At 35.2% G+C, this 60,948-nt stretch overlaps 4 protein-coding genes across 7 annotated transcripts; all 4 read left to right on the plus strand.

The window, feature by feature from the left end:
• Positions 1 to 17,547: 17,547 nt before the first annotated feature.
• Positions 17,548 to 24,986, plus strand: LOC18590160 (general transcription and DNA repair factor IIH subunit TFB1-1-like). 3 transcript variants are annotated; one of them, XM_018127428.2, is made up of 20 exons: positions 17,548 to 17,892; positions 18,260 to 18,338; positions 18,429 to 18,490; positions 18,638 to 18,701; positions 19,206 to 19,320; positions 20,484 to 20,559; positions 20,649 to 20,744; positions 20,933 to 20,977; positions 21,158 to 21,214; positions 21,372 to 21,527; positions 21,662 to 21,727; positions 21,997 to 22,120; positions 22,294 to 22,350; positions 22,434 to 22,561; positions 22,637 to 22,828; positions 22,926 to 23,039; positions 23,273 to 23,350; positions 23,811 to 23,858; positions 24,216 to 24,284; positions 24,719 to 24,986. In XM_018127428.2, the coding sequence occupies exons 1-20, from the start codon at positions 17,812 to 17,814 to the stop codon at positions 24,803 to 24,805; spliced, it is 1,794 nt and encodes a 597-aa protein (XP_017982917.1). In that variant the 5' UTR covers positions 17,548 to 17,811; the 3' UTR covers positions 24,806 to 24,986. The 3 variants fall into 3 exon arrangements, with proteins under 3 accessions (XP_017982917.1, XP_088665493.1, XP_088665492.1); XM_088809367.1 differs by having other exon boundaries at positions 24,216 to 24,249; positions 24,690 to 24,986; XM_088809366.1 differs by lacking the exons at positions 23,811 to 23,858; positions 24,216 to 24,284; positions 24,719 to 24,986 and adding an exon at positions 23,486 to 23,798.
• A 1,018-nt stretch (positions 24,987 to 26,004) lies between these two features.
• LOC18590161 (ubiquitin C-terminal hydrolase 13-like) lies at positions 26,005 to 42,459 on the plus strand. The gene is made up of 32 exons (XM_018127408.2): positions 26,005 to 26,265; positions 26,430 to 26,496; positions 26,641 to 26,791; positions 26,908 to 27,065; positions 27,704 to 27,969; positions 28,047 to 28,265; positions 28,347 to 28,455; positions 28,546 to 28,661; positions 29,127 to 29,225; positions 29,992 to 30,101; positions 31,615 to 31,689; positions 32,221 to 32,299; positions 32,412 to 32,558; positions 32,994 to 33,074; positions 33,155 to 33,274; positions 33,582 to 33,704; positions 34,031 to 34,108; positions 34,539 to 34,627; positions 34,713 to 34,821; positions 35,211 to 35,279; positions 35,360 to 35,470; positions 37,521 to 37,576; positions 37,740 to 37,917; positions 38,012 to 38,113; positions 38,203 to 38,274; positions 38,390 to 38,455; positions 39,582 to 39,647; positions 39,861 to 39,947; positions 40,069 to 40,185; positions 40,365 to 40,439; positions 40,533 to 40,619; positions 41,887 to 42,459. The coding sequence occupies exons 1-32, from the start codon at positions 26,236 to 26,238 to the stop codon at positions 41,926 to 41,928; spliced, it is 3,354 nt and encodes a 1,117-aa protein (XP_017982897.2). The 5' UTR covers positions 26,005 to 26,235; the 3' UTR covers positions 41,929 to 42,459.
• Positions 42,460 to 44,095: 1,636 nt separating this feature from the next.
• Positions 44,096 to 48,158, plus strand: LOC18590162 (ubiquitin carboxyl-terminal hydrolase). 2 transcript variants are annotated; one of them, XM_088810417.1, is made up of 4 exons: positions 44,096 to 44,232; positions 45,154 to 45,428; positions 46,774 to 47,018; positions 47,633 to 48,158. In XM_088810417.1, the coding sequence occupies exons 2-4, from the start codon at positions 45,188 to 45,190 to the stop codon at positions 47,981 to 47,983; spliced, it is 837 nt and encodes a 278-aa protein (XP_088666543.1). In that variant the 5' UTR covers positions 44,096 to 44,232; positions 45,154 to 45,187; the 3' UTR covers positions 47,984 to 48,158. The 2 variants fall into 2 exon arrangements, with proteins under 2 accessions (XP_088666543.1, XP_007015600.3); XM_007015538.3 differs by having other exon boundaries at positions 44,106 to 44,232; positions 47,609 to 48,158.
• Positions 48,159 to 50,332: 2,174 nt separating this feature from the next.
• On the plus strand, positions 50,333 to 60,545 carry UBP8 (ubiquitin-specific protease 8). The gene is made up of 13 exons (XM_007015542.3): positions 50,333 to 50,644; positions 51,085 to 51,336; positions 52,509 to 52,650; positions 53,314 to 53,373; positions 53,451 to 53,546; positions 54,655 to 55,005; positions 55,132 to 55,272; positions 55,390 to 55,560; positions 56,123 to 56,380; positions 56,482 to 56,630; positions 57,659 to 58,216; positions 58,842 to 59,115; positions 59,983 to 60,545. The coding sequence occupies exons 1-13, from the start codon at positions 50,532 to 50,534 to the stop codon at positions 60,094 to 60,096; spliced, it is 2,679 nt and encodes an 892-aa protein (XP_007015604.3). The 5' UTR covers positions 50,333 to 50,531; the 3' UTR covers positions 60,097 to 60,545.
• The last annotated feature ends 403 nt before the right edge of the window (positions 60,546 to 60,948 follow it).

Here is a 60,948-nt window from a genome sequence, read left to right on the forward strand (position 1 = left end):
TGGCATAAACTATAAAAAATGTGAAGATAAAGATAAAAAAAATAAAATAATAATAGTATACATATGAAGTAAGATCTTAGGCATTAGGTTTGAATAAAAGATTGCTTATGAAAATATGTAAATAATAAAAATATAAAAAAATATATATAAAAATAAAAAAATAGTATAATAAAAATATATAATTTTTGCTTACTAAAATAATATAGAATTATAAGCAATTTGTCTAAGTATAAATGAAAAACATAAGAACTTAGAACAAAAAATGTAAAAATAAAGATAAAAAAAAAATAGTAATAATAAGAAATAAGAATAGGAAATATGATAATAAAATATATAATAAAATAAAAAATAATTAATAATAACAAAAAGTATAGATAATTGCATTAGCATAGCATATATGTATTGCATCATACATATCATTGCATATAAATATTTCTGTTTTCGAGTTTAAGCCCCGATGATGGGATCTTTCGGGGATCCTGCGAAGGCGGGTATTTCTCGAAAAGTTCCTTAGGTGAATAGATGTTCTTGGGTCCCACCAGTATGATGGGAGGGTTCGAGAACCATCTTTAATAAAAGGCTTTTGCCCGAATTAGGTTCATTATGCACAAAATATTATTTTAAAAAGAAAATGTACGATGACCCCGAGGATGGGAATTATTCGTCGAATTTGCGAAGGCGAGTTTCTCGGATAATTCTCTAGGTGAGAGAATATCCCGAGTCCCACCAGTATGATGGGCGGATTCGGAAAATATCCTCGATAAAAGGTTATTTGTCCGGCATTTTTATCTCACGCCATGCATTTCATCTCGCCACCCATTTGCATTCCATTTTAGGTTAAATAGGAGATAAAGTAAAAAATAATAATTAAGGAAATCTAGTGAAATTAAAATTAAAGCCCAATAGGATAATCTAAAAATGGTACCGTTCATGGAACGGGCGTCCGAGGGGTGCTAATCCTTCCCCGGGCGTAACCGTACTCCCGAACCTAGATCCAGAAAATTGTAGACCGGTTTAAAGTTCTTTTCGGTGGGCTTAAAATTAATTTAAGTTTTCATCGATTAGAATCGAGTCAATAGGTGGCCAATCGCACCTAGTAAAAAAAAAAAAAGATTGGTGGCGACTCCTAGTTTAATTTTTTAGTGAGTTTTCACAGTTCATCGTATAGCGGTCGGGTTCCCGGACCCGCACGTTACGACAGCTGGCGACTCCACTGGGGACCAAATAGAGAGTCGAGCCATAAAAAATAATAATAGGTTATCCAAGGCTTTAAATAATTCACTGTTTTCTTAATATTAATGATTTGTACTGCATACTTTGTTTGGTACATTAGTTTATTTCGCATTTATTACTTTATTGCTTCTAATACTTGTGGGGATTTATGGTAGAGGGATGTGAGATTGTTACTTTGAACTCATGGTTTCCTTCACACACACAGCACATTTTACATTCATGCATAAACCCTCCACCCGGGTTATGTCCTTTTTAGGAGGGAGTTTAGTAGCTACGCTCTCGTGAGGTGATAACCTCCGCACGGGCTAGTGAAAACTCCCACTCAAATCGAACCTAGTCCGTTTGAAGCCTGTAATGGGTGAGGACCGGGGTGCCTTACTAGTCCATGTGGACAACAGTGAGGAACGATTTGGGAACCTTAGCTCTGTTTATAAACCCCGCTCAGCATATAGAGTACCAAGAGCAGCTTAACCTTAGAAAGAGCCATACCCGTGAGAACATACCTTATAAATAGGTACACATGAAGGAATTTATTCCACTCCCTCTATTTTAAATTATGCCCCGAGATAATAAAGTATCGTGGAGTAGACAATAATACCCATGATATTGCTTGTTATTCTCTTATTATTTTTAACACCACATTATTTCTTTTTACCATACTAACTCAAGTTTATTTTGCTTGTCATGCGCATGTTACATGTTCATTTGCATACATCGTAATTGCATATAGGAGGAATATTGGCTACACAACATTCAACCTAAGAGATCCGAGTTGTATCCATGGCATCGTCATCAGCCGGCCCGCTCAACATATACAGAAATGACTATGAGATAGAGTTACAGATGAGGCAGATTCAACAGGAAAAAAGAGACTGTTTGACCCAAGGACATATCTCAAATTTACCCGAGAGAGTTCACTTGGATCTTCAGCAGAATGACCTTACAGAGATGGTAGGGATTTGGGAACAATGGAGACGTGATCACCGAGATAATTTTCAGAACAAGTATGGACACATTGCATGGCTCCTATATGTACCAGTCGATGACCAGATGCTCCGAGCCATTGTCCAGTTTTGGGATCCCTCATATCGTTGCTTTGTCTTTAACAAGGTGGACATGACCCCTACTATAGAAGAGTACTCCTCTCTGCTCCGGATAGACCATATGCAGCCTGACAAGATCTATTGGAGGGCCCAGAAGACGGGACACCGACGAAAGTTGGCCAAGTTATTAGGAATGACTACGGTGGAAGTGGATCAGCATTTGAAGAAGAAAGGAGACACAGAATGCCTTCCGTGGAGTTTCTTGAACGGATATATTAAAAAACACATGGAGGATGAACAAGGTCTCTTGGCTTTTGCGATGGCAATTTACGGCTTAGTGGTCTTCCCGAAGGTTCTAGGTCATGTGGAGGTATCAGTCATAGACTTCTTTGATCAGGTGACAAGGAGCATCAACCCGGCCCCATCCATCTTAGCTGAAACCTTCAGATCCTTGAATTTCTGTCGACGCAAAGGTGAGGGACGATTCATCGGATGTGCTCAACTCCTAACCATATGGATCAAAAGCCATTTCGAATGCAAAGAGAGCAAATTTCGAAAGCTTTATCTGTCTGCGAGTTGTCCTATCCTTGAGTTCTGCGAAAGTGAATGGCCCGACTACAAAAGGAAAGAATAGTGGGTCGCAAGGCTCCAGAGGTTAATGAGCATTGAAGTGACTTGGAGAGCTCCATGGATGCCACGAATGCAAGTAATGTATAAATGTGGGGACAAGCCGTGGGTACCACTGATGGGACCTTGGGGAGCCGTCAGCTATGCCCCAATAATGGTGCGGAGACAGTTCGGATCTGAACAATTCGTGCCCATGACTCACCAGCTCGACCAGTTAGAGTTTACATATGGAGAGCCAGAGACGCTAAAGAGAATTGAGGAAATTGCTCAGGACTGGAAGAAAACTTGCCGAGTAGATCAGGGAAGGGTTACTGACGAAGTCACCACGGGATATCATACTTGGCATGACCAAAGGGTGAAAAATGTCATACATCCCCCGAAGAACCCATCCAAACATCCTGTAAACCCAGAACCTCAAGACGTCCTGTTGGAGAGTGAGTTAACGAGGAAAAGACTTGAAAAGGAGATGATGAATATGAAGCGAAGACATGAGGATGAGCTAGAAGAAGTGAAGAAAGAGACTGCAAGAAAGGTACGGGTGGCTTTGAAAGAGCGGGATGAGTGGCAAAGCAAGTTTGAGGAAGTGAGCGGGGCAAATTCTTCTCTGTTAGCCAGAATACAAGAACTCCAAAGTGCCAACAATGCTTTGCAGCACGAGGTACGAAGACAATGACAAACCATCCAAGAGTTGAAAAATGACTGCGACATGTTGGAAACTGCCATGGAGGGCTATAAGGCACAGTATGAAGCAATAAGGCAAGAATATTTCCAAATGAGGGAAAGAAACAATTCATGCACACAAAGCCTTCAAAGGAAAGAAGCTGAAATGCAATGGATACTGAGACAGATGAGAGAAGTGGCATTTAGAGCTCGAGTAATGGCAGACAAGACTGAAGAACTCAGGCGGGAGATCCTTCCCAAGGATGAATTGAGTGAGCGGTTGATCAGTCACCTCAAGATGGTTAGGGACCAATATGACAAAGTCGGTTTTTCTTTTTGATAGTTATGTATGGTTTTAGACAATGATGTAATTGGATATTTAAGTTTTATGGATGCGGATTTTCTTATGGTAAATGTTGGATGGCCAATATTTTTCCTATTCAAATACATTTCATTTGCATCATAATGCATGATTCAGATAAAAATAATAAATAATAATGCACTCAATATAAAATTCTAACTTATTCCTTGAACTAATAGAACAAAATTCCAAAAAAATAAATTCTCCACAGATACAATACAAGAGCCCGTTCTAAGATCATGGGGGACGAGCATTCAGAGAGGATGGATAAGATTGAGAAGAAGCAAGAAGAAATCATGAGTCAGTTATCAAAAATTTTGGAGTTAATATCTACAGATAAAGGAAAGAAAGTGGCAGGGAGTTCTGGTACACCAGAAGCCGTTCAACAGACAGAAACCAATACAGACCCCGTGTATCCACCAGGATTTACACCTCCACCTGCAAGGAATGCTTCTATTCCCATGCCATCCATGGGTCAATATCCATTTTTTGGGATGCCAATAGGACCACCACCGACTTATGCTCAACAAAGGCCAATTGGAGGGGCAAGTCCTTCAGATCCCATCTCTGTGCCTGATTTGGATGATCCAAAGGAACAAGAGAAGCTCAAATGTGGATCCGTTGAATCGAAAGATAATCCCGATACTCATCAAAAATTTGACCTTTTTGAGGAAAGACTGCGCATGGTAGAAGGAATGGGAATGTATTGTTCTATGAATGCAATTGAGCTTTGTCTGGTTCCAGATGTGGTTATACCCCCAAAGTTCAAAGTTCCAGACTTTGAGAAGTATGATGGAACCAAGTGTCCGGTCACACATATCACCATGTATTGTAGAAGGATGGCCGCATATGCTCATGATGACAAACTCTTGATACATTGCTTCCAAGATAGCCTTACTGGTGCTGCAGCAAAATGGTACGTCCAACTGGACCGCAATCGAATCCACACGTGGAAAGACCTTGCTCGGGCGTTTGTAGCTCAGTATAAGCACGTTACAGATATGGCTCCGGATCGCCTTTCTTTACAAAACATGGAGAAGAAAACCACTGAAAGCTTCAAAGAATACGCTCAAAGATGGAGGAATGTGGCCTCTCAAGTTCAGCCACCATTGACTGAGAAAGAAACCACCGTAATGTTTGTCAACACCTTGCGAGCCCCTTACTATGAACGATTGGTTGGTAGTGCCACAAAGAACTTTGCTGATATGGTGATTTCGGGAGAAATGATAGAAACTGCCATTAAGCAAGGGAAGATAGAAGGAGGTGATATGGCAAACACAAGGAAAGGGGGAACTTTCAAGAGGAAAGAAGGAGAAGCCCAAGCCATCACTTCAGGACAACACCAAGGAGGAACATACAACCCTTACCAGCCATACCTACCATACCCCTACTACCCAGCTGTGCACAACACTTCACAAAACCCATACCCATACCCGCCTATGCCAAATGCCTTCCCTAACCCGTACCCATATAATCCCATCCAACGGACACCTTACCCACCTGCTTCCACACCTGTTACAGCTTCAACCACACAACAAACAACACCTTCAAACAACCATACTACCGGTGAATCAAGAGGATGGCGAAACAAGCAAGAGAAAGTGCAGTTTGACCCTATCCCAATCCCTTATGCTGAACTCTTCACTCAGTTGGTTGCAAACCATCTAGTAGCTCCCTTATACATAGAGCCATTAAAACCTCCGTTCCCGAGATGGTATGACACTTCCGCCCATTGTGATTATCATTATGGAATCGAAGGTCACTCGATTGAGAATTGCACGGCATTCAAGCATAAGGTGCAAGGGTTGATCAAGGCAGAAATCCTGAACTTTGAAAAAAAGACAGAACAGAATGTTAACAACAACCCACTGCCAAATCATGCTGGGGCGGGGGTAAATGCGATCGAAAGGGAGGTGTTTGTCAAAAGGAACATTCGGGAAGTGGAAACCTCTATGGAGAAAGTATTTGAAGCCTTGGTAAAAGTCGATATGCTCGAGGTGTGGCCTGAATGTCCCAATGTGAATGATTCACGAGATATCCAAAGACTATGTTGCTTGTACCACAAAGGATGTGTGGGGCATTCAATCCAGGATTGTAGTTCTTTTCGAAAAGAAGTGCAAAGAATGATGGACGAATCAAAGATCGAGTTTTATACGGAAGCTTCAGAATCAGCAGTAAACATGATATCCAAGGAGTCCACTCACCCAATGAAGATAAAACCTTTGACCATTTTCTACGAACCAAAAGGAGAGTTTGTGGAGGACAAAAACCGTGCCAAGATGATCATCGAAGTCCCTAAACCCTTCTCCTACAAAGACAACAAAGCTGTCCCATGGAACTACAACTGCAATGTACAAGTGTCAGAAGCGAAGAAATGGATAGCTGAATCTCAAGATGATGCTGCCAATATAACTGGCGTTGGAGGGATTACCCGCAGCGGACACTGCTATTCACCGGAAGCATTCGAGAATCTCAAGAATGAGAAGGGAAAGGAAAAAGAGCAAAGTCCTAGAGGAGAAGAGGTACAACCTCCGGAATCGACAGATGGTTCAAAAAGATCGGTGACAGAAAAAGAACCTGCAGAGTTCCTCAAGTTCATCAAACATAGTGAGTACAATGTAGTCGAGCAATTGAACCGGTTACCCGCTCGTATTTCACTACTATCTTTGCTCCTCAGCTCAGAACCACATAGGAACTCCCTGATGAAGATTCTGAACTAAGCATATGTGGATCATGATATCTCAGTTGAAAATTTGGACTACATTGTTGGGAACATTTCAGTGGGTAACATAATATCCTTCAGCGACGAAGAAATCCCCTCTGGAGGTAGAGGAAATTACAAAGCCTTGCACATCACTACCAAGTGTAAAGGTTGTACCGTCGCAAAGGTACTGCTTGACAACGGATCGTCCTTAAATGTGATGCCCATGAGGACCTTGGCCCGTTTACCCATCAACATGTCCTACATGCGAAAGAGTCAGATGATCGTAAGAGCTTTCGATGGAACAAGGAGAGAAGTAGTAGGGGACATTGAGATACCAGTAGAAATTGGCCCATGTACCTTTACCATTGAATTCCAGGTTATGGATATTGCTCCTTCATACAATTATTTGTTAGGAAGACCTTGGATACACATGGCTGGGGCCATACCTTCATCTCTTCATCAGAAGGTCAAGTTCATCATGGAAGGGAAGATTGTCTGTGTTAACGGGGAAGAGGACTTACTCATAAGCAACCCAGCAGATACGCCTTACGTGGAAGCGGCGGAAGAAGTGCCTGAATGTTCCTTTCGATCCTTCGAGTTTGTTAACACCACGTATGTGGGAGAAAGAACCACACCGCCTATTCCGAGGCTTTCCAAAACCACCAAGATGATTGTCAGTCAGATATTAGGAAAAGGATACCGAGCGGGGGCAGGATTGGGAAAAGAACTGCAAGGTATTAGAAGTCCCATACGCACTACCAAAAATGAAGAAAGGTTTGGCCTGGGATACAAGCCAACTAAGAAGGAAAGAGAAGAAATGATAGCCGAAAGAAGAAAAGAAAGGTTGGCTCGCTTTAAGGGGCATGAGTTGGAAATCCGAGGAATGACATATCCTCATCTTTACAAGACATTCCGATCTGGAGGTTGCATCTTTCCTGAATCACTCACCGTTGAGAACCAAGAATCAGTGTCAGCTCTAGGAGGGACTTTTTCTGATTTATCAATATGTGCAACGGAGGAAGGTGAAGAACAGCCAAGAAATACGGATGAGATTCCTACTACATACCTTGGGCCACCGAATCTAAAGCTAAGCAACTGGACAACCATGAGTTTACCAGTCACTTGTGATTCAATTTCAAAGTAATGCAAACTAAACATCCATGCTTATGCCCAAAAGCATTGGAATTTTATGTATCGGGCTTTTTATCATTTATCATTTTAATAAATTGACATGCGTAGTGCATTTCTCATATCTCTTCTCATAATTACTCATTTCCATTAGTATCATTTCATCCCTTTATTTTAACTATTTACCTATACAATAGCTCTACATATTTCAATTCCCTTTACCTTCCAGGATTCCAAATAATGAATGCAAAGATGATAATGACAGTGGTTTTGAAGTTGATTTTGAAAAACGTACAAGTGTCAGTTAACTTGACAGTACAGAAAACGTGGAGGATTATGATTTAACTCCGGACTTGTTAAGACTAGTAGAACAGGAGGGGAGACAAATTGTCCCACATCAAGAGATACTTGAAACAATTAATTTGGGAGATGAAGAAAATAAGAAAGAAGTTAGAATTGGTGTGACGTTGGTGTCAATGGAAAAAGAAAAACTAATAAAGCTACTTCATGAATATGTAGATGTGTTTGCATGGTCTTATCAAGATATGCCAGGACTCAACACAGACATTGTAGCCCATAAACTGCCTTTGAAACCTGAATGCAAACCGATTAAGCAAAAGTTGAGAAGAATGAAACCTGAAATGTTGTTGAAAATTAAAGAAGAAGTGAAAAAGCAGTTCGATGCAGGATTCTTGGAAGTAGCTAAGTACCCTGAATGGGTTGCGAATATTGTCCCAGTTCCTAAGAAAGACGGGAAGGTGAGAATGTGTGTGGATTATCGAGACTTGAATAGAGCTAGCCCAAAAGATAATTTTTCTCTTCCCCACATTGACACCCTTGTTGACAATACTGCTCGTCATTCCACGTTTTCCTTTATGGATGGCTTTTCAGGGTATAACCAAATTAAGATGGCACCAGAGGATAGAGAGAAAACTACCTTCATATTTATGTGGGGAACCTTTTGTTATAAGGTAATGCCATTTGGTTTGAAGAATGCCAAGGCAACTTATCAGCGAGCTATGGTGACTCTCTTCCATGATATGATGCACAAAGAGGTTGAGGTGTATGTGGATGATATGATTGTAAAAGCTCGCAAAACAGAGGACCATGCGACTAATCTTGAAAGATTATTTAAGAGGTTACGAAAATTTCAGCTCAGATTAAATCCGGCAAAGTGCACTTTTGGAGTCACTTCGGGAAAACTACTGGGTTTCATCGTCAGTGAAAGAGGAATAGAAGTTGACCCAGATAAGGTTCAAGCAATCCGTGATTTGCCTCCTCCCAAGACGCAAAAAGAAGTTAGAGGATTTTTGGGGAGATTAAATTATATAGCCCGGTTCATATCACAACTCACACTCAAATGTGACCCGATCTTCAAACTCCTTCGCAAACACAATCCGGGGGCGTGGAATGAGGAGTGCCAAGTTGCTTTTAACAAAGTTAAAGAATATTTGTTGAGTCCGCCAGTATTGGCACCACCTGTGGTCGGGAGACCCCTCCTCTTATACTTAACGGTAAATGAAGGATCCATGGGATGTGTGTTAGGGCAACATGATGAAACTGGTAAGAAAGAAAGGGCAGTTTACTACTTGAGCAAGAAGTTCACTGAATATGAGTCCAAGTATTCCTCGTTGGAAAAGATGTGTTGTGCTTTAGCATGGACGGCGCATCGACTCAGGCAGTACATGCTATATCATACCACTTGGCTCATTGCAAAATTGGACCCGATTAAATACATCTTCGAGAAACCTTCCTTATCAGGTAGAGTGGCAAGATGGCAAGTGTTATTGTCTGAATATGATATTGTATATGTGTCCCAGAAAGCTATCAAAGGAAGTGCAATCGCAGATTTTCTTGCAGAAAGGGTGGAAGAGGATTATGAACCAATGGAGTTTGAGTTTCCAGATGAGGACTTGATGTCAATATGTCAAACAAGTGGGGAGGAATCAGAGAAAGAGAATTGGAAGATGTTTTTCGACGGAGCTTCGAATGCCTTGGGGCATGGCATAGGGGTCGTGTTAGTATCACCAGAAGGAGATCATTATCCCGTTATAGCTAAACTCAGCTTCTATTGCACCAATAATGTAGCTGAATATGAAGCTTGTGTCATGGGCATTCAAGCAGCAATCGAGAGGAAAATTCACATTTTGGAAGTGTATGGGGACTCTGCTTTGGTTATTTATCAATTGCGAGGAGAATGGGAGACACGTGACTCAAAGTTAGTTCGGTATCACAAGTATGTATCAAAGCTAATTGAAAATTTTGATGAAATTTGCTTCAATCATTTACCCCGAGAGGAGAACCAAATGGCCGATGCATTAGCCACGCTGGCGGCAATGTTCAAAGTTGGTACCAATGTCAAGATCCAACCCATCATGATTAATCTTCGAGAGTGTCCCGCGCACTGCTCTAGTGTAGAAGAAGAAATAGACGGGAAACCGTGGTACCACGATATTGTGCATTATCTCAAATTTCAGCAGTACCCGGATCAAAGCTCAGAAAATGATAAGAAAACCATTAGAAGGTTGGCAATGAATTTCTTCTTGGATGGGAACATCTTATACAAAAGAAGTAGGGATCAAACGCTTTTGAGATGCGTGGATTCAACTGAAGCTCGGAGAATAGTCGAAGAAGTTCACGAAGGAGTTTGTGGAGCACATGCAAGTGGACATAAGTTGGCGAGACAGGTCATGAGGGCAGGGTATTACTGGCTCACGTTGGAAAAGGATTGTATAGACTTCGCTCGAAAGTGTCACAAGTGTCAGATATATGCGGACAGAATCCACACCCCTGCTAATTCACTGCATGTATTGGCATCACCATGGCCATTCTCAATGTGGGGCATGGATGTGATTGGGTTGATAACCCCGAAGGCATCAAATGGGCATCGATTTATTCTGGTGGCAATTGACTACTTTACTAAGTGGGTAGAAGCAGCATCTTATGCCAATGTGACCCAGAAAGTGGTATGTAAATTCGTCCAAAAAGAAATAATATGCCGCTATGGTCTCCCAGAAAGGATCATCACGGATAACGCTAGTAACCTCAATGGTTCGATGATGAAAGAGGTTTGTGCCAAGTTCAAGATCAAGCATCACAATTCAACACCTTATCGCCCAAAGATGAATGGAGCAGTGGAAGCAGCCAACAAGAACATCAAAAGGATAATTGAAAAGATGACAGATATATACAAAGATTGGCATGAGAAGTTACCTTTTGCTTTGCATGCTTATCGCAGAACAGTCCGAACTTCCACGGGAGCTACACCGTTCTCTTTGGTATATGGGATGGAAGCAGTTTTGCCAATTGAAGTGGAAATCCCTTCCCTTCGGGTCCTTAAAGAAGTACAGTTGGAAGAAGCCGAATGGGTTAATGCTCGTTATGAGCAATTGAATCTCATAGAAGAAAAAAGGTTAACAGCACTTTGCCATGGGCAGTTATATCAAAAGAGAATGATGAGGGCATATGACAAGAAGGCACACTCTCGACAGTTCCGAGAAGGAGAATTAGTATTGAAAAGAATTCTCCCGAACCAGCATGATCCTCGCGGGAAATGGACACCGAATTGGGAAGGACCATTCGTGGTGAAGAAAGCTTTTTCAGGAAGAGCACTAATTTTGGCGGAGATGGATGGAAGGGAGTTTTCCAACCCTGTGAATGCCGATGCTGTCAAGAAATATTTTGCATAAAAAAAATGAATAAAAAAAAAAAAAAAAGAAAGAAAGAAAATTTTCAAGTTGAAAACCTGAAAAGGCAGCTTGAATTTGGGAGATGTGTTTAGGGCGAAAACCTGAAAGGGCGGTCTAGACACGAAAAGGTCCAAATACTACAAATGCTTAACACAGAAAGGGTGAAGCTCATGATCCGAGATGTTCATGCAAAAGGCAAGGGAGCTGACAAATGTGCCTATTTCGAGATAAAATTTTGATACTACTGTTAATATCTATCGAAACAGTCATTAAGAAAGGACTATATCCCGTTTGTATTAATCAATTTTCCCTTGTTCCTTGTCATTATACTTGATTGTAGAAACTTCACTTTTTTCTAATGAAAAATAGCCTTTCACTCCCAACAACACCCTCATTTCCATTCTGTCAAAAGAGGAGATATGAGTACATTGCATTGCATTTGCCATAAAATTAGAATGATACTCAATAAAGAGCATGATAAAGTAAGAAATGTTTGCAATATGTTGAAAAAAGGATCATAATTGACAGGGAATGAAATGGAGTCTAAGAAGGGAAAGAAAGGAATGTAATTAGCAATAGAATGGAGCACAGTTAAAATGTGAAGAGTGATTGGAACATGCATATGATAGAAGAAGAAAATAGTTATGAGCAATGAATTGAGGAAGACGAGAGATCAGAAATGTGATCGATTCATCCCCCATTGATCAAAGAAAAGGCTCTAAAAACACTAAAAAAGGGAAACTGATGAAGATGAATTGACATGTTCAAAATTTTAAAGTAATTGAAATAGAGGGAAATTCATCTTTAAAATTATATGAATCTCAGATGAGGAATTGATTATTTTTCACCATTTCAAAAAGGAAAAAGGTTTCATTGCCTCAAGTTTGAAGAATTCATTTTTTTAAAGGTACGTTGCCTCAGCTTTGAGGAGCTCACTTTTAAAAGTTCTCGTTGCCTCAGTTTTGAGGAGCTCATTTTTAAAAGTCTCATTGCCTCAGTTTTGAGGAGTTCATTTTAAAGTTTCGGTGCCTCAGTTTTGAGGAGTTCATTTTTAAAGTCTCGTTGCCTCATTTTTGAGGAGTTCATTTTAAAAGTCTTGTGGCCTCAGTTTTGAGGAATTTATTTAAACTATATATATATAATAAAATTTGGTAAGAGAATTAAAGAATTTAGTCAAATACAGTGTTTACGTCTTTGCACTATTTCGAATTTTCGAAAAGCTCAAAGAGGGGCAGCTGTAGACACTAAATTATAAACAAGTAAAAATTAAAAATATAATAAACAAAAAAAAATGATGATGAAATGAATAAATGAAAAATGATGAAAAAAGAAAGGAGAGAGGTACGACTGGCAGGGTGCGGACGCACCCTGCCAGGCACCTCTCTCACCTGCCAGACGCGAAGAATTCGCGTCTGGCAGGTTAGTGGAACTTGCCCCTGGGTGCCCAGGGACAAGGCAATGGGGCGTGCCCCCTCCAGAACCCGAGAATCGAGTATAAAGGAGAGGGGGCACTGTAGCATTTCGAGGGGGGAACCTGCAACGAAAATTCCAGCAAGCCACACCAAAAAATACACAAAAAATCGGAGATCCGGCAGGCAAAAGCAGCAAAGCAACCTGCAAGCAAAAAACCACCAGATTCTCGGGGGCAGCAACATCAGCAACCGCATCTGCCATGGCTAGAGACGAAGCAGTGAACAGCACCAAAAGTCCTAAGCCGCAGACGTGAGGGAGGGAGAATCTGCAGATTGACGCCAGGATTTGCTGCTGACGCAAGGGGAAGACGCACTGAACGGAGAAATAGAGAGAGAGGAGCGGCGGCTGGCGCAAGGGAGAGAAGACCGTCGCGCCACCAGATCCGCCACCGGTTGGGGGAGAGTCGACTTGTCCCACGCCGCAAGGAGAAGTTCGCCGGCGGAGAAGGAACCAGACCATCGACGCCGCCCGATCTGTCGTCGGAAGGAAGAGCCGATCCAGGACAGCTGCGACGCCACCGGTTGGGGAAGCCGGCCGTAAGAGTTCGCCGGCGTGAGATTGCCTGCAGGTTGACAGCCAAGGGGAGCTCGCCGGCGTGAGGAGGGGAAATCCGACGGAGGAAAATTGTAGTGAGAAGTCAGAGAGTTTATAGGTAGAGAGAGAAAGTGGAAGGGAGAAATGGGAAGAAAAGGAAGAATAGGGGGGTTTTATAGTTAGTGCTTAAAGCTAAACGGTGTCGTTTTGGGGAATACGTTTGGGCAGCTCAAGGACATTCAAAACGACTGCGTTTTGGCTAAGGAAGGTTGAATACTTGGGGCATGCTCACGGGCTTTCTGCCGGACTGATGCGTATTGGGCTAAGTCGGGCTTGAATCTTGGGTAAGTTTTAAATATTGGGCTTTTGTTGGTGTTAGTTATGATGATTTTCTTAATGTAGTCTTTTGTTAGTAAAATAATGGGGACATAGTATAATAATATGATAATATAAATTAAAAATATAAAAATAATAATGAGTAAAAAAATTAGAATCATTAAAATAAAAAATATGTATAAAAAATAGGTAAATAACAAAACAACAATAATAAAATATAAATATAAACGAATGAAACAAATGGTAGGCTAAAAGAAGATTAAGAAATTAAAAATTATTAGATTAAGCATTAAAATAATAAAATAGGTATGAGAATCAATATTAGAAAGTTAACCCTTTTAAAAAATATATACATATATATAATTAATAAAAACAATTGGCCGATGATGGGATAATCGATCGAGATGCGAGAAGTCGCAATCCCGAGTTTATGTTCCCTAGGCTCGGGATCCGAATCAAGGCTCCACCAGTATGATGGGAGGGCCTCGATTTCAAGATTCCGAAATCCTTAGTAAATAAAGAGCTTGATTATACAAAAAAATTACTTGATAAAATTACTTGATAAAAATAAATAATAAGTAATAAATAATAATAAAGTAATAACAATTCAAACATATGATAAATAATTAATTTACGAAAATATAGTATACATGACATTAAATAAATAAATAAATAATAAAAATAACTAATCTAAAATTAAGTATTGAGTATTAAGTGGCATAAACTATAAAAAATGTGAAGATAAAGATAAAAAAAATAAAATAATAATAGTATACATATGAAGTAAGATCTTAGGCATTAGGTTTGAATAAAAGATTGCTTATGAAAATATGTAAATAATAAAAATATAAAAAAATATATATAAAAATAAAAAAATAGTATAATAAAAATATATAATTTTTGCTTACTAAAATAATATAGAATTATAAGCAATTTGTCTAAGTATAAATGAAAAACATAAGAACTTAGAACAAAAAATGTAAAAATAAAGATAAAAAAAAAATAGTAATAATAAGAAATAAGAATAGGAAATATGATAATAAAATATATAATAAAATAAAAAATAATTAATAATAACAAAAAGTATAGATAATTGCATTAGCATAGCATATATGTATTGCATCATACATATCATTGCATATAAATATTTCTGTTTTCGAGTTTAAGCCCCGATGATGGGATCTTTCGGGGATCCTGCGAAGGCGGGTATTTCTCGAAAAGTTCCTTAGGTGAATAGATGTTCTTGGGTCCCACCAGTATGATGGGAGGGTTCGAGAACCATCTTTAATAAAAGGCTTTTGCCCGAATTAGGTTCATTATGCACAAAATATTATTTTAAAAAGAAAATGTACGATGACCCCGAGGATGGGAATTATTCGTTGAATTTGCGAAGGCGAGTTTCTCGGATAATTCTCTAGGTGAGAGAATATCCCGAGTCCCACCAGTATGATGGGCGGATTCGGAAAATATCCTCGATAAAAGGTTATTTGTCCGGCATTTTTATCTCACGCCATGCATTTCATCTCGCCACCCATTTGCATTCCATTTTAGGTTAAATAGGAGATAAAGTAAAAAATAATAATTAAGGAAATCTAGTGAAATTAAAATTAAAGCCCAATAGGATAATCTAAAAATGGTACCGTTCATGGAACGGGCGTCCGAGGGGTGCTAATCCTTCCCCGGGCGTAACCGTACTCCCGAACCTAGATCCAGAAAATTGTAGACCGGTTTAAAGTTCTTTTCGGTGGGCTTAAAATTAATTTAAGTTTTCATCGATTAGAATCGAGTCAATAGGTGGCCAATCGCACCTAGTAAAAAAAAAAAAAGATTGGTGGCGACTCCTAGTTTAATTTTTTAGTGAGTTTTCACAGTTCATCGTATAGCGGTCGGGTTCCCGGACCCGCACGTTACGACAAGTAGAGTTGTCAAAATATGAAGGGAGTTATTGTGATAAAGAGAAAAAGCGTTGCAAATAATTAAAAGGATACGTTAGAGGCAGTAGAGAAAAAGATCAGAGCAGTTCTTGAAATATTGAGTGTTGTTAAAGGCAGAACAAAATAATAAGAGAATAAGTAGATAATGTAGAAAATAATCAGAAAGAGAACCTCTAGAAAAGTGAAATCCCTCTAATGAATTGTGAAGACTTTATATATAGTGTCAAAAGTGACAATTACTTAAGAATATGCTATAATACGCATAATGAATGGCATTATTGTGAAAAGCTTTAATGTGAGTAACTGTTACTAGAAAAGAGATATAAGTAAAAAGTTATATAAAAACAAGTTAAGAGAAAAATATATACTTGAACAAGTATAAGAGAACAAGGTAAAAGAAAAAAACACTTGTATTTTGAGAAAAGTTTAATAAAAAGACCTCTTAACTTCTATAGCTGAGCTACCAAACCAAACTCTCCGAAATATCTCAAAAGTAACCTGTGAATTCTGTCACTTATTTTCACTGTTATCTAAGTGAAGTGGCTATTCTATGTGATATAGTTCTTCTATTTATGTTAATTGTTTCGTATGGAGTAGTACTCTATTTATTTTAGTTCTTCTGCGTGAAGTAATGTTTCACTTGTTTTAGTTGTTTTGTGTGAAGTAGTGTGCTTCATTTGTTTTAGTTGTTTTATGCGAAGTAGTGCTTCACTTTTTAGTATTGTTCTTGCGTGAAGTAGTACTTTACTTATAAATGTTGTTCTTATTATTTTTTGTAGAACATTACGTTGTAAAACAATTTTTTAGAAAATAGGTAATAACAAAAATCAACTATCTATAATCTCTTTGTGTTATTAAAAGATTTGTGGGTTTTATTGAAATTAAAGTTTTTTGTATTAAAAGATTTGGGTTATTTTTTTTTATTTTTGGTTTTTTTATGATAAATGATTTGTTGGTAAAAGACAGCTGTTCCGAAACAAACACAAACTCAATGGTCATATTGCCTCAATTTTGAAATACCTTCTCATTTGTTTTGATAACTTATTAGTAATGTTAGTAACACCTTTGCCTCCAACTAGTGCTTTAACATTAGAGTTTGCACTGCCTTCGTAAAGTTTCTCATTTGCTTTAATCTCGAGTAATTTCTACATCCCAAACGCAAACATTCTAGCATTAGAAAAGCCTTCGTATATTTGCCATTAACTTCTTAATGTTATTAACTTCAACAAATTGATAGCTTAGAAAAACAACATTTGGATCATAACGAATATGAGAATCCACATCTGTAGTAGTATCGGCTATGCGTATGCTAGAGCCTTAAGGTGTACTATTACTCCCCTTTTGAAGTTCGCACAAATCTTTGAATTGATGGTCATTTATTTGATTTTTGGTTTATTAAATGATTTAGAAAATTTTGTTAAAGAACCCTAAGATCAAGTTATTTTATTTTTTTAAATCCCTAAATCTATGATTTTATGATATATAGTTGAATAAAAAAAATCTAATCAATAACTAATTTTTTTTAATATTTCGATCACGTCATCTATTAGTGTCATTATTATAAAAATGACTTGTCAACCTATTATGTGGTAAATGATTTGGTATTAAATTGATAGCTATTACTTTGACTAATAATAGGTAGCCTAAAAAAAAGAAAAGCTTATTTGATCTTAAAAATGAATTTAAAGATTTAATTAGATACAATAAAAAAATAAAAATTTATAAAAGAAATTAAAAATTGAGATTTGGTTTCCCACGTCCCTAGATAATTTTAGGGCCTATGGTTTTAAAGAGCCCAATTTGAAATTACGTTTTGGCCCAAAACCTGCCTAGTTTTGATTTTTCCGTTGATTATCCTCTCTCTCTCTCTCCCGACGATTCCTTCTTCCATCTCTGGGTTGATCTTGCTTTCAGTCTTTTCCCTCACTCGGACTGCAACTTTCTTTTTCACTCTTTAAATTTTTTGTCCTCTCCGATCCAATCTCTCTCTTTCTCTTTACCTACGATATAACCTAAAACTATAAAGCTCAATTATATGATTTTTATCAATAATTATTAATTTTATAAAATTTTTCCTGATTAAGCGAAGATGGCGAGTGGTCACGTGACTAAGCGAGCTAAGTATAAAACCACAATCAAGGACCCTGGAACTCCCGGTACTCTTAGAATGGTACTCATTTTTAGTTTATTTTCTTTTTATTTCATTTATTTATTGGATTTCAATTTGATCCATGTTGAAAAAGAATGATGAACTAATGTTAAATAATTTATTTTTTTATACGATATTTCAAGATTCTAATACATTGTATTTAGTGCTAGCTATTTTCATTTTTTAAAATTTTTTTTAAGGCATTATATTTATGTTTAAAGTAATAAAATGTCGTTTGAATAGATGCTAAGAAGGAGCTCTTTGGAATTAGAAAGTTGTAGTTCAAGAAATTTAAGCTGTAAATATATAATTTTTCTGGCCAGTATTTCAAATAATATATTGAGTGGTAGGAAGGAAATAATGAGCGAAGTAACTTTGCTTTGAACAGACACTTGAGAAAATCTTATTTGTGCCTCATAATCCTAAGTCAGCTGGAAAGCTTGATGTCGAGTTTCGATTCATTAAAGGTAAATTGCTGTGTCTAATTATGTATGTACTTATGATGTCCACAATATCATGTTGTATAAAAAAAGTTGCTTAAATGATGAAATACGCAGGTCAAAAGCATACGAAGGAGGGATCAAGTAAGCCGCCATGGCTTAATCTTACAAACAATCAGGTATATTTGTTCATGTTCATTGTGGAAACTTTTGTATGGGGACAGATAACCATGGTTTGGTTATTGATTTATTTAGATTGATCTCAATTCTTTTCTGTGTTTTGATGAGATGAAACTTGCAAAGTTTTTGTCATGTGTTCTTTTCAGAATGGGAGTTTCATCTTTGAGTTTGAAAATTATTCTGATCTCCAAGATTGTCGAGATTTTGTAGGTAAGTTACAAGTTTCTGTTAAATGGGTTTTGCCACAATAGGGTTCTAGGATTTTACTTAAGGGTTTACTATCATATTTGTCCTTGTTATGAGCAGTAGCCATGCATGCTCTCAATTTTCTTTTTCTTTTCTCATAAATTATTTGGAAGAAGCTTTTCAGTTTTCTATCTCTCCTTGTTGATATTGAATAAGTTATCAAGTATCAATGGTGTTAATTTGCTCTTGTTTCTGGTTTTCTATTTTTTTTTTTGTAATAAAAAATTTTTGCTTCTCTCTTGACAAGTGCAAAATTCTGTTTGATTTCTATGGTTATGGGCCTGAAGTTGTACTTATTTATCAAGTATTGTTTGATCCAAAGTCAAAACATCTCTGATAGATCATTATTCCCTTTGTGTTTCTTTTTGATTAGTGGTTTAGTATAAAATCCACCCCCCTCTTTTCCCTTTTAATTTAACTGCTCTATGCTTTGCATAATACATCGCAATCTTCATTTATCATGAATAGGCAAAGTTCTTGCAAAGAGTGGAGAAGTTTCTGAAAAACCTACTGTCACATATCCTGATGAACAACTCAGTGCAGCTGAAATGGAGCTTCGCATTAAGCTATTACGGGAAGATAGGTAAATTTACTTTTTCTTGTTTACATGATTCAAAATCAAATTTGTTAATGAAAAAACCTATTAATTAGAAATCAACTATCATCACTACCTATTTGCTGGCATGCCGGTTTGTATTATGAAATCCAACTGGATTGGGGTGAGGGCTTCAAGAGGCTTACATCAAGCAATCTAAGAAAAAATTAAAAGGTGGGAAGGAAAATAGGAATGAAGCCTACTGCAATGTGAAGTAATCAACAAATTGTGGTTTACAGGATTAAGTTTATTATACTTTTATTGCACCATTGCATTCAGTTATCCAACTTTCTTGATGGTCCATGCTTGAAAGAATTTCAGATAGGTGAGGAAACATAGGAAGTTGGAGTGTGGTTGGTTAAATATAAAAACTCATGTTGATATTAAATAATTTACAAGGGACCATAAATCTCCAACAGGAAGTTAAAACAAGCCACAAGGTGTTGATAGTAAGTTTATTCTGAAATCATCTCCTTGTCTCTTTCAGGAGATATAAGTAATTTGAGTGGACATATCTTTGTGATATAAACATTTCTGACAATGAAATTTCCCTTGGTTCTTATGTATGATGAGTGGAACTTAACACATGTCATTATAAGTGTCTTGTTTGAAATGGACACAGGATGTAGAACATGATAGCTACTTTATACAGATATGCACATGCTTTAAGCCAAATAGGATAAATATGGTATGATCATGTGAGTTGAGTTGCCACAATCATATAACTAGACTGAGCTGATTTGGCATGTAAAATAAATGCTTAACTGATTCTCTTGAGTATGCATGCTTAATTTAGGTCATGAGCTCTGCTTATGCTTGTTTTCATTGTTTTAAATGAGCTGGATCTTGTGACTATTTGTCAATATGATGGAGTATTGTGGAACCCTGTGTTCTGCAATTTTTAAAGGGATATGTGGTGAGCTTTGGAAGTCCTATATAAAGCTTTGTGGTCTAGTGTTTTGATTGGTAAATAAGCACATCTTTTGTGCTGCCATAGATTCTGTAAATGCTTGTATCAATATATAATAAATCTTTCCTTTACATCTCGAGCACAAAGTTTGAAAGCCAATGCTGCCTGCTGAATTCTTTGCTAGTGGATGCAACTTCTTGAGTTGATAAGTAATTGTTAAATTGTCCTTTCTTGTTCTCAGTGAATTGCAGAAACTTCACAAGCAATTTGTGCTTAGCGGTGTCCTGACAGAAGCTGAATTTTGGGCAACACGGAAGGTTAAGCATACATTTAGGCCTGTGTTTTCTCCTGTGGAGACTGTTATTTTTGAAAGAATGATTGAAATCTTCCTCTGCATCAATTGCAGAAGTTGCTGGATAGAGAGGCCAACAAAAAGACAAAGCAGAGGCTGGGTTTCAAAAGTGCAATGATTTCTGACATTAAACCATCAACTGATGGTCGGGTACAACCTTTCTCTCTCTCTCTCTTGCACTCCCACTTACTCTTGCTTACATCTTTCCCATCCCATGTGCCCATGTCGTCACTCACAAGATCAACTCTTTCCTACCATATATTAGTTTATTTAATGTCTGTTTCCAAGTAAGTTGGCTACACAAAAATTATATGATTTTTGTTTTGTTGTTACTGCAGACGAACAAAGTCACATTTAATTTGACCCCAGAGATCATTCTTCAAGTATGGCATCCTTTTGTTTCTTTTTATCTTTCATTATACTTAGTTAGTGCCAAGCTCCTTTTAAAACTTATCTTGTTTCTTAACTTTGGTTTCTACTATATAAGCAAATATGAAATACCTTTAAGCATTAGTCTTTGGCTGTCTGACCTGGTATAATTGATGTTCAATGATTTGGGCCAGATTTTTGCTGAGAAGCCAGCTGTTCACCGTGCATTCCTAACTTATGTTCCTAACAAGGTACTTGGAACATTGAAAAAAAAAAATTGTTCTTCTGGCAGTTGGCCTGTCAATGATTGTTATATTGCCTGTTTGTGGATGACTATTAGGTAATGGTTCATTCAGCATGTTTCTGTATATCCTACTTTTTTTTTTTCGTTTCTTTTTTGGTTTATAGATGTCAGAACGGGATTTCTGGACCAAATATTTTAGAGCAGAATACCTACATAGTACGAAAAATAGTGTTGCTGCTGCAGCAGAGGCTGCTGAAGATGAGGAACTTGCTGTTTTTCTCAAGCAGGATGACATATTGGCAAGCGAGTCTCGGTCGAAGGTGCTTTTCTTTGAAAGTTATATGTTTTTATATTTTGAATGTTTTTAAATTGGAAGAATTTTACATTCTTTCCTGTAATAATACTCTGAATTAGGACAGTTTTTACCTTTTTGTATAATGTGTCTTTTTTGCAGATCAGGCGGGTTGACCCAACGCTGGACATGGATGCTGATGAGGGGGATGATTATACACATCTTCCCGTAAGTTGGATACCATCTCTTTAATTTATTTATTCATCTTGTTGCTAGTTTTATGAGGTTTGCTTTCTGATAATGTGAAGATAAAAAAGTGAATTTTTTGGTTTCACTTTAAATTTTACCCTGGGCTCATTTACATTTTTCTCTGTCTATTGTAGTGGATTAGTTCCATAGTCTCAACTTTAGGCAATATATCTTATTTTAATTGACATTTCTCTCTGTTTTCTTTTTTATCCCCTGCATTTTATTTGTTTACATTTTTTAATGTGCAGGATCATGGAATCTTTCGTGATGGTAGTAAGGAAGTAACTGAATCAGAAAATGAGCTATACAGAAGAACTCTATCCCAAGATATTAACCGGCATGCTGCAGTTGTTCTTGAGGGAAGAGCAGTTGGTAAAGGCTCCCCTGAACTTATGTTATCTACCAGTACATAATTTTGTTTCTTATATATATATATATATATATATTTTTTTAATGGCTTGTTTTTTGGGAACATGGTGTACATGTTTTCCTTTCAACAAAACATGTCTTCTTAAATGGCATTTGTTTTATGAATTCGAATTTAGATGTGGAGTTGGAAGACACGAGGTCTGTAGCAGAAGCTCTTGCTCGGTCAAAACAAGGTTAGCATGGTTTTATTCTAATTCATTTAACCACTGTGGTTTTATGCTGTAGAATGTGCCCTTATGTTCTTTCTTTGCATTAGAATCATCAACTAAGGGAGAATCATATGGGGATACAAGCCGGGAGAGGTTAGATAGGGTATCAAGGATGACTGAAATAGAAGATCTTCAGGCACCTAATAATCTTCCACTGGCACCACTTTGCATTAAGGTGACTTTCTTGTGATCATGTGGTTTCAGTATATTTTTTTTGGTAGATGTTTTATTTATTTGTGCCCAAAACCAGGATCCTCGAGACTATTTTGACTCTCAACAAGTTAATGCACTTAGAACTTCTGGAGATGAACTTGCTGGAACTGAACAAATAAAATGCAGTTTGAGCAGCCAGGAGGTGTATGGTTCTTTGAGAGAGTCCATCTCTGTGATCAAAGCTATGGGGTTGAAGGATCCAATAGTCAAGCCTGAAGTTGCTCATCAAGTAACAGCAATGTTCTTCTTGGTGCTTGTTAATGTTTTCAGGTTCATAAGGGAAAGCAGTGGAGAAAATGATTAACAGTTTTAACTTTGTGATGCAGGTTTTTGATGCTTTGACCCAGAGTATCTCAACTACCAAATATAATATCGGGAAAAATCCTCAAGAGAGTGTTCTGGACAGATTGCCAAAGAAAATTAAAGAGGAACTATTGCATGTGAGATTTCTTTGTTAGTGTAATTGCTATAGCTGCTTTTTATGTTGTGGACTATTTTCTGGCACCATTGCTTATTCTATAGTTGCTGGAGCATGATCTAGTCTGCCTTAACCCTTAAGGATGTACTAATTTATTTAAACTTTATTTTTTTACTTAATTTGATAATTTTATTTCCAGATTTTGGTTTGTTTCCTGTGATCTTTTGCTTATAGAAAAACTGTCAATGTTTCCAGCACTGGACATCAATCCTTGAACTGCTCAGACATTTTTGGGCATCATATCCTATCACCACCAGTTACCTCTATACCAAGGTCAATGCTGCACTTGTTCTTACATTATTAAGTTATCAAAAACTAGAAGCTGGTAAATATGTGATTAATTAAAGGTTGGTGATGTCTTCTGTCATTGGATGAAGTTATCATACTATTTTGAAATGTTTTTTGTAGGCTTCACCTCCCTCCCTCTGTCCTGTGTACAAAAACACCCACACAAAGTCACAAAGATAAAAAAAGTTGTGTTAGAAGGGAACTTTTTTATTCAGCCTGGAATCAAGGCCGTTTTTCAGGAGTATTTTACAAGGAGAAGCTACTTAGTCAGTTGTTAGGAACATTGTCCTGAAAGCAATGGCCAAAATGAGAAGTTGAAAGCAATGAATTCTAATGCAGCACTCTTAAGAAATTAATCTTAATGTGGTTGACTTTCCTGATTATAGAATCTTTATTTTCAGAATTTATCATTCCGAATTGTTGTTCATTCAGTAACTGTATGCAGGTAAACAGACTGAAGGATGCCATGTCACATATCTATCCACAGCTAGAGGTAAATTTGTCGGAAAAAGTTTTACATCTTCGCTTAACCTTCTGATCTCTGTGTTGGTATCTGTCTTCATGATTCCTGTATATAGCTCATAACCATGTAATCCTTGGCGTTCTAAATTGATGCTACAATTACTATTATTTTTTAATTAGGATCTTGTAAGCTCAGTTTTTGTGGTGAATCTGCCTTTTCTGCAGTTGTGTTGTCTAATTACCCACAAGTACCATTCATATCCTCTCTTTTATTTTATCTTCTTGGCTCCAGTGATGCCAAAGCATCATATGTTTGGATGGTTGGTCAAAGATGCTTTACCTTTAGTAGTTTAGCAATATAGTTTTTAACCCTGCCATTAAATTCCAGGAGATTAAGGGATCTGTCCCGTCAGACCTTCGGCATCAGGTTTCCCTCCTTATTCGTCCAATGCATCAGGTGAGAACTTGCCTTCATACTTTGTTCAAGTGCAAGGTCATGTCCCAAAAAGTGAATGGGAGAATTAAGGGGAAATATTGGAGTTAAACTAGTATAGGTGGTAGTTGACTTACTCTTGTGAATTTTGTGTTCTAAAGTTACACCTGCTTGGGTGTTTGCCCATGTGTTGGCTTTGGGCTTTGGTTGAAACTCGGACATGGTTCCTTCAAGTTCATAATAAATAAAGGAGAGATCTTCCATTAGCCTCACTGGCAAACGGTAATAGCAGCATATGCAGGTGCAGTGATGACTCATGTTCTATGGTATGAAATTATCTCAATATATTTAGTTGGAAGACGGTGGGTAACGCCTATGATGGCATTATGGGTTGCAGTTGGTTTTATTGGGTTTATCGTTTTTATGAACTTCACTCCTGTCTGATGTCTCTTGTGCAGGCTCTAGATGCTGCGATTCAACATTATGAAGCAGACATGCAGAAGAGATCTGCGCGAAGTGGAGAGAGACCAAATGGATATGCCTAGGGGAATTTAATTGTTGTCATAATACATGTCTTACTATTAAATACAACTGTACATTAGATCAATTTTGTTGTGGAGGGGATTTTATTTTCGGCCCATTGATGTCGAAACAGACTTTACAGTTGCAGACGCAACATTTTCCAAAATTAGTCGAAGAGAGGAGCTGCTTTATGCATTCCTACCATACGGATATGCTTCTCTAACCTGATCGGTTAGAACTGCTGAATGCTGTGTGTAAGATGATGGCCTAGTTTTGAAAAGCTCAAATGCTTTTGCCAACCATCTGATTTCGGTCTTCTGGTATTTGTTATATTTAATTATGTTTTAGCATTTCTCGTCAATGGATTATCTTTTGATTGAGCTGACCTTTTAGACTGAGGTTCCTTCAAACAATTGAAGTGTGTTATGTGCCTGAATTTTTGGTCTCTATTGTAGTTGACTATTCTTAGCTCTATTTAATTTGAATTATTTTAGATTTTCTTTCTTTATTAGATTAGTTAATCACTTCGGGTCATATTTCGCAGCCGAGAATAAATGTACCCATGGAGTACTTCAATCAATTGGTTAGCTTATTAAATATTTTTTTGTGTTGACTTCTTCTTATTAGTCGAAGCCAGGGAAATTGTGAAGGAAAATCATGTGGTATTTTCCTAATTTTGACCCCTTGAGAGTTGAGATAAGAAAATAGAATTATTAATGGAAAATCCACGTTATGGAAATTTTGAATTGCTTAAGGTATTTTTTTTCAATCATGTTTTTTTCCAATACGGATTGTTTAGGATAAGGTAGTGTATTTCTGGATCTCTTATGGAATGATTATTCTGTGAATTAAAAATTAACATAAAAGAAGAACAGGAATACAAAGATAATGATTATTTTATTTTTTCAATCAAATTAGTATTAAAAAAGATTTCAAATTTAGTCTTGAAAGAATAAAATGGAGATAAACGAAAACAGAAAATTTGATATTTAAGGACAAAAATGTTACATACTTTTTAAAATAAATAAATTTATATTAGAATCTCATTTTGATTAATTGGAATAAAGTAAAAGGGATTAAAATAGAAGGTTGACCTTGTGATTGTGTATATCTACAAATATCATACACAGTATTATTATTGTACGTCGTATTTGTATATGTATATTACTTTTACCTTTCTTAGTGGAGTTGCAAGAAAAAAATATAAAGTGCAGAAAATAATTCGAAATCCCGAAAACGCCCATTTCCCAAATAAAGACCATCGAAAGACCTTTCTTTCTCCCCCTCGACCACCTTCTGGTGATCTCTCTCTCTCTCCTTTCTTCTCTTCTCTTCACTGTAATAAATCACCATATAGAATTGAACGAAAAGAAAGAGAAAACATTTCTTCCATTTCCCCTTCTCTCTTTTCTCTGTTTCGTAAGCTTCGAATTCACCTCTCAATTTCATAGCCATGACAGTCATGACCCCTGCCCCCGTCGATGTACTCTCTCTCTCTATTTTTTTTTAATATTTTAAAATTTTTCTTTCGATTAATTGATGCCTTTGGATTTCATTTTAGGGTTCTTTTCTTCAATATTGATTTATTTATGGATCCGACTTCTTCTGATTTAATTATTTTCGGAAAATATTTTCCTTAATTTTCAGCAACAAGAAGATGAGGAAATGCTCGTGCCACACTCTGATTTGACCGACAATCACCAGCCCATGGAAGGTACTTCCTTTTTAATAAATTCACTTCTTAGAATTGCTTGCGTCAATGCAAGTTCGCCAAATTTCTGCTCATTTTTTTGGGTAGCACTGATAAGGGAGGGTTTAATTTGATTGTGATCCTTGTAATTGATGTCTTAATTGTTAGTTGCTGCGCAACCCGAGACTGCGAGTACTGTGGAAAATCAGCCGGTGGAGGATCCTCCTTCATCAAGATTCACTTGGAAGATTGAGAACTTCTCTAGATTAAACACTAAAAAGCATTATTCCGAAGTCTTCCCCGTCGGTGGTTTCAAATGGTGTATTTATTATTCCCTTCTTCGTGATAGTACTACTGTCGTTTCTTTCTTTATTTCTTTTTATTTTTGGGATAGAAATTGATGATTGATACTTTTTTCTTTCTTGCATTGCTTAGGCGAATACTGATATTTCCAAAGGGAAACAATGTGGATCATTTGTCTATGTATTTGGATGTTGCTGACTCGGCAAGTTTACCCTATGGGTGGAGTAGATATGCGCAGTTTAGTTTGGCTGTGGTTAATCAAATTCATAATAAATATTCCATAAGAAAAGGTACTAACCATTCTGTAGATTATCTGTACACTTACTGTTTTGAGTATTTTTTAGTTCTTTTTGTCAATGGGTGTTTTAGTTGCATGCTGTTGTGATCAATATAAGAACATCATGCATTGTGTTGATGTTCCATCATGTCAAAGACTTATGCTTTTGTTACCATTTTCTGAGCAGTCTAATATAGATTTGATGCAATGAAAGGCAGGTAATCTCTGATTACTTGTCTGATTAAAAAGAAGCATGACACGTTTATGACACCCTATGATTCAATATGGAGTTCTCTATATCATTATCTGATGACTAATAGACATGACTACTTCTTTTGGCCGATAATAGTAGTCTTGAAATTTAGAAGATAATCTCAGCACGATGTATTCGAATCTTGATCTTTGGTAAGAATACCCATTTTTCCTTGTGAACACAATGCTGTTCTTGTATGCAAAGCATCTGACTTTGTTTGATTTATTTATTTGTTATCTAAATTCCATACGTGGGTCACTAGGTGTAGGTGGTGGTAATATGTAGTATTACATGCTTTTCACAACTATTCTTTTGGTAACTTGATGTGGATTTTGTCATAAAATTGGAGACAATAATGATAGGCCTATTAAATTTGCACTCTGACTTGGATTTTGCAGACACACAACACCAGTTTAATGCACGAGAAAGTGATTGGGGTTTCACATCCTTCATGCCCCTTGGCGAGTTGTATGATCCTTGCAGAGGGTATCTTGTGAATGACACTTTGATTGTTGAAGCAGAGGTTATTGTGCGCAGAATTGTGGATTACTGGACATATGACTCAAAGAAGGAAACTGGTTATGTTGGTCTTAAGAATCAAGGGGCAACTTGTTACATGAACTCTCTGCTCCAAACTCTGTATCACATTCCTTACTTTAGGAAGGTAAGTACTGATGCTTCTTATTTTGTTGAATATGTCATTAGTTTAGTGTAGCTAATGGTTTGGATGTTACATTTCAGGCAGTGTATCATATGCCTACAACTGAGAATGATATGCCATCTGGAAGCATCCCTCTTGCTCTACAGAGTTTATTTTATAAACTCCAGTACAGTGACAGCAGCGTTGCAACAAAAGAGCTGACCAAATCTTTTGGATGGGACACATATGATTCTTTCATGCAACATGATGTTCAAGAACTTAATAGGGTCTTGTGTGAAAAACTTGAAGATAAAATGAAGGTGAAAAGCTTTCAATTGATTTTCTGTCTTGAGTAATGTAAAACCAAATTTAAAATTTGATTACTTCTGTTATGCTGCCAGGGAACTGTTGTGGAGGGCACCATACAGCAGTTGTTTGAAGGGCACCATATGAACTACATTGAGTGCATTAATGTGGATTACAAATCTACAAGGAAGGAGTCATTTTATGGTATCTGTTTCTGAAATGACTGATTTGGGGTTTTTTGAGTCTTGATTAGTTGTTTTCCATGTGATGCTAATTTATTTTTGCCTATACCAGACCTTCAGCTTGATGTTAAAGGCTGTCGCGATGTATATGCTTCTTTTGACAAGTATGTAGAAGTTGAACGTCTTGAAGGTGATAACAAATATCAGGCTGAACAATATGGATTGCAGGTAAGTTTCTTTTGTATGTTGTGAAATGCAAATGGCTGATTTGATGCTTAATGATGTTTGCAATGAGAATGAATAAAATGGAACTAGAATGTCATCAATCAATTTCATGCTTCTAAGAGCATAACAATACGATGGTCTATGCGTACAATACAAATAACTTAATTACTAGCAATTTTGCCTTTAGTTAGATCATTATTAATTAGTACAAGAGCTGCATAAGAGGCTGCTATTTTGGCATGCACAAACAAACTGTGGTTATTTCTCCTGTGGATGTAACAAAATTTTGTGTTTTGCAGTAGGCTAGAACTGAATGGCTTTGGCAGTTTTCTTTTGGCACAAGCATTCATTTTTCTTTCAGTTGTTTTATGTATGATGTTCAATGTTCAGTGCATTATAACTGATTCTCTGTTACTGCTTTTCCCAGTTAAATGACTGCATTTTGAATTTTGGGTGTGATTATTTCAGGATGCTAAGAAGGGTGTGTTGTTCATTGACTTTCCTCCAGTCCTTCAACTTCAACTTAAACGATTTGAATATGATTTTATGCGGGACACCATGGTTAAGGTTAGCAGTAACATCTTAGCTTTCTGTGGTTCTTTTTAATCTATGGTGCATGTGCTGTCCAGGGACCTCCATTGTTAGTGTTAAATACATTTCAATTTTTTCCTCTTTAGAGAAGTATAGAAATGACTGGTTCTATATTTTTTTTTAACTTTTACCATACTCAAATGATTTTTTTAAATAATAACCAATATCTTGAGCTTTAAAATTGGTTTCATGTTCTGTGCTAGTTTTGACTATGAAAATAACAAAACTGATAAAAAAGTTTTAGAAAAGCTTTTTGGTTGGGGGGTTCAAACCTACCTATCAGCCACAATGCAATGACTAGTTTTCTACAGCTTGATGTTAGAGGCTGTTGTGATGTGATGCTAAACTGTTGGATGGTGTTGAGGGCGTTCTGTTTCAAAACCTCCTTCAGAGTCTTCCCTAGCCTTTTTTCTTTAGAGAACAGAAATGTGATGACTAGTTTAGCTTTTTCTATTTTCTTACATCTTTTGGGCTATTTTGTATTCTATGTAGCTTGTGTGCATTATTAAAAAGGAGGCACTGTCATGACTGCTTGATGTCTCATTCAATGAATGATGACATTCCTTATGTCTGAGACACTGTTGCAAGTTCTGTCATCTTACGATTATCAGATTTTTTTTTGTATAGTTGCTTCAAATGATTTTTTTGCATACTTTAATTGATTTGTGCTGATGATTTTCAAGTGTGTTGTCTTTATCCTGGAGTCAAATGTTTTAACTAATAATTTCCGCTCATAATGTAGATTAATGACCGCTATGAGTTCCCTTTGCAACTTGACCTTGACCGAGACGAAGGAAAATACTTATCACCAGAAGCTGATAGGAGTGTTCGCAATCTTTACACACTTCACAGGTACTCGTAACATTAAGCTTTTCTTCTGTCTCAGCTGTATGCTTCCTTTCCATGTGCTGATCATGAGTTTCTAGAATAGGTTGCTCTTGATAAATACTTGAAGGGCAAACAAATTCAGATATACCTTTAATATTCCTTTTTTTTTTTTTTTAATTTCAAGCTTCATGGGGGAAATAGTTTCTAGATTTTCTATAACTTCTTTGATATCTTTGATTCATATTTGTTAAAATTTGTATTTTTAGTAATACTACAATAACAAACTGAACCTTTTAAACTTGTAACTCATGTGGATTAAATGATTTTATGATTAGGATTGTTATTATTTAGAATGTGGTACAGGCTTCAATTTAAGAAAAATTGAATACTCAGATTCTTTATCTGGACCATTTTAAAAAAGGGGTCGAAATGGATATTTTCAGGGTTTACAATATGTCTTTGATTAGTTTAAATCATTATGCTGACACTAATATGTTGATTGTTTGAGGTAGGACAAATTTGAGAAGTCTGCCTACTTAGGCTAGGGTTGAAAATTAGGGATTTTATGGTTAATGGCTATGGTAAGAATGAAGGTGAGGGTTGGGGAATCAATTAGGGTATGATTTAGTTGAGTTTTGATCTCAGAGAGGGCTGGAAAGTCATGGGAGTCTTCCTAGTATTTGCTTGTAGCAGTAGAATTAGAAAAGAGCATATTATGGCTGCTGTTTGAAAGCTGTGAACAGTAGTCTGAAACACTATAGCCGGAGAAAAGAAGAAACAAGAAGTAATATTTACTGAATCACAACATTCTTAAAGAACACAAAATGATTCATATCCTTAATAAAATTCAACTCTGCCAAGTTTGGTCAATACAAAGCAATATAGATGGGCATATACTTATTTATCCGCTTGCATTAGGGTTCTGTAAGCAATTAGACTAAGTAATAAACCGAACTAATATAAACTAAGGGATGCTTTAAAGCCCCAATACTAAACTAAACACAAGACCAAATCGACCATAACTAAGGCTCAATCCAGCATAAAAGATAATTACCAATATTCCTATGGACACCAGAACTCTGAAGTCGATATGTTACTTTTCTAATGCCTTATTGGCTACCTAGGAGATCTTCTTAGACCAAAACAGTCTTCTTTGTTAATGAAGAACTCTCTCCGGAGCGGATGAGATAATTGATCAAGCTATTGGTGTGCTAAAATTGTTATATATTGAATAGAGGCATCTTACATGCCTGACATAGTGGCAAGAGAATGCTGATTCTGTTTACATTTCCCTCACCTGTTCTGAACAATTGGACTTGGTTCTTTTTCCAACTGCCTATGGTAGGATGGTGAGGAAAAAGAAATGATAAGCTTAGAAATAAACGATGTACTTGGGTTCACTAATGAGACTAGGCAAGATGGTATATACACAACAGTGGAAGTTTTGCTGATGCACAGTTTTTATGGACTTGCTACTTTATGTTTCTATGATGCTCATAATACCGTCTGGTGCTTACATCTTTGAGTTTGTTTACAGTGTCCTTGTTCACAGTGGTGGAGTGCATGGAGGACATTATTATGCATTTATCAGGCCGACTCTTTCTGATCAATGGTATGGCTCATCCTGTGAAGTATCTCAAGGGGGTGTGTTTGCTTGCTTGCTACAGTTACTTGTTAATGGAGAGTTTGAGACTATTTTTGGCAGAGATTTTACTTTTTAAAGTTTTGAAATGACTAAAGCTTTACATGTGTCCTTGATGGGTAGATTCTCTATTTGGCCAATTTTAATCATGTTTTTAAGTCTTTTTGGTGGACCAACAATTGACAGATCTGGTGGTGGCAGTGAAACATTATAGCGTGGATAACTTAGAAGTTTTACCAATTGGTTCAGTCAAATTGATGCATAAAAATTCTCCTAAACAAAAGAATACCTGAAATAGGTTTTAATCAATTATTCTTGAAAAAAAAGAATGGGCTGTTAAATTCTTAGGCTGCTACATGGTTATTAAATTAGCCAATGCTGATTGTATTTAAGGTACTGTGTTTACCACTTACATATACCCAGCTATGCAAAGGAGCCTGTGCTGGGTGGAAGTATTAATTCTTTCATATAGTTACCTTATTGAAATTGTGTGTTTTTCAGGTATAAATTTGATGATGAAAGAGTAACCAAAGAAGATATGAAAAGGGCATTAGAGGAGCAGTATGGTGGTGAAGAAGAGGTACTGTTTCCTGGGCACTTTTTATTAGAATTTCTATTCAACTTTTCTGCTTTAACTATATGTATTTTCAGGGTATGATTTTAACAAATTTTCCTTGCTTTTGATGTAACAGTTACCACAGACAAATCCAGGATTCAATAATACTCCTTTTAAATTTACCAAATATTCAAATGCATACATGCTGGTGTATATACGTGAAAGTGACAAAGACAAGATAATATGTAATGTGGATGAGAAGGATATTGCCGAACATCTTAGGGTAAGATGCTATTGTTAATATATTTAAAGCTGCAAATGAGCTGATTCAAGGGGAGTGGTAGGCAGGGAGCTAGGCTTGAAAAATTAACAAGCTCCTAACTAGGGTTGAGATCGGCTGGTTTAGTGTACCAATGATCCCAAGGGGCATCAAGTAATCTGATATCAAGTAGTTTGTCAACTAGGAGTAGATGAGCGTATTGAATAGAGTGGTATTCTTCTCAAGCTTGGCTTGAAGAAATTGATGAGCTTTAATATGATTGTCTCTTGGGTTGCTTTATCAAGAGCAATTACAAATGAGCCTCTTACCAAGCTGATTTCAAGCTGAGGTTGAATAGTCTATTTTGTTTTAAGAGTTATTATTGGATTCCAATTTTATTATTTCAGATCATTTCCTTCCCCACAATCTAATATGAAATACTTTTATTATTTTTCCCAGGAGAGGCTGAAGAAAGAGCAAGAAGAAAAGGAGCATAAAAAGAAAGAAAAGGCGGAGGCACACCTTTACACTATTATAAAGGTTGTTATTTGAGTCATGAATTTAGTGACTGGTTTGAGCATCATTAAGCGTATTTTCTTACAGCTATATGATTGATCTAGGTTGCACGAGATGATGATCTTGCAGAGCAGATTGGGAAGGATATATATTTTGATCTTGTGGATCATGATAAAGTCAGGAGTTTTCGAATTCAGAAGCAGACACCTTTCAATGTGTTTAAGGTATGACAAATAGACAGATAGGTTTTGCTTCCCTGTGTCTTAATTGAAAATTATAGCACAGTTTTCTTTGGGAATTATTGGTTTCTCCACCAAATCGGTACTCTCTTTTTCCTTTCTTTCTCCTGATTACTACCTTTTTGATGATGTTTCAAGTTCCATTAATCATTTCAAGTTGAATGTGTAGTTTCTAAGTTATCTTCTTCTTTTTGTGCTTTTTATGATGCATTGCCGTTGTATTGGTGGTTCATGTCTGTTGTTGGCAATTTCTTCATGATTTGTTCATAATTTACCATGTTGGTACATGCAGGAAGAGGTTTCTAAAGAGTATGGCATACCAATACAATTTCAGCGTTTTTGGTTGTGGGCCAAGCGTCAAAACCATACATACCGTCCTAACCGACCATTGACACCTTTGGAGGAGACACAATCGGTAACTTGCCTTACCTTTAATTGTTATATGCTATGGCTTGAGATAGTGTTGTTTTGGGAGTGTTAATGTCTAGTTTTAGCTTCAGTTCTTCTTAAGCATAGTTTTGGCTTTAACTGGCTGTCTTCATTCATCCTGCTAGCTTTTGCATGCGTTCTTGCATACCTCTCTCTCTGTTGAATAAATATGTATTTTTATATTTATATATCTGTAAGTTTCCTTTAAGAAAAAAATATAGAAAAAGCCAGGAAAATATGCTGAATTTACCCTTTCTTTAATTTTAAAAGGATCAAACTGTGTGCCTAATTGGGTGTTTTTCCTTACTGTAGGTTGGAGCATTGAGGGAGGTATCAAATAAGGCTCATAATGCAGAACTAAAGTTGTTCCTGGAAGTTGAGCTTGGACTGGTAATCTGGTTTTCCTTTTTTTAAGCAACATATTTTTTCTTAAACACTTTATTTTTTTTCCATTGATCTCATTCAGGATATCATTCTCACCCCAAAAACTCAAATTAAGAGATCCAAAAAGATAGGTCTGATTTGTGATTCTAAAAACTTTCAAGTGCAAATAGTTTAGAGTAGAAAGAAGTAGAAATTAGGCATCAACCCATGAGGATATGAACTTTGCTCTTGTCCACCAAGTAGAATTACTTCTCTGCCCTTGACAAACAAGTTAGTGAGATTTGAAACTGGCTGCATTTTATTAAATTCTTTAGGCAAGTCCTCGTTGTGAATCTTGCCTAAGCCATATTAGCTTTGATCCAGTTTTGCCCTCCTACCGTTGTTATTTTTTGGGTCTAATTGTATTTGCATCATGATCTTAAACATTATTGTTCAGGATTTACGCCCAATTGCTCCACCAGATAAGACGAAGGAAGATATTTTGCTTTTCTTCAAGCACTATGATCCTGAGAAAGAAGAGCTTCAGTAAGTTGTCTCATGTTGTGTCTTCCTTATGTCTTCTGGGAAATTATGTGAAATCTTATAGGGTATTATCTTTCTGTTGTATCAGCTTTGTCGGAAGGCTGTTTGTGAAAAGTACAGGCAAGCCGATAGAAATTTTGTCCAAATTAAACAAAATGGCAGGATATGCTCCTGATCAAGAGATCGATCTTTATGAGGTTTGCTTCTGCAATTTTGCGTTCTCAGTCAACTTTTTCCAGTGGTTTCTCTCTCTCTCTTTCGCTTGCTTTTGAGGGAAGATAGTTTTCAGCACAGAGGGTCTTTCGCTCTTTATTCCTCTTTCATTTCAGATATTTTTATTAGTTCTGCTGGTAGTTGAAGCAAATGTATAGGTCTAGATGTCATTTTTTTCCCATTACGGTGGTTTTAGTTGGTATTAATCAGGCCTGGTCTAAGCTTTTTTCACTTGACTGTTGGTACTTGTTCAATAGTAATCTGTATAATAGTATTTTTGTGGGTTTGACAGAACTGGTTAATTTTTCCAAACATTCACATAGTCTTGACATTCTTATGAAGGATAATACCTTGATTTTGCTCTAATGTCCAGGAAATTAAGTTTGAGCCCAGTGTTATGTGTGAACCAATTGACAAGAAACTCACGGTCCGAGCTAGCCAGGTGTGCAGCATACTTCATATTGGAATAATTATTTGTTATGACCTTTTGAGTGTTTTATACATCTATTATTTTCACTGCAGCTTGAGGATGGTGACATAATTTGCTTTCAAAAGTCTCTCCCTGTTGAAAGTACTGAACAATTCCGCTATCCAGATGTTCCGTCATTTTTGGAATATGTGCATAATCGCCAGGTACATTCTCTTCATCCTAAGAACGTACAGTTTTCTTGTCAGTGATTTTGTTCTATTGTTTTCATTGCATTTTCATCTTGAGTCTTGATGGATGATAAGTAAGCGTGAAGGTTTACCTGCCAGTCATATTGCTTTTTTTTTTTTTTTTGAAAATTAACAACCGGCTTTCATTAAACCTAGAGGAATAAAAAGGTTCCCACCAGTAAGAAGGGCATGTACAAAAGCATCGAAATGCTCTGAAGCAAAAAGTGAGCATATCTGTCATAGTGCTGCTTTTTATATGATTGTCTTCCCAACATGCTTCTTGCAATGGATGAAGTTTGGTGGCAGATTACTTGTGCTTCTTTTTGGTCCAACCTGATACCTGGGTTCTTAGCTTCTAGAAATGTTTGGGCGCATAAAATGTGTAGATTTTCACTCATGATATTCAGGGGCTTGAGTGCAATATATTGTTTTTGTCCTTCAATGATTAGGTTGATAGCTACAGAATGTTGATATGTTTTAGGCACATTTTACGAATTTCATGACCTGTTTCTGATCTACCATTTTAGGATGGTGGATAAATGTCCTAAAGTTTGATAGGCTTTACCAATAGATTAAAGCAAAAACAAATTAACTGTTTTAATGGTGTTGGGATAAGTTGCATTGTCTCGATGTGCCTCACATTTTGATTGATAGGATCGTGAAATTAAAAGTATCAATAAGAGTGCTTGTTGGCCAAAAACACAAAAAGAAGAGTTTTCGGTTCTAGAAAACACTGTTTATTTCCATGTGGATTTTCCTAATTTGAAAACAGTTCAATCTTTTTACTCTTTGAAGAATGCATTTGGTAATGAGAATAGTAAAAACACTTTTGAAATCTGTATTTTCCATTTAAAGAAAACTATAGAAATTACATATAAACATAACTGATATTGATATGCTTATTTTAAAAATCAAACTACATGGTACTACAATATGACAACTAAATATGAGAGAAAAAAATTACTTATAGAAATTTCACTTTTTTGGTTGAATAATCAATATACTTTTTTCTCATTTACATTATCTTTATTAGCCTTTTCTTTAATCCACATTCCACCCCAAATTGAAAAGAGTTATGATAATCTTTACCAAATACATGGCAGTCTCTTTTTTTTTTAAGTTCTAATAAGGTATATGGTTATATTTTTTGCGTCTACTAAAGATACAACAAAAGCTGTATATGCTCTTATAGTCTTCAGAGTATTTTGGCTCACTTTAAATTCTATCCATGACTTCACATGTTAGCTTATCTGTGAGGACATATTTCTAAAAGCACTTTGTTATTAAACTAGCTGCTGTCGTTTGGTTAAGAGCTTTTGACTTACTTTTCATGGCATTTGAGTCTCTACCATGAATTGGCTCTGTGGATGTATACAGCATTCAGCTTTCATCATTACAAGCTTTTTGTTTTTTTTTTTTTTGCTTGAAAGCACTCAAATAACCTCTTCTATTTTCTTTTCTTTTAAAGAGAAAAGCAGAATGCATGCATATCTAGAACCAGATCTTAATTTGTTGGTTTTGAATGCATTTGTTTTTTTATTGATTATTTATAAAAAAAGAGCTTAATTGAAATTTTAGCAAATGAATTGGAGTTACCTCATATGAATTTAGTATACATTCTTAATCCTCATTGAAAGATATGATTCTTAGACTAGAATCTTCTCAAATTTCTCTATGAAGCATTTTTAAATAGTAATCATAAGAATAATGTAACGAAGAGGCTTCCTTGAGAATGCGTGGTTTTTCTTTCATCTGATTTATCCTCACCTCTCCTTAAGGGTAATGGTCAACAGTCAATGGGTCAAGTTCCTTTTGCAATGCTGTTTCGATTAAAATAATGCTGTCTTTAGATTTTCTGAAAGCTCTTTAATTAGCCATAAACAGTCTTGGATTGTTGCCTGGGCTATACCGACCTCCAATGAATAATATTATGTTGGTTTTGGAATATAATATTATCTGCTCTAATAAGCTTTTTTTGCTTCATAGGCTAAAGTAATATTGGCATTTCTTTTTTTATTTATTTTAGGTTGTACACTTCCGGTCTTTGGAAAAGCCCAAGGAAGATGATTTTTGTCTAGAGATGTAAGTTCAGAATTTCAGTTCAAGTTGCCTTCCATTACCTTTGTTATTGACATATCTTTAGTAACTAGCTGGTAAATAGTAATCACTGTGTTGTATTCTGTGTTATCATTACGTGAATGTGAAGGTGAAAGCTTTATACTCCTTTCCACTTTTGAATGTTTAGGTCAAGGCTTTATAGTTATGATGATGTTGTTGAAAGAGTAGCTCAGAAACTTGATTTGGATGATCCATCGAAAATCAGGCTTACTTCTCACAACTGTTACTCTCAGCAACCCAAACCCCAGCCTATTAAGTATCGTGGAGTGGATCATTTGTCTGACATGCTGATCCACTATAATCAGGTAATAATTAAATTGCCTTTGTAATGCATATTGAGAAGCCAAAGGATGAAAGGGCAAAGAGCTAACTATTCTGTTGTATTTTGTTTCCTCACAGACTTCTGATATTTTATACTATGAAGTATTAGACATCCCTCTGCCAGAATTACAATGTTTGAAAACCCTGAAGGTAGCATTTCATCATGCTACTAAGGATGAAGTGAGTATGTGGATCATATTTAAGAGTTTCAATGAATGATTTTAAAATTTTGTTTTAATGCAATAAAATTCGGTTCTATCTGATGTCAGGTTGTTATCCATACAATCAGGCTTCCAAAACAGAGCACTGTGGGCGATGTGATTAATGATCTTAAGACAAAGGTAGGTTTTCTTTCATTTCATGGGTCAAATGATCATGTTGAGGGCATGTATGTTTTGGTAGATTATTTCTTAATCTTCTTAGGGGGTAAAAATTGTGAACATCATTCTGAAACAGGTGGAGTTGTCTCATCCTAATGCAGAACTGAGGTTGCTTGAAGTTTTCTATCACAAGATCTACAAGGTGTGAACTTAATCTTTTTATGGTTACGTTTTGCTCGTTTCAGTGTTTACTCTGAAAATTTGAAATGAGTAAGAGAAACCTCTTTACCTGTTTAATTCTTTTGATTTGATCTGGATGCCTAGGTGATAATAAGACCTGGCAATTCGTGTTTTCATGTCGTAAACGTGTCAGACACGAAACACGTTAAGACTAAACACGAACACGACACGTTTAATATTCGTGTCTTAAATTTAAAACACGTACACGTATACGTTTAATAAACGTGTAACCTGACACGACACGATTAATAACACGTTTAATACAATTAAATAAAAATATTTACAATTAAATATAATTTTATTATTTAAAATTAAAATCTATAATTGTAAAAATAATTATAACAAAACAAAAATAATAATAACATTAAATATAATAAAATTTAATATAAATAATATATGTAAAATTTATTATCATATATATGATAAAATACATCATTAACATCTAACTTTAAAATACTAATAATATAAAAAATCATTCATAATTTTCAATCGTAATAATTACATTATTACATTTATAAAATTAAAAAAACTTATTAAAATAATTATTTAAAATTATTTATATAAGGTTAAAATACTCTTTAACTATTAATTTTTAATAGGTTAATAAACGTGCCATGTATACACGTTTAAACACGATAACACGTTCAAACACGATAACACGATTAAATAAACGTGTTTAAATGTGTTTTAAACGTGTTTGTCGTGTCTGATACGTTAAGACACGAAAATTTTTGTGTCTTAATGTGTCAGACACGATTAAACACGAAACATGTTACGATTAAACCCAAAACCTGTCTAACCCGTATCTTCTCGTGTCGTCTCCAAAATTGCCAGGTCTACCGTGATATATTGGCAAATATCATAATTCTTACATAATTCTCTGATGCAATGAGTTCTGCTATCAGTTTAAAACTTGACATTGCTTATTGAAGAGACCATGGTTTAGTTTCTTGAATTGCATAAGCCCTTTCTGTGTTTCTTATTTCTCACTCTTCCTGGTTTGCTATTTTGGGGTTCCTTTGTCAACCTGTTCATTTTTCTGTCCCTATGGTTCCATAATGTTGTATGTTGCCATTGCGTTTCTGCAGATTTTCCCGCCTAATGAGAAGATTGAGAATATAAATGACCAATACTGGACATTACGGGCAGAAGAGGTCAGTTGCTCTCTCTCTCTCTCTCTCTCTCTCTCTCTAGCACACATGCACTCACACACAAGAAAGGCTGTTGTGCTGTCTCCATCATTCTGTGATCTAAGGAATCAGTTTTATTTTTCTTGTATTTTGTTGGTTTATTTTATGAACGAATTTCTTAGTCAATGCTTTAAGATATGTAGTGCTGTTTTTGATATTTGTTTTTCAATGTTACAGATTCCAGAAGAAGAGAAAAATCTTGGTCCAAATGATCGCCTAATTCATGTTTACCACTTTACTAAGGAAACAGCTCAAAACCAGATGGTAACAAGCTCCATTAGTTTCACATTATCTTATTTTCAATTGACATTTTGCTATGCCACAAATTGCTTCCTGATCACTATTATGTTTTCCTTGCCACTTCAATTGCATCTTCTATTGACAGCAAATTCTGAATTTTGGAGAACCCTTTTTCTTGGTGATTCGGGAAGGTGAGACTTTGGCTGAAATAAAAGTCCGAGTACAGAAGAAGCTGCAAGTGCCAGACGAGGAGTTTGCTAAGGTTTGTATGACTTCCCAAATCCTATGTGAGCATTTGCTGACTGATTTACAGTAATCCTTCCTGTGTTCACTCCCTTTGCTCTTCTCCGTTTTTAAGTAGTCATTTTTCCTTTTCAATTTTGTGTTTGTTTTTCTGTTTCCTTTTTCTTTTAATTTATTTGAAACCTATTTTCATTTCAGTGGAAGTTTGCATTCCTTTCACTTGGCCGGCCAGAGTACCTTCAAGATTCTGACATTGTATCTGGTCGTTTTCAGGTGTGTGCATTGTTTTATGTATAGGTATATTTGAAATTTCTTTTTAAGTTTTATGAGGATTTTACCTTTTATCTCGGTTTCACATATTCTCAGAGACGAGATGTGTATGGTGCTTGGGAGCAGTATCTTGGGTTGGAGCACTCTGACAATGCTCCTAAAAGAGCTTATGCAGCTAATCAGGTAATTGCCCTTTATTGGTGGTGTTGAGTATTAGTGACGGTCACTCACGTTCCCTATAATATGTTCAATTAAATTATATTACAGCATTTGTTTTGAAACAAACTAACACAATGTGATTTCCATTACATCCAATGGATGTAGGGAGATTGCATTGAAAAACCAATGCAATGTCAAATTACAACTCACTCTATGATATTATCAAACTTGATTTGATATTTTTACCCTTTTCCAATCATTAAAATTCTAAAACTTAGTTTTTTGCACTTTAATAAATTTTATAAAATTAGAAATATTTTTAAAGTTTTGGAAAAAAATCTATAAATTTTGAAAAACATAAAAATAATTTTTTGATTCTTGGATATTCTAAAAAAAATTTTAAAAATAAAAAATAATTTTTAATTATTAAAAAAAATTCTGGAACGATAAAAAGTAGAAATAATTTTTATTTTTAAGAAATTATAAAAGATTAGAATATCTATAAAATAAAAAACATATTTAGAATTTTTGAAAAAAGAGAAAATATTCTTTTTAATGTTCATAATTTTTTAAAATTATAAAAAGTATTTCCTCTTTGTAATTTTTAATAAACTTCTAAAAATAAAAAATATTTCTTTTCTACTTTCAAAATTTTTAATAAAAATCTCTTTTGGTATTTATAATTTTGGTTTTTTTCCAAAAAGAATTATTTCCATTTTTAATGTTTTAGGAATATGTCAAAATAATAATAATAACAATATATTTTAAAATTTTCAAAATTGTTAACAAACATGGATTTACCCAATGTTTGTTTATTTGTTGGAAAATTTATAAAAGAGATGATATCATATAAAAATTTACAATAAATGAATATGCTAGTATATTAAACTTGCATTTTAATACATAGGAGTAATTTTGAAAATTAACATTACATTTCCAGTAAAGTGCTTATAATCTAAACGTTGCAATGTTTATCTTCTTGGCATTTTAATCACATTTTCCTTAATATTCCAAACGTTACAATGTTATTTTACCAGCAATTATATTCCTTGTAATCACATTTCTTGCAATGTGATTGCATTGCAAGGCATCAAACGCAATCTAAAAGTATTTCAGAGTTTCATCACAATTTCAGTTAATGAGGCATTAAATAAGGGATTAGGATATTCTTTGTTTGTGTTTGCTTTTTCTCTGAGGTTATGATTAATCTATATGCTGCTTATGCGAGCCCATGACACCGACTTAGCCAAGATAATTGACTGTGCATTGATATCATCATACTTCTTTGCAGAACCGGCACACCTTTGAGAAGCCAGTTAAAATCTACAACTAGGGAGCATTTTAGATAAGTCCCTTGATGACATTGTGAAAAAGGGTGCCTGTCTACTCGGATGATAAGGGTGGAGAGGAACACTTAAAGCAAATGAGAATGTGAGGCAACAAGTTAGAGTTGAGATGGCATGTGCAGCATTTGCTTGTTGATTTGTTGGATATGTAATTCTTTGGCTTGTGTGGATTGGAAGGGGACTTTTACCTAAGCAAGTGTGCATCTGCAAATGTGAAATACAATCCATTGAGCTTTTGCTACTTGAGGTTTTGTCCCGGTTAATGGGTAAGTTGCCTTTGTATTTTGGAAGGTACATAAACAAGATTTTGGATTAGTGAATATGTATACAGAGTATAGTTGGGAGAACGATGTCATTGTCCCCCCCCCCCCCCCCCCCCTTGTTTGCTTCCTGATTTTGTCCATGTAGATGCCTTTTAGCGAAATGGGGGGGCTTTGTAATGGTTGATTGCCATTCTTTTCAAGCCTATGGCTATATCTAGTTTCTCATATAAGAAATTTACCTAACTTTTTCTGGAAGGCACTTGTATATCTCCTCCATTTTACCTTTTTCTCTTACAAGTAAAAGAAATGCTTATTAATTATTAAGGCAAAACTCTCAAAACTTGGGTTTCAACGGCTGAGAACAAATCTTGCCAAAAAAAAAAAGACAATTGATTCGGAAATTTCACTTATTCTTTATTGTGGAAGTGAGGCCTCTGGGATAGAATTACAAGCTTGCTAACATGGTTACCGTTTGAACCTCCCAGATTTAACTTACTCTAATCATCCTATCAGTGTTTTTGTTTTGACCTAATATTTTAAAAAATATTTAAATAAGTTATTATACTTTTTATTTCGTTAAACCAAGTTTTTATATTTTTATTGAGTCAAATAAGTTTTTATGTTTTCATTTTGAGTTAAATAAGTATTTATGATTAATGATTGATTTAATTAAAATATTATTTATTATTAACATGTAGCGTGACATTAACATGGCATATTAACATTTTATAATTGATGATAATATGATATGTTGACATATTATAATTGATTATGTGTGATATGTTAATTTAATATGATAATATAATTATGTGATATTTTTTACTTTTTTGTATCAACGACATGTCAATATCATGTAGAAAGAAAATGACAAGTAGTATTTTAATTATTAGTTGAAAGGGTTTATTTAATTCAAAATAAAAATATAGGGATTTGAGTTAACGTAATAAAAAAATAAGGATTTATTTAAATTTTTTAAAATAGTTTAGGGGTTTATTTGAACATTATATTTTTTTAAATTGCAATACATTAAAATTATTAAATGAAGTATAAAATAATGAAAGTATAAAATTTCGGGAAATAGATTTGAGGTAGTTTTATTACTGTATTGTATATTATGAATACTATTGGATAGGGATGTAAATAGGTTGTTGTTATATGGGTACCCATAGGTATTTAACCTAATAACATAACATTAGAATACCCTATATTCAATTATGGAGTGGATTAGGATAACGTCTTTAAAATCTTAAACGGATTTAAGTATCACTTTTAAGATATTTTAAATTTGAATCTGATTATATATAATATTAAAAAAATTTGAATTTTTTTGAAATTTGAACCTTCATTCTTCTTACCTTAAAAGACAAACTTTATCACCTCAACTAACCTATTTTTTTTTAAATTAGTAAATATAATATTAATTTATATTAATTGAATTATGGTGTAAACTTAATATGTAAAATTTTATTATTAGGAAGGATTAAATTCATAAGTGGATGGAAAACACTTCAAATCTTTGCCAAATTTATCAATTTAAACGAGTATTTAATGGATTCGGATAATTAATGAATAATGTTATACGATGAAAATTTGATTTTGGATAATATTTTGTAATTTTATATAAATTTTAATAGAATTTAAATATTTTAATAATTAAATAATTTTAAATAAATATTTTAAAAATAACTAATACCCTACACATTTTCATGTCTACTTTTTATGAAGTTTTAAGAAGGTTATAACATTGTTATTATCTTTGGGACGAAAAGTGGATGCTTTTAGTATCCGCATGATGATCGAGATTGATAGCTTGGGGCCATAACAAGTTTGTGAAGATCAGTGCCTGATTTAGGCCCATATTTTTCAACCCGGCCCATAAAAGAAAACCGACCCATGTCAATCGCTACATTGTCCTGGCTTTAAAGTCTGGAAAAGTGTCCCCGGAGAGCTGGCCTTCCGCCTTACGCCCCTGTTCAAAACGAAACAACAAAGAAGAAAAATTAGTAAAGAGCAAATCAAAAATCAAAGGTAAGATCTTTTTTATTTCTTAATTATAATTCCTTTCCTTGGCTCTAAATGTAATCCTTTTTTTTTTTTTGCTTATATAAAAGAAATTGCGTGGGATTTTATTACGTTGATGAGTAAGGTATCTAGTTGAATTTCTGGTGATTTTTTCCCCCTAGGGATTGAATATATGCGCATCAACTCTTTGTTCAAATGCCTCTTAGTTTACTTGCCCTGCAAAAAAAAAAAAAAAAAAGGAAACCCTCTGTGTATAATTCAAGTGAAAACGTGTGGAGAAGGGTTTTATTTTGTTAAATTATTGGATTAACCAATTGGAATTCTATGTTCATCCTGATTTGACTTGTTATCTTTTTCAGAGTTGAGCTTTTTTTTTAAAAAAAAAAATTTTAACTGCATGGCATGAAGTTTTCTTTTTCTAACCTCCTTTTGACTGTCTTAGTAGATGTTAACTTCATGAGGAAATAAGTTTACCGGTGAAAAGCCGTTAGCTCAGTAGTTGATTAGGGTTAGGTCCAAGTTCAGCTTGGGAGTAGCACGTGTTTTTGGATTAGGGTTACTATATATTTAACTTTTCATAAATACTTACAGGAGAGTTTTTGAATTTTTTATTGTTTCAAAAGCTAATGGAAGTTGCATGTGACTAGTAGGGATTTCTTGGTTGCAAGAAACTTAATATTTGTAAAGGATGCTGGTAGATTTCAGTGTGAAGTTTCAATCTTTAGGATAGTTGGATTATAATGGAAAAAAGGGCCTTGCTTATTATTAAATATATGGATAGGGAACCCTAACTACTAATTTGCATTAAAATTTAGCCCCTCCTTATGCAACAACTTAGTATTGTTTTATGGTTGAATTACTTGTGTCCATTTCTTGTTAACTTATGAGACATGAGATTTTGATTGTGGTTGCTGTCTTGCTTGTTAGGTTCTACATTGAAGCTGATTTCTATGTAACAGTGATGAGACGGCATGGACAATATGCCGACTCTGGTGGTGCCAATGCTTATGTCTCTGCTCAGATGCAGCATATGCCTGCACAGAGGATGGAGCACAAGTCTGGTCATTTTCAAGGACAGCTAGAAGCATTCACTCCTGAGAGGGATCAGCCATATGGAACTCCCAAATCAGATGGGCAGTGGAGGTGGGAAAGAGATGGATCAAAAGTGTCAAATCCAATGGCGGCGAAAGTGTTTAATGAAGGCAAGATTGTTTTTTGGACACTCTTCCTCTCTCTACATGTGTTTGTCTCAAGTAGGAGTTTTATTATTGTTGTATATTCTAGTTAATCTCGTTATCTGTTTGTTGTTTATCTTGTAAAAGGAAGACATAAAAGATATGGAGAGCCCATCATTGAGGTAACTTATAAACAAGGACATCCCAGTTGTTTAACCAAATATTGGATGTGGGTTATAAAATGTGCACCTCTTTGGCTTATTTGCTTGAACATCTTGCTAAGGATGCTTTCTAAACTCAATTAATAATTAAAATACGTCCAGAATATCTTATGCTTTTGTTTTTACTCCAAAACTAAGAGGTTACTCCTGGTTATATTCAGAAACTGGTGCCAATTTTTTCTTTTTCTTGTTGTTATTGTTGTTTTATTTTGCATAGGTTTAGAATTGTGCTGCATACTTCTGGTGGGTTGAGATATATGTAATCGAATGCAAAATGGCCTGTTAACTATAGATATTATGAAATGTTATGGTATTTGCCTCATGTTCTTCTTGAGAAAAAGAGGTGTAGAGCATACTTATTAAATTGAAAGATAATTTATTCCTTAAGATGTTAAAACGTTCATGTCTAAATAGATAAATGTTTGTATTGTTCCTTTCAGTCATTTACTTTCTGGTTTAGTACATGTTATTTTCAAAAAGGGTCTTTCTTGTCCTGCAAAATTCTAGGACAATTTTGTACAAGTATCACAGAATGGGAAACCTGATGCCTAGTGTGTGCTTTTAGAGCCAGGACCAGGTTATGTGACCTTTTGGAGTGTAGGTATTTGCTATTTCAGAGTCATTGACTGGCTTCTCATGGTGAGTTGTCCTTCTAATATTTGTTTCTGTTACTTATACTGCGTGGTTCTCCTCCTAAAGCATAGCCCTCTATATACTTTTTAATAAACATCTAAGTGAGAGAGAACAGATATTGGAAAATAAAGCTAGAGAGTTCTCTACTTCAGTTTGGGAGATAATTGAATTTCTTGAAACCCTTTTTTTTAGTCCTAGTTTTCTGAACGAGTACTGTGATTGATTGGGGTCATTCTAGTACTCGTATCCTAGATCTTTAGATATATATTCTTAAGGAAGTGGAAAAATGGGCACGAGACTGAATGCCTTTGCTTCATTAGATACTAGGGCTTCTGCGAGATGGCTTCATTGTAATGGTAACAATTAATTATGACTTAACAATTAACCATGACTTTTTATCATTTTTTTTTCTACATGTTGATGTCTTTTTTTTTCATGCTTGAAAATAACCTTTTAACTTTACATATAAAAGTTGTATTGGACCACTGTTCTTAGTGGAGCTGTTTAATGTGACATAGGACAAGGCACTGATGGGTCAAGAACTTATTTCCAGGGCCAGAGGCCAGATCCCAAACTATCTTTAGAAAAACAAAATGCTGATCCCAGATCTCGACCCCATGACGAAGATATGGAAGTTGGCTATGAACAAAATCTTTTGTCAAAAACTTTGGAAGGTCTTGAGAAGAAATTCCTTGATGACATAACGAAACTTGCTAGAGAACAGAATGATGCTGAGGATGCAGAAAATGCTAGACATAGGGAGGTTAGTATTTAGCTCATTTTGCTTCACATTCTCAATATTATCTGCTTCTGTATCTTTGAGTTATTTGCAAAACCAATAACTGCCGACAAGGAAACTCTTTCATAAAATGTTTGCCTGGTTTTTCCTAAGGAAACATAAGTAGAGTTCTAAAAGCAAAAGTTTTATCCAAAAAAAATGTTGCATCGTGATGTTTTAGAGTCAGTACTTTCTCCTTTGATTGGGCGGTTACAGATATTAGAATATGAAACTTTATGGTTTGTACTTGCTGTTACTCAGGCACAATAGTTTTTATGTACAAACTAGTCATTTATAGTTGCCACCTTTGTCTAAAGATTGGCTTAATATAATAGCATGAATCTAAGAAGGGTTCTTCAGCAACCATGCTCTGGCTTCATGGGTTTGCTCTGAATCTAAACTGGCAAGGCAACTTATCTGAAGTAAATATGCCTTCTCACAGAAGCATAAGTATTTAAGGAAGCAAACTGGCATCTGCATTTTGTTCTCATGCCCTTCTTTCCTCTTCCTTGATATCCCTTGGACAACCTTGTTATAGACTTGGATAGTGGTAATATTTTTGTTTTAAATTTCAGAAAATAAATACAATCAATACTCAGTATCAGGAACAGCTAGCAGCACTTCGAACACGGCACGCTAGTCATAGAGATGAGTTCCTGAGGAAGGAATCTCTTGCACGCCAACAACAATATCAGCAGGCAGTGATTGACCATTATCCTCGTAGCAGCATGGGTCCAGCTGATACCATGCCAATCGGTAATCCTCATCCATACACTGGCGTTGCAGGTTCAGCTGCTGCTGGAGATGCACGTCGAGGCTATAACTCTGATAATTTTGACTCCTACAGAGAGAGGGCTCGATTTCTTGGGGGTGCCAGGGATCATGGTTTTGAACCAAGAGGTTCATACCCTGGGGGCCGTGTGTATGATACCGGATCACGTTATTACTAAATTTTGCTTAGATTAACTTTACTTAGCTACATCCTCCAGGTAGAGTTTTGATAGTTAGCCCGCGAATGCTTGGCATGCTATCTTGTAGTTTATGTTTTATTTGCTGCATCCGTTTGCTTGATTCTTACTTGTTAAGATCCATATCTGGAAAAATCTATTTATTTTTCATAGCTCATTTCTGTTATTTAATTTCATTAATATTGTAGTTTTGAAAGTTTTGAGAATAATGGATCGCTATTCTCTTCATTCTTAAACGGTAGCGTACATATTGATAAAAGCTGACAATTTGGCAATTAGTTGCCTAATCCCTTCTTCAATGATATTGTAGGAGTAGCTTGAGAGAGAGAGAGAGATCTAACCCTGTTTTGTTTGTGACTTAGATTGTGTTTGTAATAGCTGAATTTGATTCTAGACACGATGCCAAAACATTTTTATTCAATTTTAAATGGAATGCTAATGCATTTGCTCTTTCCTTGTGTTTTGTTTTTCCTCAAATTTCGCCATGTCTTGTTTTCTCAGTAACAGAAGCTGGTCTCACTCCACCTTTACCTTTACGTGTGGCCTCCTCCTCTTTTTTGGTTTGGAAAATGGAGGTTTAATATAGTTAGTCAAAAAGTTAGAGATCAAGCCAAGACAATTTTCATGTTGAATCTAAGTTTGATTATATAATTGATTCATGCCTCCAAATGCACGTGCCATGTGCCATTCCTCACTTGCTTTGCTTGGCTTCCACTTCCATCTCACATTGTTTTCCTTGTTTCTCTTTCCACTGTTTTTGTCTCTTTTCTGAATTATTGTGTATTTGGAAATGTAATTATTCCATTAAACACCTCAAGATGAAAACCATGTCATTGATAATCATAACTTAACCCCTAAGGGTAAAAACATAGAAACCAAACCACTGCAAGTCATGTTCCTCTTTCAATTTGAAAACTTTTAAACCAAAAGCATAATTATGTAACTCCCTCCAGTTAAGCAATTTGAGATTACAAAACATTCAACAAGCAAGAAAGGGAAGAGCATCATGACTTGGACAGAACTACACAAATGTTGTTACCAAAGTAGAGTGCATTAACAAAAAGGGGAAACAAAGGTACAGATATATACTTAGTCATTGAAGTGGTGGTGGGGTTCTCACATCATACCCCAATTTTGTGCAAACAAAACACCATATCAAACTCAGTCCTCAAGCTGCTAATTTTACTGCCCTAGTAATAGTACATCAAGTTTTGTTGCAAGTAAATTTATTATATTCATTTAAAATAAAAAGAAGAAGAAAAAGAAAAAGAAAAAGAGAGAGATTGAAGTAAAAGGCATGATCATAGAAAAGTAACTGAATGGATATCATTTTGAGGTTTTTTTTTTTCATTATTTTTGAGCTTTTTCTTTTGGTCAAAGTGCCATTTCAAGTTAAAGGCATTTGGAGGAAAAGAAACTAAATTTGAAGATTTTGTTTTTTCTGTCTTTTTTCTCATAGACATTGATTTTCATATATTTTACTTGTATCCAAAATGAATTAAAATGGAAAATTAGTAGAAGAAGTCAACCACTAATTTTCCTTTGATCTACTTAATCCAAATAATCAATCATTTGACATAAGGATTTATTCAAAGTTCCTTTAACATTATACATATTTTGTTTCAAAAAAGAAAGTGGCATATCCACATCTTTAAGGTGAATCAATTAGTGCATAGAGCCATCTCACCATAAAAAGGACAGTGCATAGAAAAATAAAGAAAAACCATTTTTTTTTTTGTTTGTTTTTTGGGTTGAGATTTATGCCTTGGTTTCCTCACATGGTACTGGCAGTCCAAAAGAGGATGAAACCAAGCATAAAAGATACATAGAAAAATATTAATCTAAACCATATAGTATCAACAACATATTATTGTAAAAAAAAAAAAATAAAACAATAGATCTTTTTTTCTTCATAAATTTATAGTAGAAAATGAGAATTCAATTATACTAGTTTATCTTTAATTTTATAATAAAAAATATTCTTAAAAATCATTTAAAATTGTTTTTTGGTTTAAGTGGTAAAGATATTGTAAAGTTTTTATAATAGCATGAAGCTCAAGTTGCAGCAAGTTGCAACTATTTCTCTTATGAAAACCAAACCTTTTTATGGAAAAAAATTAAAAAAATTAAAAAATAAAAAATAAAATATTGTGACCTTTTTCATTACCTAAAAATAATAATAATAAAAAGACATGTCACCTTTTCTATTTCCAGCATTGCTTTTCTTCCCATAACATTTGCCTCTACTTTTGTCCCGTAACTTTATTTTCATATAATAATATATAATAATATATTTTGTTGTATTAATTTTCCCTCCTTGAATCCTCCTCACCAGAAAAAAAAGAAAAGAAAAGAAAACAAAAAACTTCAGTTGTTTGTTTCTCTGTTGCAAATCCGGCATTCATTTCTCTCTCTTCTCTCAAATTTTTAGAGAAAAGCAAGAATGATGAGCACCATTCTCTCTCTTCATTTTTAAGCTCTCTCTTTCACTTTCTTTCTCTCTCTCTTGTTTTTTGTTTCTCTTCCGAGGATGGTGGGTCTCCCTTCCGTGGATTCCTCCGATTCAACTGGCCGAGTCGACTCAGACAACATCATCAACGACAACAACAACAGCGACCAGCGAGTTTACTTTGTTCCCTTCAGGTCAATTTCCTTTGCCAATTTCTTTGTTTTTTTGCCCTTTCCTAATTCAACATTTTACCAAATCTTGAAAAACTTAACTTTTAAAATTTATCAAATCACTTTTGTTTAAAAAAAAAGTTTGGAGTTGAATGGAGCAGTCGCTATCCGTAATGTGATTCGGAATCTTAATAAATATTCATTTTTTATGCTGTTCTTTTAAGGGTAACTTTCTTAGTAACCGAAAAGAACATTTTTTTCAATGTTTATTTAGCTTTGGTTCAATTGGGTTTCTGTTAAAATATGTAGCATTGTTTGGATTTTTTAAAAACTGGGTTTTGAAGTAAGAAATCGAATTTCTAAATTTTTTAGTGTTTTGTTTTCTAAAATTTTGATTTCTTGTGATTCGATGATGTCTACATTGGTGAAGAGTTTATTTTTATCGTTTTGGTTTTTCTTTTAAGGTGGTGGAAGGATGCACAGGATTCAACTTCAGGTGAATCTGACGTGAAGAGGGGGATTTTGTATACAGCAACACCAGGGACGTCGTATGCGGGTCCCATGAAGTTAATCAACAACATATTCAACTCGGATCTTGCTTTCAATCTAAGGAAGGAGGAGGATTCTTTGCACAATGGTGAAAATGGTGAGGTTGGTGTTTCGGGACGGGACTATGCTTTGGTTCCGGGAGAAATGTGGTTGCAGGCTCTGAAATGGTGAGTGTTTTTAAGATTGGTTTTTAGCATAATCTGATCAGACACTGTTTTCCTCTTGATGTTAAATAGTTTGAATAGGTGGTTCTAGTATCCACTGTGGCTTGAATTCCTTTTGATTTCCTAATGGGGTTGAATTGTGTTTGAGTCTTCAGGCAATGGATATTAATTGGATTGATAGGAGAGAAGAGGAAAGAATGGAATTTGCATGAGACGAGTGAATTAAAGTAAAGTTTGATTTCTCTCCAATTGTTTGGATTAGAGAAGTCATGGGGGGAAGAATGATATAGTTTTACTATACTAAAGGTTTTGGTCCAAGTCTTTACCTTTTGAAAGATCTTAATATCTGTGTAATTATATTTTCTATGTTATATGAACTATCTGGTTCCTATCTGATATGGTTGTGACGCCTCCATTGCTCCTTCAAACAACAGCAGACTAAGTTAATGTAAAACTAGGCCAACAATTCTTGACATGTGAGATTATCCTACTTTGAAATTCTTGCAGAACACCCTGATATATTTCATTACAGTTCCTTCTTTGTGTAAACTATGTGGTGCCATGACATTTTAAAATGAATTTAGCTTAAGATCTGCTTTATGAAATTTTATATCATCTATAGTCCAACTGAATTAGGGGGCCTACCACTATGCTGAAATTTTTATGACAAGACTGCAATTATTCTATGCTGGAAACTTTTAGCACACATTCTCAATCTTTTAGATTCCAAGGTTGCTACATCATCTATATCAAATTATACTTGTCAGTATTAGAAGAGCAAGACCTCCTTTAGAAAGAGTGATCTTTTTAATCTATCCACATTAAATGTGAAGTCAATTTCATTCTGAAAATCTTTACTTAATGATCAGAAGATATTGACAATTTGCAATCAGCTTTAATGCATCATGTCCTTCTGGTTTTCTTTTTTTTTTGGTTCCTTTGGGTTCAGGGATATTTGCATGGCTTCTTCTTCCATATTCACTTGCTTTTTATACATCTGGTATTTGCCACTTAATTGTATGAATTTTAGAATGAAAACCAAAGTTTGTTTGATTTACTAAATGTGATTCTTGGAAATCTGTTCTAGTGTTTGATAAATCAATTCTATGTGGCCTTAGAAACTAAGAAGAGCTTAGTAGTATCTCTCAACTCCTACTTTGTGCTGTTCCATGCAGGCATAGTGATGCAAAAGTTGCAGCAAAAGGTGGAAAAAGCTTTTCAGCTGCTGAAGATGACATGGCAGATGTCTATCCCTTGCAGCTAAGGCTTTCTGTTCCACGGGAAACAAATTCATTGGGAGTCAAAATTAGTAAAAAGGTAAGTTCATTTAAGTAGCCAATTGTTCTACTTTTGGTCTGTGAAGATGTATCACACTAGGCTAGCGATAGTTTTTATAATGTATAGAAGCCTAGACATTCTCACATTCTGACCTGTTTTTAATTTTTATATTCAACTTTCAAATGATCAATCTGTTAATTGTAAAAGGGAAATAGAGCATCATGGCATAATACAAAAGGTGTATGTTCAATTTTCACTCAGGATAGGGGCTTGGCATATTTGTTCCATGTTTGTTATAAAGGCATAGTTTCAAAATAATTAGTTCCATTGAACCAGTCCTATTTTAATGATCTTTTAATTAACTGGACTAAGTGATTCCTGATTTGAGTGCATGTGTTGTATTTTGAAACGACACAGTATGAAACTTCATGATTGACAGATGAATCAACTCTGTATAAATATAATTTATTGATTCATAAGATTTTGCTTGCATCTTGGGATTTCAGATGTTCTTACCATTAACGCAATACTATAATCATTGCTTAGTTTGTAGTTTTCTCTGTTGTAATCACAAGATCCATTTCTCATTAATTTTGTATCCAGTTTGATTTCTCAAGCTTGTTCATTTCTGAATCATTAGCCCTCCTTCATATTATTGGATCCCCTTGGTTATGTTCTTACATTATGTTTCACTCTTTACAGGACAATGCAGTGGAACTTTTTAGAAGAGCCTGCAAAATCTTTAGCGTAGATTCTGAGCAGGTACTTTTTCAAATCATTAGGGAGGATTTTTTTTTTCTGTTGAAATGGATGGCCATCTAAGTTTCTTGATTGCACAGTTACGCATTTGGGACTTTTCTGGGCAGACAACTCTATATTTTGTGAATGACAGAAATAGATTTCTCAAAGATTGTCAACGCCAGTCAGATCAGGAGGTAAGAGGTAGATTTTTATTTATTTTTTTAAAATGAGATATTATTTTTTATTGATTCATTTGTTTGATGCTGTGCAATCTCCCTCACACGTAGGTTTGTAAAAACCACTTCCTTTACTATTGTGCTTGTGTGCATGTCTTGCGTCTATATAAGAAGTTCAACTTTTTAGAAATTGCTTGTACTTGCCTAAAATAACCATTCAAGTATTTAGAATCTTTGAGTAAAAACACTTCCATCCTGTTTTACCTATAATTACTGTTCAGTATAATATTTTTAGGAAATATACTTCCCATATAATTTCTACTGATTAGTGCTAATAGAACCAATTCACAAATATTGCCTTCCATCATTTGATTTACACTCCAATGTTCAGCTAAACTACCTGGTTTCCATCATATGGGGCATATTGAAAAAGGAATATTGTAAGAATCCTTTATTCAGAAAATTAAAACTACATGAGATTATTTTTAATTTTGAGACAAGGTCTTGACATTTGAGTTTCCTTTAGGAGAGTTTAATGTTTCTTTATGCTTATAAGAGATATTCTAGCTTCACAATGTTCTGTTTCCTTTTCCCATTTGATCAATTTTTTCTTTATGGTACAATTTGGGCCACTTGTTATATTTCAACTATTCCTACCATATACTATTATCTTTTCTTTGATTGACATGATTATTTATTTGATTACTTAATTATGCTAAAATTTCTAGAAATTATTTCACATTAAATTTTGAGCCCCAAAAAGGTAGATTTCAGTTGCATTCTAAATCAATATATGTAACCTCATGAGGGGAATTTTTATATACCTGAGGTCCTTTTACTGTGAGTCATTTTTTTATACCATAAAAGCATTTGTATATTTGGTAGGATAAGAGAATGAATGTTAAGATGATGCCAACTGTGATTTTGGACCACTGCATGGCAAAAGTGTGAATCGATCTCAAAGCAAGGGGCACATGATTTTCCCCCTTCATGTTAATATACTGCTCTCTAGCTGCTTTCTTGTTGGTCTTTAATTGGAATATCATATAAATCACTTGTCTTGCAAATCATTAGTTGTAATTTTGATGCATGCCAGTAATGTTTTGTTACTTCTGTTTATCTGTAGATTCTCCTGGAGTTGCAAGTCTATGGGTTGTCAGATTCCATGAAAGGTAGAGAAGGAAAAAAAGATGAAATGTCAGGACAACATCCTGCAAATTGCTCTTCTGGTGCTTCAGTCATGATAAATGGTTGCATTGGCACTGCAAATTCCACTTCATTTGGTACTAATGCTTCAACATTCTGTGGAAGATCTGGAGAAGCTGGTTCTTTGGGATTGACTGGATTACAAAATCTCGGAAACACTTGTTTCATGAACAGTGCCATTCAGTGCTTGGCTCATACACCAAAGATGATTGACTATTTTCTTGGAGATTATTGTAGAGAAATAAATCATGACAATCCTTTGGGCATGAATGTATATTCTATTTCTTTTAATCCCTCTGCTTTCATGTTTCATTATATTTAATAAATTTTCCAGTATAGTGAGAAGTCCAAACTGTTCTTAGTTGTATGCACCCTTTGAAGCATGCACTTTTTTCAGGGTGAGATTGCTTCAGCTTTCGGGGATCTATTGAGGAAGTTATGGGCCCCTGGAGCAACTCCTGTGGCACCAAGAACATTTAAGGCAAAGCTTGCTCGTTTTGCTCCGCAATTTAGTGGCTTCAATCAGCATGATTCTCAAGTCAGTGAACATTCTCTTTCTCTCAATACTTGACTTTTTTTTTCCTCAGGTGGGTGATTGTAATGTGATACATATTCCATGTTTTTGTTTATTAATTTGATGTGTGTTATATCTTAGGAACTTCTTGCTTTTTTGTTGGATGGACTTCATGAGGATCTAAATCGTGTGAAAAGCAAGCCTTATGTTGAAGTGAGGGATGGTGAGGGTCGACAAGATGAAGAAGTAGCTAATGAATATTGGCAAAACCACCTGGCTCGTAATGATTCTATCATTGTTGATGTGTGCCAGGTAATTCCTATTTTTCCTCTTGTTCTATTTGGTTCTGAGTACTCATGGTGAAAATTTTATTTGACTAGTTAGTTATTTAACTTTCATCCTTTTGAACTCCTAAAGCTATTGATTCTGAGAAAAAAAAATTGCAAGATTTTAAGTTGGAAATGGCATAAAACAACTTGATAACTACAAGGAGTAGATAGCATCCAATTTCTTCTCTTTTAGAGGAGGGGGGGGAGGGGGGGTTAATAGGGAGATCATGATAGCATACATCTTGGAAAATTAAGTATGTACATTTGTTTTTATGTTGTTCTTGTAGAATGATATAATTGTGGCTTATAGATGAATCAATTGTTCTATTATTGCATGGTTGATTTTGTTTAGTTTATGGAATAAAAAATAAGACTTATTCCAGAATCCAGAATATTGTGAAATACCTCAGGCAAGCTGGATTTAATGTGTATACTATTTTAAATAACACTTTGTGTTTCAGTATAAAAGTAGGTGGTTTTTGCTTGTATTTGTTGAATAGTTTATTATTCCACATAATTCTTGTCATGATTATATTTCATTGCAGGGTCAATTTAAATCAACATTAGTTTGTCCAGAATGCAAAAAGGTCTCTATAACATTTGATCCATTCATGTACCTGTCACTACCTCTACCATCAACAACATTGCGAACAATGACTGTAACTGTCATCAGTACTGATGGAACTTCTCAACCATCTCCATTTACGATTACTGTCCCAAAGAGTGGGAGATTTGAAGACCTTATCCAGGCTCTAAGTGTTGCATGTTCTTTGGGTGCCAATGAGACCCTTCTGGTGGCAGAGGTATATTGCATTGTTTACAACATCTGAATCTGTTTGATTGTAATGTTGTTGTTATGCTTATACATATTTATCTAAGCCTGTAACCATTAATTTATATGCAGATATATAACAACCGGATTATACGTTTTCTCGAAGAGCCTGCTGATTCTTTATCCTTGATTCGAGATGATGACAGACTGGTTGCTTATCAGTTAAATAAAGACATGGTCAAAGCTCCTTCAGTTGTATTTATGCATCAGCAGATGGAGGAGTAAGTTTGTTTAATTCCTAGCTTGACAATGCTTTCAGCTCTCAGCATCTCTCCCACTTTCTTGTTCATGATTTACATTTTATTTTCATGTGTGCACGGTGTATGTCTTTGTTTTTTTGGACTTCGGGGAAGGGGGATCTGAACTCTGCTCTTTAAGCAGTGAGATCATACACCCACCAATGAGTCAAATGCTTGGATGCATGCATGGCGTATGTCTTGTTTTACTTCTTGTTAAAAAAAATGTTCTGAGGTTGTTTAAATTGAAAATTAAGTAATGTGGATTACATGTGACTACCAAATTTTGCTGTGACTGATACATATTTTATATTTATGTAGGAAGATGTTTGAGGCAAAATAGATGCCTGTCAAGTTATCCCATAATTGCATCTTTGCATGTTCATTTGGGATTTTGTTGCATCTCCTTGTTGTGTTATCTAGTTTAACAGCTTTGCAAACTCATTGACCAATCTTTTGTTGTAGATTTGATAGAATATGATTTTTTTCATGCAAGCTAAACCTTGCTGCTTGCTTCATAAGGGAACACTTTTTGGGATGGCTTTATGGGTCTTATAGGTATGACAACTAAGGTTGAACACCATTCATGCTTGATCTTAATAGTAGGAAATGATGATAGGTTTTTTTTGTCAATTCTAGTTTACCTCTCAACATCAGTTGGGAAAAAAAGATGGTAGATTCACTTGATTATTAAAAAAATTTAATATGTTGAGTGTTATAGGTAATCTAGTTGTTTGGTCTGTTACCTCCAAAAGACATAAAACACTCATGTGGGTTGTACCTTTTTTCCTGTTTCTTCTTCTTGTTACTTTTTTTTTTCTGTACTTGTTGATGATCCACTATGATTGGCAAGATAAATTTTACTTAAAATCCTACTGCTTGTTTTCTTTTGACTTTAAAAAGTCTACCACATACATCTGCACAATGAATACTTTGAGTTTGTTTTGAAAATACCAGTTAGTTTTGGTTGGTATCTCTTATAACCTAAACTTTATTATATTTTCTACTTTCAGGCAGTACATCCATGGGAAACTGACCTCAAGTTGGAAGACATTTGGAATTCCTCTTGTAGCAAGGCTTTCTAATGTTGTCAATGGATCTGACATCCATGGTCTGTATCTGAAATTACTAAATCCATTTCAGATACGGGCTGAAGAAGTCTTAGATGATTGTGATACCTCTGAGAGCACTGCAGTTGAAGACATTTCTCAGAAAGAGCATGGATCATCTCCTGTTTCAAATGGGTTTGAAAAGCACCCTGATGCAAATGGGGTTGTCTCACCCTCAGAGTGTGAATTACAGTTTTACTTAACTGATGAAAAAGGAATAGTCAAGGAATCCCAGATAATTATGGGTGAAACAGTACCAGCTGCAGGAGTGTCTGGGAGGTTACATGTGCTAGCTTCCTGGCCAGAAAAATATGTTAAAGAGTATGATACACAGCTGCTTAGCTCTTTACCGCAGATTTTTAAGTCTTGCTTTTTCACAAAGAGACCTCAGGAATCTGTTTCTCTGTATAAGTGTCTTCAAGCATTCTTGATGGAGGAGCCCCTTGGACCAGAAGACATGTGGTCAGTGTCTACATTTTTGCTCTTTAACTTTGCATAAGAAATGTTTTGCATCTTAAAAAGCTATAATTTTTGTGTTACTTATTTGGGAGGATTAACGTCTATCAGCCAGTAAGTTGAATTCTGTTTTGCTGATTATTTTTAACCTTCGCAATGTTTTCTTGTTTCTGCTTTGCCTTCTGATAGAAAACCTTGCATGCAGGTCTTGACTATTGGAAGCTGCAGTGCCCCTTTTATGAACTAATAGCTTATCCATTAATATAATATTCATCAATAGCTTCTTTCGATTTTAGATTGAATAATATCTGCTCATACTCTATTTTCTTATGTTTTTTAAAGCTAATTTGACTTTTCTGAGGCCTGCTAACTTCTGATGCTTTGGCTTTAAGTCCCTGTATTTCTTTGCAGAATTGCCATTAAAATCCCTCCATACATCCTCTAATAAGTTGTTTATATGAGTACTTGAAACATTGGCCTATTTTATATATGAATGTATGCATGTATATAAGAAAAATTGGCTATTAATCTCCATCAATAGCCCTCCTCATCAACCATCAACTTTTCTTGTGGATATGTTGCTTCTTGACATTGTCTTTCTAATGCCTGGTCTTAATCAATGTAATTTTAGGTACTGTCCAGGGTGCAAAGAGCACCGTCAAGCCAGTAAAAAGTTGGATCTTTGGAGACTGCCGGAGATTCTGGTTATTCATTTAAAAAGATTCTCATATAGTCGATTCTTGAAAAACAAGCTGGAGACATTTGTTGACTTCCCCATTGATGATCTTGATCTGTCAAATTATATTGCTTATAGGAATGGTGAGTTATCTAATCGTTACATGCTTTATGCTGTCAGCAATCACTATGGAAGCATGGGAGGTGGCCATTATACTGCATTTGTCCATGTAAGTGAAGACCTAAAAATCTTATTTATAGTTTCCATAAAAAATATGAATTTGGGGAGCCTGTTCGTGATTTTTTATTAAAGAAAATCTTATTTCATATTAATCATGATTGAGCTAACAAGAGTACAAGGATAGCATATTACCTTCATGTGTATGTAGCATGTGGTGCATGTGGTATTTTATGCTGTGGGTTTGCTCAAGTGGAAAGAACAACACATACAAACAAACTCATACATCCTTATGTTGCCGTAAACATCAAACCTGTCTCAGTGAATTGATATCTGTGGTGATCAGTCCCATTGTTGGAACATTGGTCAGGGTACATGAACCTTTTGAAAGAATGCAAGGATCTGGATCTAGACCACAGGCATAGAACCTTCTCAGTTTGTGACCGTAAGACCTGAGAGTATGCAAGATTTTAGTTGGATGATTAAACAAATTTTAGCATTTGAGCTAGCTAATTTAAATCTTGTTATTTACTTCTCTGTTCTGCACATGTTGGAGGACTTTGTTACAAATCCTTTTCAAGCAGTCAGCTACTTTCAACTTCAAATGCTCTTTTCCACACTTCTCAAGTACCAAACCCTCTCCCGACCCCCCAAAAAAGGTGTCCAAAATCCTTTTTGAACTAGGTCTCATAATGCAGGCTCGTTTCAGAAGAGGATATACATAGATCAGTGCCAATAGATTACAATGGGGGATACTGATTATTTTTTATTTTTTGGAAGGCAACTGATTAATTTGTTTAGCATGAAATATAAAATTTTCCCCCTTTCAATTCTAAGATTTTGTGAAAAATGATTGCATGTGTACTTGATTGTGTGTTGGTACTGCTGGAATACTCTAATTTTTGTTTCTCTGATGTAGCATGGTGGTGGTCGGTGGTACGAGTTTGATGATAGCCATGTTTATCCCATCGGCCTGGAGAAGATAAAGACATCTGCTGCTTATCTTCTCTTCTACAGAAGAGTTGTAGAATAAAAACATCTGGGTCATCACTTGCCAAAACCATTCTAAGCTAGGTATTATTTGTTAGTGAAAATATCAAAATTTTGCTGCCTTACAATTACCAATCTCAGAAGAGTAGCATTCTTTCATCTTTGGCATTGTTTAGTCTAAGTCGATAGTGTCTAGCATTGCAGAGGAAGGGAGATTAAAACGTAGAGTAGATGCCAGTGATGGCTGTAACATAGTAGCAATTCAAGAGGTGAGAGAGACTGAAGGGGATTTTTTTTTTTTTTTTTATACTTATATCCATTTGTGAAAGGAAGTGTCTAGCTTTTTCTTTTTTCACATATTGAAAGTTTTACCAAAGGTTGTTGCTTTTAACCACTGTGAAGGTGTACTTTTTGTTAATGTTATTGTACAACTGATGATTGAACACTGAATTAATTCATTGATAGCTAATTCACGAGTTACCATTTTCAACATGCCATTATCTATGCAATGTTTCGTAAATTGTTGCCATTGCTTTCTCTTAAAGAATGTGAGTGTAGAACCCAAGTTACTGCTGCATGTCTGCGTTCATACTTAAATTCAGGATTTACTTAGGGGATGACTGGAGATTTGATGTCATTTGAAGAGAATCAAGTAAATTCTCAGGTTAAAAAAAGGTTAAATGACAGGAGATATTTTTATATATACCAGGGTCAGATGGAAGATATCTGTTTTCTCACTGAGTTTTATTAGTAATGGTGGACCACTTTTCCCCTCTTTCCCTTTTTGTGTAAGATGTGACTTGACTCTCTTGATAATTGTAGTACCATTGTACCCTGAGCCCAGTTAACTCCAGGACCACTCTCCCTTGGTTCACATTTGCCTCAGTTGCCTGTG

This window comes from Theobroma cacao, chromosome 9, assembly GCF_053813885.1.
Source record: "Theobroma cacao isolate CCN51 chromosome 9, ASM5381388v1, whole genome shotgun sequence".
Lineage (NCBI taxonomy): Eukaryota > Viridiplantae > Streptophyta > Magnoliopsida > Malvales > Malvaceae > Theobroma > Theobroma cacao.

Coding starts and splice junctions, on each gene's coding strand:
- LOC18590160 (XM_018127428.2), top strand. CDS start 17,812: ATGGCGAGTGGTCACGTGACTAAGCGAGCTAAGTATAAAACCACAATC. Junction 18,702..19,205: donor AGATTGTCGAGATTTTGTAG/GTAAGTTACAAG, acceptor TATCATGAATAG/GCAAAGTTCTTGCAAAGAGT. Junction 20,745..20,932: donor AACCATCAACTGATGGTCGG/GTACAACCTTTC, acceptor TTGTTACTGCAG/ACGAACAAAGTCACATTTAA.
- LOC18590161 (XM_018127408.2), top strand. CDS start 26,236: ATGACAGTCATGACCCCTGCCCCCGTCGAT. Junction 37,577..37,739: donor GATGATTTTTGTCTAGAGAT/GTAAGTTCAGAA, acceptor TTGAATGTTTAG/GTCAAGGCTTTATAGTTATG. Junction 38,275..38,389: donor TTAATGATCTTAAGACAAAG/GTAGGTTTTCTT, acceptor ATTCTGAAACAG/GTGGAGTTGTCTCATCCTAA.
- LOC18590162 (XM_007015538.3), top strand. CDS start 45,188: ATGAGACGGCATGGACAATATGCCGACTCTGGTGGTGCCAATGCTTAT. Junction 45,429..46,773: donor GGCGAAAGTGTTTAATGAAG/GCAAGATTGTTT, acceptor AATGTGACATAG/GACAAGGCACTGATGGGTCA. Junction 47,019..47,608: donor AAAATGCTAGACATAGGGAG/GTTAGTATTTAG, acceptor TTTAAATTTCAG/AAAATAAATACAATCAATAC.
- UBP8 (XM_007015542.3), top strand. CDS start 50,532: ATGGTGGGTCTCCCTTCCGTGGATTCCTCCGATTCAACTGGCCGAGTC. Junction 52,651..53,313: donor GAGTCAAAATTAGTAAAAAG/GTAAGTTCATTT, acceptor CACTCTTTACAG/GACAATGCAGTGGAACTTTT. Junction 56,381..56,481: donor AGACCCTTCTGGTGGCAGAG/GTATATTGCATT, acceptor ATTTATATGCAG/ATATATAACAACCGGATTAT.